The 65,286-nt window shown below is 55.6% G+C and overlaps 12 protein-coding genes across 12 annotated transcripts in view; 5 read left to right on the forward strand and 7 right to left on the reverse strand.

Annotated features, from left to right (window-relative positions):
• Positions 1-6,941: 6,941 nt before the first annotated feature.
• Positions 6,942-12,165, reverse strand: BJ171DRAFT_528074 (uncharacterized protein; the record flags this gene model as incomplete). Its single annotated transcript, XM_053112684.1, has 7 exons — positions 11,958-12,165; positions 11,610-11,780; positions 11,425-11,472; positions 11,127-11,223; positions 10,643-10,705; positions 8,232-10,390; positions 6,942-8,151 (listed from the first exon to the last, which is right to left on the reverse strand). Coding segments are annotated over exons 2-7 (3,634 nt in total), but the record flags the coding sequence as incomplete, so codon positions are not given.
• A 209-nt stretch (positions 12,166-12,374) lies between these two features.
• BJ171DRAFT_268032 (uncharacterized protein) lies at positions 12,375-15,058 on the reverse strand. The gene has a single exon (XM_053106787.1). The coding sequence runs from the start codon at positions 14,558-14,560 to the stop codon at positions 12,614-12,616; it is 1,947 nt and encodes a 648-aa protein (XP_052962304.1). The 5' UTR covers positions 14,561-15,058; the 3' UTR covers positions 12,375-12,613.
• BJ171DRAFT_268054 (uncharacterized protein) lies at positions 14,229-16,382 on the reverse strand. Its single transcript, XM_053106788.1, has 3 exons — positions 15,275-16,382; positions 14,613-15,009; positions 14,229-14,374 (listed from the first exon to the last, which is right to left on the reverse strand). Exons 1-2 carry the CDS (start codon positions 16,161-16,163, stop codon positions 14,639-14,641), a joined length of 1,260 nt encoding a protein of 419 aa, XP_052962305.1. The 5' UTR covers positions 16,164-16,382; the 3' UTR covers positions 14,229-14,374; positions 14,613-14,638.
• BJ171DRAFT_268065 (uncharacterized protein) lies at positions 16,383-17,843 on the forward strand. Its single transcript, XM_053106789.1, has 3 exons — positions 16,383-17,107; positions 17,343-17,432; positions 17,654-17,843. Exons 1-2 carry the CDS (start codon positions 16,602-16,604, stop codon positions 17,383-17,385), a joined length of 549 nt encoding a protein of 182 aa, XP_052962306.1. The 5' UTR covers positions 16,383-16,601; the 3' UTR covers positions 17,386-17,432; positions 17,654-17,843.
• Positions 17,550-25,380, forward strand: BJ171DRAFT_528088 (uncharacterized protein). Its single transcript, XM_053112685.1, has 13 exons — positions 17,550-17,717; positions 17,859-18,193; positions 18,288-18,351; positions 18,487-21,416; positions 21,536-22,311; positions 22,560-22,721; positions 22,969-23,139; positions 23,275-23,382; positions 23,477-23,740; positions 23,885-24,076; positions 24,226-24,502; positions 24,686-24,859; positions 25,032-25,380. The coding sequence occupies exons 2-13, from the start codon at positions 17,917-17,919 to the stop codon at positions 25,166-25,168; spliced, it is 5,532 nt and encodes a 1,843-aa protein (XP_052962307.1). The 5' UTR covers positions 17,550-17,717; positions 17,859-17,916; the 3' UTR covers positions 25,169-25,380.
• A 264-nt stretch (positions 25,381-25,644) lies between these two features.
• BJ171DRAFT_268071 (uncharacterized protein) lies at positions 25,645-30,093 on the reverse strand. Its single transcript, XM_053106790.1, has 6 exons — positions 28,928-30,093; positions 28,461-28,616; positions 28,091-28,280; positions 27,472-27,858; positions 26,103-27,244; positions 25,645-25,959 (listed from the first exon to the last, which is right to left on the reverse strand). Exons 1-6 carry the CDS (start codon positions 29,663-29,665, stop codon positions 25,912-25,914), a joined length of 2,661 nt encoding a protein of 886 aa, XP_052962308.1. The 5' UTR covers positions 29,666-30,093; the 3' UTR covers positions 25,645-25,911.
• Positions 30,094-30,410: 317 nt separating this feature from the next.
• BJ171DRAFT_268078 (DHHC palmitoyltransferase-domain-containing protein) lies at positions 30,411-32,375 on the forward strand. The gene is made up of 6 exons (XM_053106791.1): positions 30,411-30,733; positions 30,936-30,985; positions 31,113-31,258; positions 31,340-31,479; positions 31,647-31,754; positions 31,850-32,375. Exons 1-6 carry the CDS (start codon positions 30,434-30,436, stop codon positions 32,141-32,143), a joined length of 1,038 nt encoding a protein of 345 aa, XP_052962309.1. The 5' UTR covers positions 30,411-30,433; the 3' UTR covers positions 32,144-32,375.
• A 330-nt stretch (positions 32,376-32,705) lies between these two features.
• BJ171DRAFT_587478 (microsomal signal peptidase 12 kDa subunit-domain-containing protein) lies at positions 32,706-33,441 on the reverse strand (the record flags this gene model as incomplete). Its single annotated transcript, XM_053114425.1, has 4 exons — positions 32,706-32,840; positions 33,012-33,098; positions 33,216-33,275; positions 33,418-33,441. 4 exons carry the CDS (start codon positions 33,439-33,441, stop codon positions 32,706-32,708), a joined length of 306 nt encoding a protein of 101 aa, XP_052962310.1.
• A 4,424-nt stretch (positions 33,442-37,865) lies between these two features.
• On the forward strand, positions 37,866-40,160 carry BJ171DRAFT_587480 (Septin-domain-containing protein; the record flags this gene model as incomplete). The annotated part of the gene is made up of 4 exons (XM_053114426.1): positions 37,866-37,971; positions 38,242-38,298; positions 38,453-38,904; positions 39,162-40,160. The coding sequence occupies 4 exons, from the start codon at positions 37,866-37,868 to the stop codon at positions 40,158-40,160; spliced, it is 1,614 nt and encodes a 537-aa protein (XP_052962311.1).
• A 16,514-nt stretch (positions 40,161-56,674) lies between these two features.
• Positions 56,675-60,906, reverse strand: BJ171DRAFT_587483 (uncharacterized protein; the record flags this gene model as incomplete). Its single annotated transcript, XM_053114427.1, has 10 exons — positions 56,675-57,028; positions 57,141-57,587; positions 57,682-57,987; positions 58,093-58,131; positions 58,468-58,707; positions 58,876-59,075; positions 59,149-60,011; positions 60,138-60,263; positions 60,378-60,493; positions 60,643-60,906. The coding sequence occupies 10 exons, from the start codon at positions 60,904-60,906 to the stop codon at positions 56,675-56,677; spliced, it is 2,955 nt and encodes a 984-aa protein (XP_052962312.1).
• Positions 60,907-61,550: 644 nt separating this feature from the next.
• BJ171DRAFT_268755 (Fcf1-domain-containing protein) lies at positions 61,551-63,449 on the reverse strand. Its single transcript, XM_053106792.1, has 7 exons — positions 63,366-63,449; positions 63,172-63,239; positions 63,018-63,083; positions 62,679-62,827; positions 62,477-62,549; positions 62,172-62,379; positions 61,551-61,997 (listed from the first exon to the last, which is right to left on the reverse strand). The coding sequence occupies exons 1-7, from the start codon at positions 63,366-63,368 to the stop codon at positions 61,986-61,988; spliced, it is 579 nt and encodes a 192-aa protein (XP_052962313.1). The 5' UTR covers positions 63,369-63,449; the 3' UTR covers positions 61,551-61,985.
• Positions 63,396-65,286, forward strand: part of BJ171DRAFT_268853 (uncharacterized protein) — a 2,493-nt gene continuing 602 nt past the window's right edge. The window contains exons 1-6 of the mRNA XM_053106793.1: positions 63,396-63,849; positions 63,931-64,053; positions 64,151-64,267; positions 64,383-64,515; positions 64,721-64,868; positions 64,945-65,286. The exon at positions 64,945-65,286 is cut by the window's right edge and continues 147 nt beyond it. Coding sequence (XP_052962314.1) covers positions 63,527-63,849; positions 63,931-64,053; positions 64,151-64,267; positions 64,383-64,515; positions 64,721-64,868; positions 64,945-65,286 — 1,186 coding nt within the window. The 5' untranslated portion in view covers positions 63,396-63,526. The remainder of the gene's footprint in view (positions 63,850-63,930; positions 64,054-64,150; positions 64,268-64,382; positions 64,516-64,720; positions 64,869-64,944) is intronic.

The following is a 65,286-nucleotide window of genomic DNA, read 5'->3' on the forward strand; positions in this document are numbered from 1 at the left end:
AGACCGTTGAGCTCGTCTCCCGGGACTTTCACTGGCCCCGGCTTCGTAAGTCTGTGCGTCGCTTCATTGCTAATTGTGAAGCGTGCCAGCGAGCCAAGCCGTCCCGTCACTCCCCTTATGGTTTACTTCATCCTCTCCCCGTTCCTTCCGAACGTTGGTGGGACCTGTCGATGGACTTCATCACGGATCTCCCACCTTCGAACGGTTTTGACTCGATCTTCGTGGTTAAGGACCGCCTGTCCAAACAAGCACACTTTGTGCCCACCACGAAGACGGTTACAGGCGAGCAAACCGCCGAACTCTTCCTCTCCCACATCTTCCGCTTGCATGGTTGTCCCCGGTCTATTGTTTCGGACCGAGGAACTCAGTTTACTTCGGCCTTCTGGAGGCGCTTCAATGAGCTTCTGAAGACGAAGATTTCCCTTTCTTCTGCCTTCCACCCCGAGACCGACGGTTCGACCGAGGTTCTCAACCAGGTCATCGAGCAGTATTTGCGTATCCATTGCAATTACCTGCAAGACGACTGGACCCTTCACCTTCCCCTTGCCGAGTTCACTTACAACAACTCGGAAAACACCTCCACTGGCATGACTCCCTTCTTTGCAGTCCATGGCCATCACCCCATTTTCGATCCCTCTATCATTCGTGATCCCTCTGTTGTGCCCTCTGCCGAAGAACGTGTCGACCGACTTCAGACCGTTCTCGAGGATCTCAAGGCCAACCTCCGGGTTGCCCAAGAGTCCTACACTGTGCAGGCCAACAAATCCCGTCTCCCCACTCCCGACATCTCCGTTGGCGACCTCGTTTTTCTGGATCGTCGCCACATTCGCACCCTTCGTCCCTCCAACAAGCTTGACCAGAAAAAGCTTGGCCCCTTTAAAGTTCTTCGCCGCATCAACCCCGTTGCCTTTGAGCTTAAACTCCCTTCCACACTTAAAGTTCACCCCGTTTTCCATGTATCCCTCCTTGAACCCCGAACGAAGGACATTGTTCCCGAGTTCACCCAACCAGAACCACCTCCCATTCTTGTTAACTCCCAGGAAGAGTTTGAGGTCGAGACTGTTCTCGATTCTCGGCTCTTCCGTGGTCGCTTACAGTACTTGGTTCAGTGGAAGGGCTATTCCGAGACTGACCGGTCTTGGGAGCCCGCTGCCAATGTTTCCCACGCCACTGATCTTGTTGCTGACTTCCACCTTCGCTATCCCTCAAAGCCGAAGGCGACGTCCGGAGTTCGTCGCTAAGGAAGGGGATGATGTTAGGGATAGCTCCTGCTTGTTCTCCACTTTGACTGCACACTTGGCTATTCTTTTGCCTTTCTGTTTGTTTGTGTGTAGCCTTGCAGTTCCCCTCCGATTTTCCGCCTTTTGCCTGTCTTTCCCGCTCCTTCCGCACTTCCGTTTTCCCGCGCTGCTCCGCTTCCTTTGTCTTCTTCGCACGCGCCGGTTTGTTTGTGCACGCGCCTTGCTGCGATTGGTTGCAATTCGGCTGCCGGTCATGTGTCCCCCCACCGGTGACTCATGACCTGCCTGACCGCCCCGATCTCTTGTTCATCTCGCATGCATTTGCCCCAACCTTATACTTGACCAATCCGCTTCTTGGACGTTGAGTCACATTGCTTCGCCTTTGCACGTTCCTCCTGCCAGGTGCTTCGCTTTTGCTTGCGCCTCTCTCGCTTTGGTTCTCTGCCTGTCTCGGTGGTCCTTCTCGGCCCTCGTTCGTGCATCGCCCCCTTCGCCCTGCTCGATCGCCCACTTTTCCCTCCCTTGGCCGCCCTTCGCTGCCAAGTCCGGACTTGTCTATAAATAGCCTGACCCCCGCGATGTGTAGTCGAACCTTAGCGTTCAAAATAGGACTAAATAAAGTGCCTTCTACTTTATTCTCTGAGTGTTCCTCACGTCTCATTTCGAGACTAGTCTTATCTTGAACGGATCTTTGCTTCCCTCGCTCCCTCTCCGAGTCCACTTCGGACTTTACCCTTGCCTTCCCTGAGCTCACTTCGAGCTCACTTCTTCTTTTGCCGTTGAGTCCCCTTTGGACTCTAACACAAAGTCAGAACGGCGACTGAGAGCATCGGCTTTGGTGTTGAGACGACCAGGGCGGTGGTAAATGCGAAAAGCAAAGTCAGAAAGGAATTGGGCCCACCGGAACTGGCGGCGAGAAAGTTGAGAAGCGGCAGTGAACCGGGTAAGGTTCTGATGATCAGAGAAAACAAGAGTGGGAATATCAGGGTCGGCAGCCATCAAGTAATGACGCCAGGCGGTAAAGGAATCGACAATGGCGAGGAGCTCTTTGTCGTGAGTGTCATAATTCACCTCGGCGGGACGGAATTGCCGAGAGTGAAAAGCAACGGGGTGAAGAGCGCCGTCAGGGTCAAACTGAGAAAGGACGGCACCCAAAGCAAAGTCAGAAGCATCGGGCTCGATGACAGCGGGTTTAGAGAAATCAAAGTATCGAAGAATAGGTGCGGAAGTGAAGGAAAGTTTAAGAGAATCAAAAGCCTCTTGGGCCTCGGGAGACCAAGAGAAGGTGGAGGATTTGGTAGTGAGGGAAGTCAAAGGACGAGCAAGTGCGGAAAAGTCCTTGACGAAGCGGCGGTAAAAGTTTGCGAAACCAATAAAGACTTGGATATCGCGAGCAGAAGAGGGAACAGGCCAAAGGGAAACGGCCTCGACCTTGGCAGGGTCCATTTTGATGCCATCGGCAGAAATGATCATGCCGAGAAAGTCAACTTCAGAAAGGTCAAAAGAACACTTGGCCGGATTGACCTTAAGGGAGTGTTCACGAAGGCGAGAGAGAACAAGCTTAACATGCTCCTCATGCTCCTGGGGATCTTTTGAGAAGATCAGGATGTCGTCAAGATAAATGACAACACAGACACCAAGGAGGTCCGAGAAGATGTCGTTCATAAAAAACTGAAAAGCAGCGGGGGCATTCGAAAGACCAAAGGGGATAACATTGTACTCAAATGAGCCAGATTTGCAAACAAAAGCAGTCTTCTACTCATCGCCCTTCTTGACACGAACCAAGTGGTAAGCATCAGGAAGGTCGAGGTGTGAGAAGACGCGGGCAGAAGAAAGTTTATCCAGAAGATCCTGGAAGAGGGGAAGTGGGTAACGGTTCTTCTTCGTGATGGCATTGAGGCCTCGGTAGTCGACGCAAAGGCGAAGACCACCATTGGGCTTCTTCACGAAGAAGCAGGGAGCACCAACGGGAGAAGAGGATTTGGAGATCCAACCACGTGCGAGGGCGTTGGTCAGATACTCCGAAAGAGCAGATTCCTCGGCCGGGGACAAAGGATAGACTTTCCCCGGCTTTGGCAAACGAGGTTCCTTTCCATCCTCGGTCCGTACAAACTCAATGGACAAGTCATACGGACGATGAGGAGGCAAGGAAGAAGGAGGGTCAGACTTGAGGCTGAAAACGTCGCCAAACTCATTGTATTTGAGTGGGACGCCTCGAGAGTCAACAGGGGTGCCAGACTCGGCATACACCTTCGTCGTGAGCACGGACCTTATCGACACCGTAGGATACGTCTCCGGCGAAGGAGGACGGATATCCATTTGGGCAGCGAAAATGTCGAGCTTGTCTTCCCGTGCAAGACGGAGAAGACTCGCCGCATTAACGAGCTCAATGTCGGGTGAAGATAAAGCCGTTGGCTCTTCAGAAAGCGAAGCAGAGTCAAGGCGGGAAGAAAGGGAAGGCGAAGTGCCAAAGGAGGGAACCGGTGTAAGGGAAGGACCGGAGGGAGGAGGAGTCAAAGGCGAAGTGCCCGAAGGGGGAGGCGAGGAGCCGGAAGCGGACGGAGTGTCCAAGGAAGAAGCAGAGACATCCGCGAGGATGTGTCCATCAGCAAGGCAAGAGGGATCGGAGAATGAAAGGGAGAGGGACTTCCAATTAACAACTGGATTATGCAAGCGCATCCAGGGAAGACCAAGAGTGATGGGAGTGGTGGAGAGTCGAGTCACAAGAAAAGAAATCGACTCGGTGTGGGAACCAATGGTCAGAGTCAAAGGCGCGGTTTGGAAACGAATGAAACCGGCCGAAGAACCATCAGCAAGGGAAACGGAGTAAGGAGTAGAAAGAGGGATAAGAGAGAGTTTATGGAGATCGGCAAAGGCAGGATCAATGAGGGCAAGAGCGGAACATCCATCATCAATAAAAACAGAAAGGGAGATGGAGACCGGGCCAGAAAGACTCATGACGATAAGAGTGGCCGGAAGAAGAAGCTTATCGTCCGATAGTGACGAGTCAGAGGGGGAAGATGTTCGTATCGCCGAACAGACCACCTCGCTTACTTGCGAGGTGCTGCTCGGCTGTGAGCATTTCCCGAGTTCCGTTTGACCAGAACCGGGCACTGCTGAACATCGCGACTGCCGGGACAAGACTTTTCCCCGCAGTACAAGCAGAGACCCTGCTCACGACGTCGCTTTTTCTCGACGTCGGAGAGCTTAGCAGGGCGGACCGAGACAGAGTCAAGGTCCATGGGAGTGGGTGCAGAAGAGGAGGAAGAAGAAACATGCGCGGGAGAATGGTGGTGATGGGGAGCAGAGCGAGAAGAAGGAGGAGGAGGTTGGGAACGGGAGGAGACCTTGAGACGATGGAGGGCATCGTCGTACTCGACCGCTGCCTTGATCAACTCGGGCAAGGAAGCGGGAGCGGGGCGGAGACCGATGAGGTGGAACTTGACCTCAGACTTCAAACCCTCCTTGAAGAAGTGCATCTTGGTGGGTTCGTCAGTCTGGACGCGGGCGGCGAGCTGGACGAAGCGGGTGGCGAAGGCTTGGCAGGACTTGAGCTGGACCAAGCGTTTGAGGTCGTTCAAGGCCTTATCTTGCGAGGAGGCCGTGTCCTCACCGAAGGTCGACTTGAGGGCAACTTCAAAATCCGCGAAGGAAGCCGGGAAGCGGTTGGCCATATAAAAGGCGGCCTCGTACCATTTGAAAGCTTCGCCGCGGAGGAAGGAGGTGGCATAAAGGACCTTCTGGCGCTCGGGCGCAAAGAAGGCAGGATCGGCGAGGAAGACGAGGTGGCACTGGGCGAGGAAGGCCGTCGTCTCGTCGCGGGAACCTAGGAACTCCTTGGGCTTGTTCACCTGGTAGACCTGGCGGGGAGCGGCGGCGGGAGCTTGCAGATCTTGGATCTGACGATGGAGAGCAGCGTTCTGGGTCATGAGGGCGTTCATACGCTCCTCCATGCGCGCCAGGTACGCATTGAGATCTGCCGGGGGTGCAGCAGGCTCAGCCATCGGATCGACGAGGGAAAGAGAGGCGAAAGAAGAAGAAAGGCCGGGAAGCCAAGAGGGAGCGTTCAAAATGATGTTAGAGTCCAAAGGGGACTCAACGGCAAAAGAAGAAGTGAGCTCGAAGTGAGCTCAGGGAAAGCAAGGGTAGAGTCCGAAGTGGACTCGGAGAGGGAGCGAGGGAAGCAAAGATCCGTTCAAGATAAGACTTGTCTCGAAATGAGACGTGAGGAACACTCAGAGAATAAAGTAGAAGGCACTTTATTTAGTCCTATTTTGAACGCTAAGGTTCGACTACACATCGCGGGGGTCAGGCTATTTATAGACAAGTCCGGACTTGGCAGCGAAGGGCGGCCAAGGGAGGGAAAAGTGGGCGATCGAGCAGGGCGAAGGGGGCGATGCACGAACGAGGGCCGAGAAGGACCACCGAGACAGGCAGAGAACCAAAGCGAGAGAGGCGCAAGCAAAAGCGAAGCACCTGGCAGGAGAAACGTGCAAAGGCGAAGCAATGTGACTCAACGTCCAAGAAGCGGATTGGTCAAGTATAAGGTTGGGGCAAATGCATGCGAGATGAACAAGAGATCGGGGCGGTCAGGCAGGTCATGAGTCACCGGTGGGGGGACACATGACCGGCAGCCGAATTGCAACCAATCGCAGCAAGGCGCGTGCACAAACAAACCGGCGCGTGCGAAGAAGACAAAGGAAGCGGAGCAGCGCGGGAAAACGGAAGTGCGGAAGGAGCGGAAAAGACAGGCAAAAGGCGGAAAATCGGAGGGGAACTGCAAGGCTACACACAAACAAACAGAAAGGCAAAAGAATAGCCAAGTGTGCAGTCAAAGTGGAGAACAAGCAGGAGCTATCCCTAACACCAGGATGTCTCCTTTGAAGTTGGAGACCTTGTCTACCTGGACGCCGACAACATCAAGGTCCCCGAAGCCCAGTCAAAGAAGTTGTTGCCCAAGTACCGAGGACCGTTCAAGATAGCGGCCCGACCCAGTCCCCTCAACTACCTGTTGGACTTGCCACCTGGAAGCAAGCTCCATCCTGTCTTCCATGTGTCCAAGCTGCGTCGCCACACGACCCGCAGTCCAGCACAGTTCCCCGACGCCGACGAAGGTGTCCCGGACGACGCACCACTGGAAGACGACCTCGGACAATACTATACTCAAGAATATGAAGTCGAAAGGATCGTGAGGCACAAGAAAGTGGCTGATGGGTCACTTCGGTTTTATGTCAAGTGGGTTGGTTACCCACACTCGGGCAACACATGGCAAACACTGGAGGACTTGTCCCATGCACCCGAGGAGCTGAGTAAATACGGTAAACACCTCGAGGAGCCCCAAATAAAGAGCACACGCAGGGCTCCTCGCAGGAAGCCTTCTTAAGTGTGGGAGTGTAGGAGATGGTATCTCCGACGCTGTGCTGCGCGTACTGCGCGTACTGCGCGGCGCAGTGGGTCGTGACCTGTGCTGCGCTTTGCGTTTTCACGCACCGCAGGCAGGCCACCGCAGGGTATACCTGCGGGTTGCCCCCGTTCCCCCCGTTTGTCTGGAGTTCGGTTTTATCGTGAATAAACGTAAGTGCTCCCCGAGCTCACCCGTCCGCTAGAGTAGCCTAGCACCGCCCTGTTCTGCCCCGTCCTGTCTTGTCTTGTACCCCCTCCCTCCCCGTCTTGCCCCAACGTCCCAGTAGTGGACGTTACAGTCAGTGCCATCCTGGTCGTTGTCGCCATCCTCATCATCATCACCACGGCGCCGAATCAAGACCGAGTTCGAGGCTGACCGAGCAAAATCGGGATTTGATGACCCGAGATCTACGTTATCGAGTCTGCGGCTGTCCGCGGGCAGCTGGGCGTCATTGTCGTCGTTGGCGGGCTGCGGTTGCGGCTGCTCATGACCAGAGAAGGCGAAGCCCTGGGAAGGTCCTAGCAGGATATCAGTGCCTCCGTGAAGCCCAAACCAGTCCTCCTCATCGCTGTCAAAGGTGTACTCTCGATCGTATCGGGCAGGGTGTCTTCGGTATGAGCGTCTGTCCGATTCGCTTTCGCTGGTCGATCCTCGAGACTCTGGTCGCTGGGAGGACGGTCCAGTTTCTGAGTTAGCTTGGCTTCGAGAAGCAGACGAGCGGAGACGGCTGCGAGCCAGGCCCATGGCTTCCTCGAGATGCTGGTCAAGCAGCTCGCCAAGCGCCTGGGAAATGTTGGGCGAGTCCCCATCGGACGGGAGACGAGGTCGAGAAGCTGGAGCTGCGCTGGTCGCTGGTGGGCCGCCATAGGCGCCGAAAGGAGGCAAGGGAAAGAGCGACGACAGCGGCCTTGAGTCGGATGGGGTGCCCCGGTTCAAGAGTGCACCGATCGAGTTGGAGCGTCGGCGGCTCTGTGGAGGGGCAGACTGGTTGTCGGCGCCGTCGCTGGATGGGTTTGCCCTCCACGAGCCGAGGCGAGCCGACGAGCTTTGTTGGGCAGCGCCATCTGGAGTTCGTGACGTTGACGGTGACGGTGGCGGTCGCGGTCGCAGCAGATCAAGCAGAGAAAATGCCGGACGCTCGTCGTTGTCGCCGTCCTGACGGGCACCGCCTGTCGCCCCAGAGTCGTTTGTAGAGGCGCCCGACCGAGTCGGCCCTGCGTTTGAGGATTGTGAAGGCGGCGGCATGGGAAAGGGTGGGCGGGTTCGTATGATGGCCACCAGCGTTGGACGGATCGGGCGAGCGGCACCGCCAGGCTCGCCTTGGCCAGCCGCTGCACCCGGGCGATCGTCGTGCATATGAGGTCCGGTCGAGGCAGAGGGGTGTGGCGGCCTCCTATTGGAATCGGAGGCATCCTGGGGGTCTTGATGGGGGCGTGGCTCGACACCAGCACTGCGACAGATCGGACAGCTGTTGACATACGACGTCAGCCAGTGGTCGATACAGTCCTGCAAGGCAAATCCGACTTTGAGTTAGCTCGACGGGTCCGAGGTGGCACGCGACCAGCACATAGTCCTCCAAAACATACCTTGTGGAAGCCGTGCTTGCACTTCATCACACGGAGCTCGTCACCTTCCTCGTAAGGACACAGACAAATCGTGCACTTGTCCAGGGTCGAAGCGAGCAAATCTGTGGCACTGGGCTCGGGCTTGGTTCCAGTGCTGCTGCCGGCGCTACTGCCATCTCGCTCCACGCCTTTGATTTCGGCCGATTCCGAGACGACGACGGACGAGTCCAGTTGCATGGCGTTCGCGGTGATCTCGATCGGGCTCACAGCGTCGATAGCGGTCTTGTCTCCCCCCACGGGATTCTTGCGGTACTTGAAAACAGTAAGCTGCTCATCAACATCTTCACGCTGGGCGTTACGGGCACGGGCGGGCCCGATCAGCTCCCCAAGCCTCAGCAACGCCTCGTAGCCATCCACTGCACCGTTCTCGTCACCCAAAGGCGTAGGTGGGCGGATGGCACCAAGAAACTGGCCAAACATAGCCATCATGGCCATTGCCGCCAGTTGATTGCGTCGTCTCTGGGAGGCCTCGTCGGACTCGTTTTGTCGCTCGGGCCGTTCGGAACGAGGGTCCTCCGAGCCGCCAGATGGTTGCGGGGCTGGAGTCGGAGGTCTTGCAGCACCTGGTGGCGCCGATGACTGGGACTGGGTTTGAGGCCCTGCAGCTGGGCTACCGGGGGCCGGACGGGCCAAAAACGGGAACAAGAACGGCAAAGGCGGAAGTCCAGCGTTTGGGCCAGCTTCGGTGGCATCGAGGGGCTGACTGGGAGATGCGTTCATCAGGTTGTGGAGCGGGTCGGACGGCTCCTGAGAATCTGTCTCGTTCATTGCGGTTGGGGGACGATCTGAGACCAAGACGATTGTGAAGGCGTAGCCCATTCCAGGGTCGGCGCTGTTTTCTGAGGCTGGGCTCTCGAGACCCTGTGATGAGTTCATGCTGGATGGCGTCGGTGCTCGCTCGGATCCCGAGGTGGCAGGATGACCACCGATGCGGCCCTGCTGTGCTTCAATCAGAGCACGCAGCAAGGCACCAAGAGACGCACCGGGGGGCAGATGCGATCCTGATGAGCGATCTGATGCAACAGAAGACGTGGTCGGTGCCTGGGCACTTGTCTGGGTCGCATCCGAAAGAGTGGTTGCGGATAGCAGCGGGTCGGTGGGACCAGAGGGAAACACCGAGCTGTATGGAAGAGGAGCCGGCTCGACGGGGGACTCCAATGGCATGTCGGATAGCTGGGATGGTTGCGGCGAGGGCGCCGAGGCGCGGCTCAGTCGAGGCGGGGCCGACAGCGGTGCGGATGCGTTCACAGGCTCCATAGACAGTGTGGGTGATGCATTGGTAAAGGAAGGTGGGACTTGGTTTGTGAATGCTGGAAGCAAGGCTGCGGAAGGACTGGAGGGAGCTTCGGAAGGCACCCGAATAGGCGACTGTGGGACGAGCGAGTATCGGTTCGAGTGACGGGCAGTGTCTGAAGATGATCCCGAGAGCCGCTCAACATGGGCTGATTCTGTCGGAGTTGGTAGAATTGTTTCGAGGGGGCGATCTGAGGATGTTGCAGATACATCAACAACGTGCTCGGTTTCTTCGAAAGACCGAGCAACTCGCACTGGGTCCGCTTCCGAGGCGCTCGACCCAGCCGGGTCTGAGGGGATGGGGATCGGTGGGGGTCCAGACTCGTGAAACGGACTGGCGGAAGGCGAAGCGACGATCATGGTGGTATCCGGAGCCGACCCAGCGCAAGGATCGACATCCATGTGATCCTCCAAGGCTGCGTTTGATGTTGCTGGCGGTGTGCTCTCGACGGGCGTAGGAGGAACTCGAGTCGACAACAAGGGAGTTTCAATACGGACAGGAGTGGTGTTGGCAGGAGTGGGCAGGCTCTGCTGGATCCAAGTTGACTGGGAGCCACTTGATGATGCCATGGCGGCGTGACGAGACGCCGGCGCAAGCGTATTTGGGGGCAGAGAGTCGGCGTCGATCAAGGTGGGGGTCTCGGATGCGTGAGTCAAAGCATCGGGCTTGTGAAGAGGCAAAGCTGGGCTCATAGGCGACTCGACTGTGTTGTGGGGCAAGGAATGAGGTTCGTTGGTCTCGGAAGAGTGGTGTCGCGGGACAAGACGGCGGAAGATTGTCCTGACGGACTGGAGGAGGCCCCCGGATGGAGTCGATGGCGTGGAGGCTGAGTTGCAGAAAGGCGCGAGCGAGGGGGATTGTGGAGAGGGGGCGGCCGAGGAAGCAAGCAAATATGTTTGTGAAGAGGAGGAGGCATTGAGAATACAGCCAAAGAAGAAAGAGCGCAAGGAGGGTGGCCAGAGAAAGCAAAAGAGGGAAACGCAGCGATTAGAGAGCAGCGGCGATCGGCCCTGCCAACCCAATAAAGATGAAGTGGAGCCGAGACGAAGATGGAGGGGGGGGGCAACGAATTACAAACCTGTTGAGGATCTTGAGGGCGATCCATGCATTGGTGGGCTTGCTAGATTCCCGTGCTCGCTTGCTGTGAGAGGACGATCAAGACGGACGATCGAGACAGACGATTGAGACGGACGATCGAGACGGACGATCAAAAACGACACAGATAGGGGCGATGTCGTCAGCACAAAAGAAGCGACCGACGAAGTGCGATGCGTCGTAGATTGCTCCGATAGATCGCGCAGACTGAGACTGCAAGCAGAGCGAGCGACTTGCGACGAGATTGGAGACACGGGAAAGTGTCGACGGGCACCAGGCAAGGCGGATGATACACGAAGAAATGCACGGACTGGCTGGCAGAGGAGCTCAGGCGAGCGTGCATTCCAGAGCACAAATGCCTCCGCCAAGCAGCGACGGCCGATGCAGGCCCAGGACTGTCTGATTCCCTGCATCATGCAGCCACCCGACTGCGAGGCTGCAACCACGAGGTATGGTCAGATGCCTACCACTTGAGGTGTCCAGACGCAGAGGACGGTTGGGATGCTGCAATGGCACTTCGGGGGATCGTTCGGACGCTGCGTTCTGGGAGGGTGCTGACGGTGCCTGGGGAGTCATATCGAGACCGAGGCAAGACATGAGCGAGCGCAATGCAAATGGAAAACACCACAAAGGTCGGGCGCCGAGAGAACAAGAGTGACGGGGGCTGGAGACGACCGGCAATGCACAAGCAGCGGGGAAAGCCGAGCGGCAGGACGGGGACGAAGGAATGCCAAAAGCTCGGGGCTGTCAGCCAGGAAGACTCACATCGCTGGCGGGAGGGCAGGTCAAAGAAGGGCTCTCGCTTGGCTGTATCTGCCAAATGTGAAGTCAAGGCTATGGTAAGAATCTCAGCCATGGATTGATGACCTCTGGTGCTGAGGGGGAGGAGTGCGCAAGGAACTGGTGATGCAGAGGCGATGCAGAGGCGATCGGGCTGGCAGAATACCGACGTTATGCGACGATCTCCGACCCCATCTCCAGAAGAAGGGTGAGTTTGAGGAAGACATTCAAGAGCTGGCACAGGCAGGCAGGCACAGAGACGGGATTATATGGGATCGATGAGATAGATGAGGATGATTTGTGGGTGCAGAAGCAAAGTGGCAACTTGGTGGATTTGGCCGCTTGGGTGGAGAAGTAAGCGAAAGAGAGCGTGAGCGAGAGCTTCGCAGGACTGGAACTGAAGGTTCGCGGACGACGGTCCTGGCTGCCGGAAGACGGGCCAGCAGCAACAGAGCCCGGACGAAGGAGGGGGTCAAGTGAGCGGCAAATCGGGAGGGGAGAAAGGGACGACAGATCACCAGGCCAAGGGGATTTCAAATGAGGCCGAGGTTTCCACAGAACCGGAGAAAGAAGCGGAGAGGCTGGGGCGGCGAAGACGAGCCTGGAGGGCCACGGGGCCAAGAGAGGACGACGAGAGGAGCCAAGGAAGGAGACCAAGGGAGGGCCCGGCGAGATCGGGCAACGAGAGAAGCACGCAGAGAAGCACGAACGAACGAACAAACGACGACAACGACGACGACCAAGGACGAACGACCGAGGACGAACGACCAAGGACGAATGGCGAACGACCAGGGCAAGTGGCGGCAGACCGCGGCTTTGAAATGCTCTCACGACACTCAAGCAGCGAATCGAATTGACAGCGGGTTGTATCGTCCACCGGCCTTATTGCGAACTCATTTTGAAATGGGAGACCCAAACGAGAAGGAAGGTGTGTCCCATTGGTTACTCGCATAGTATTCACCCCCCCCCGCACATGTCGCCAACAGCGGTTTCGCATCAGTCGGCGACACCCTGATATTCGATGGCTGCCTGGCCCTTGCAGCAGCAGCAGCAGCAGCAGCAGCAGCAGCGTGCGTCGCTCTTGCCGTCACCAGCCTGCACCGTGGTCTGTTGCTTCGACAGCATCGATCATCCATAACCGCTGTATTTCGAGCGAGACCCGGCTCATCCGCAATCACTTCGACCCTGCCAGGCTGTCCACTGATTCTTCCATGCTCTCGGGAAGAGCGCTATCTTCGGACACAAACAGGTCGGTCGACTCGGAAGCGAGTACCTCGTCGTCCCATGGTAGCTCGTAATCGTCACTGTAGGCATCGCTCACCGAATGCTCGTGGCGGCCATCTTCCGAGCCGCTGTCTGCGATGTGCTCCAAGGTTCCATCATCACTGTCGTGCTCGTAAAGGAGCTCGTCCGCGGCCCTTTCGGGATCTTCGCCGCTGTCTTCGTCTGAGTCGGTGTCGTATTTATCCGAGGCGGCGGTGTGATCGTCTGTGTCGACTCGGTCTTTGGATCTCGAGGCTTTGGTCAGAGCAGTACTCTGGCTGTTCTTGATTTGATGGCGCGAGCCATTCGTCTCGGACGCATCTTCATCGGCGAGTTCGGAGGAGGACTGCTCTTGCGATCCGTCGTTGCTCTGCGATTCGTCGTTGCTCTGCGATTCGTCGTCCCACTCGGACACATACGAAGCTTCATCGCCTTCTATCTCTGACCCGCTTCCGACTTGAGCATATTCATCATCGTGGTCGTCGTTGTCGTCATTGTCCTCGTTGCTATAGTCATCGTCATCATCGCTATAGTCATCGTCATCGCCATTGCCATCGCCATCGCTATCGCCGTCGATATGCTCGTTGCTCCCATCTTCATATCCGCTTCCGTCGTTACTTTCGTCCAAATGCTCCTCCCTCACTTCTTCTTGCCCGGTGTCTGCGCTTTCATCGCCCGTTTCTTCATTTTCCTCGATGAGTATGCTTTCGTCGCTTCTGCTATTGTTATCGCCAGATGAGCTCGAGCTCCTTCTTCGCACGGGTGCCGGTTGCTTGTTCTTTGAGGGATATAGCCCCGAGTCGGCGCTCGGCCTTTGTGAGCGACCCTGCTGCTTCAAGGAGCTCAAGCCAATGGGCTCGTCGATCTCGGAGACACTGTCAAGAAGAACTCGCTCACCAGCTTCCCTTGGCGGCTTGCTGTCCAAGGAGCTCGGTGGGTTGGTACTTTGCTCGGCCGTCTTGGTGGGGGGCATGCCATCTCGTGCTCCCCTCGGACTTGCTTGGTCGCGCTCGGTCGCAGCAGATATTCCTCTGATGTTGCTTCTGCTGCCTCGTACGCTCGTGCCTTTTTCGGGCTTGAAGCTATCGGGCTGGTTCGGAAGCATCGAGTGGCCGGCAAGCGTGGCTAGTGTGCCATTTGAGGTGCTGCTGGATTTGGGCTGGGTGCTCATCGTGTCTTGCGAGCGGATGTTGCTCGAGAAACGGATGCTCCCGAGAGTGCTGAACTTGATGGATGCAAACGAGATGTTGGAGATCGAGTCGCTCGGCACAGATGAGATATTTTGGCTGGCTTCGACATTGCCTGGCCTCGCTTCGCCGCCCAATTCGCTATTGGTGTCCTTTGCGTCTTCCATGGCGTAGTCGAGGAGAATGTCCCCCACGATGGACCGAATCTGGCTGCGATCTTCTTCGATAGGGCACTGGCCCAAAACGTGCTTCTCTACTTGCTCGAACTGTGGCTCCTCGACCAGCGACGACCAGATTCTTTCGATGATGAACGCGAGTCTTTGCAAAATGAGATCAAAGTCGACCACCGAGATCGACTTTGAGATCCGCGCCTTTGTTACCAGATCAAACCCGGAATAGATCTGAGTAGTCTTCTCGGTCAGCGCCGCTTGTGTTTGTTCCCGGAAGCGACTCGCTTGAAGAGCCAGCTCGACCAATAGTGTCGACTGTTGTTCATGCCGTGTCAGATGCGAGAGCCCCGAAAACGAATGCATCGTCATTTGAAGAGCGTTCAGGAAAACCAAGAGCAGTCCGACATTGGCCGAATGTATATCGCCAGCAAACGAGAAATGAAACACAGGGTTATCGGTCGTTGAATAAGCACGGTCAAGGGCGAAATGGAAAGCGACCATCAGGGCCACCGTGTGCGGACTTCACCACCAGACACACCGCCTCTCTTCTGACCCATGATGCATTCAGGGGTGCCTGTTTCAGACCTTGAATTTGTTGGCGGCGGCGTCCTTTTCTCCACCAAAGCCTTGAGTGTACACAAAATCGAGAAACCGCTTGAGCTTGTTCTCTGCCATCGGGACCTCGACCTTTAGCGGCGACGTACAGGAATCATACGCAGGCACCGGCCCAAAGTCAATGTCGATGCTTGGAGACGGGTAGAGCGGATCGAGCCTCGACAGGAGGCGGGCACGTATATGTGCTTGGCTGTCAAAGTATTCTTCCACTCGGGTCGCGAATTCACTCAGCAGTCCGGCAGTGACATCCTCCAGATGCAACTTGTAAAGCAAGTGAAACTCATAGGCACATTCCCTCAGGACAGGGCCGACGCTTTGGAGCGTGTGCAATAAATCTGCCCGATCAAAACAAGGAACCGACGGTGAGCTCTCGAGCCGATGGAGGGAAAGCCGTTGCCCACGTTGAGGTCCACCATCGCCAACGAGGGTCGCCGGTCCCCGGTCAAATTGGCTGTTACAGCCATGTGTCCATGTGTCCATGTGCCCGTGGTCCCGAGCTACTCCGAAACGTTGCCATGTTGTTGAAGGATGGCCTGGAGCAGCGTGGTGATGTAGCTGCCGGCGTTGCAGCCAAGCTACACTAGCGGTGCTCATGCTCACCTTTCTTGGTGTATCCCCTCTGAGCCACAGCCGCCTCAACAATACTTTTGGCCACGGAAGTGAGCCGGAACTCAAAGTGACTGTCGAGTGGCTGGTGCTGTGGTTTGAAGTCGTTTGCCGAGTTCACGTATTCCCGTGTCGACTCGGGGCTGGGCACCGGTAATTCGGCAAAGGTAAAGTCGCCATTGTATGCCCCTCGCAACAGCGACAGCATCTGGTCGAAATAGAGATCGTATGACTGGGCCGGTTGGATGAGCGACAAGTGGCAGTCCCTCACCACCCAAAAGATGCGGCTGCATGTTCCCCGTGGAGGCGCAATGTTTTGAGCCTCAAGGGCCCGCTTGGTGGAAGAGAGCTCCAGAAAGCACTTGTTGTCGATACATCCACGGAAACAGTTCCACACCACCACCGTTGAAATCATCAGGGTGAGGGCAAGAATGTCGTAGTTGATGAGGTCGAGGCTGGCGTCATAGAGCCCTTCGACATCGACCACCAGGCATACCGCTCCGCCATCTTGACTCTTGCGGAAGCATCCGATGACCGAGGTCTCTGCGGCCGGATCCATTGCATCACCGACAGCGAAAGCATTGCCCTGGTTCATGCCAAGCAGTCGGTTGGCCAGGAGCGACTTGCCTGTGCGGCATTTGCCAACCACCGAGACAACCTCGACCTGGACATGTTCTGGCAGCGACTGTATGATTTCGAGTGCGCCGTTTGCGAGGACCAGTGAGCCTGTGACGGTTTTCTGAAAGAGGACAAAGCTTGTCTCGGGAATCGGCGGAGAGGTGTCCAGGGGCGGCGGTTTGCCAGGCGGTGGTCCGCTGGACTGCTTTGGGATATCGTCGATGGGAACAATCTCCCTATTTTTCTTGGTGCAGCTATTTCCCATGGTCAGTGCGATCTAGAGACTCAGGCTCGGTCGTCGCAAGGCCTGTCGTTGAAGGAGGGGGAGAGCGGATTGATGCGAGGCCGAATTGCTGATGCGAGGCGAGAGTCGTCGGGTCGCGCCGGCCAAGCCCGCTTGGTGTCTGCGCAAATGGAGGTGCAGATGACGGATATCGAATGGCGGCTCTCCAGGTGTGAGAAATCCTGGATGCTGTGCTGGAGTGCTGGCTGAGGGTACAAGTCGCTGACCAGGTACTTGTGTGTGGGAAGTGTCGGCGTCCGCCTTGGAGTGAAAGCAATCGATGTAGCCCTTTTGGAACCAAGCCGGGCCGCTCAGTATTTCAGCCCTTCGTCCACTCTGGCTGATGGCTCTAGCTCTGCTCTGGCCCGGCCCGGCCTGGCTGCAACCGCACATCGGAAACCCTGCCTGCTCGGCAATCTGATGCTTCTCGACCGCCCAGCCTTCTGGAAACACCTGGTCACGTGGTCGCCCGATCCGCCCCTGGTTTGGCCGAGGCGGTGCTCGTTGGCCTGGGTCTCGCCGTCTCCTGCATCTGCCTCCCCCTCCTTCCTGGGCACTCATCGACGTCTTGGCCATGTACGGAGCCGGCCAGAGCTACGGCTACCCGCAGGGGTTGACTGCAGAGCAGCTTCAGTTGCTCCAGCAGCAACAGCTCCAGCAGCAACAGCTCCAGCAACAGCAGCAACAGCAACAGCAACAGCAGCAGATCCAACAGCAGCAACAGCAACTCGCGTTCCAGCAACAACAGCAGCAGCAGTTGGCTTTCCAGCAGCAGCAACTTGCCGCCCACCGAACTGGGTCTCCATCGCTGATGTCCACCCATTTGACCGGTGGCGGCTACTCCCAGAGCATTGTTTCTACCCCTGCTCTGTCCGTCCACAGCACCGGTCCAGGATCCCAAAAGTCCGTCAAGCTCTCCGGCAAGAGTATGTTTCGATCCAGCGATTTCCCTGTTATTTTGGCGAGAGAGTGGATGCTGGGACGGTTTTCATTTTTCCACACGCATGTGCTCTCTGCGTCAGCCGAAGCTGCGACGTCATCGGGCCCTCTTGAATATGTTTGGACTTTTGGTGGCAAATCCTCTCCCCAGCGTGTCTGCTTCTCTGGATGGATACCCACCCATATCCTGACGTCTGACCCGGATCTCCTCTCCGTATCCAGTCAACTTTTCATTTATCGATCAGGCCAATCTTGTCGGATATGAGGCAACGTTCGGCCAGTACTGTTCCGATGGCTCCGGAAGGATGCCAGGTAAGGGAGTCTCTTCTGCCGTTGGGGCAGCCTTGGACCACCTCCTCCTGTCCTTGGCCCCTCATCGTGCCCACAGAGGCAGGCTGGCCTTGAGCTGGGACCGGTCTTCCCATGACCAGCGCTGTCCCTGCGTTGTTCGAGGCCAAAGTCATTCTGGATTCGGTTATTGGGTGGATCGAGAGCATCGACGTTTCTAACATCTTCATCCCCTCCCCAACCAGCCGACGCTGTCGTCGGCGTCCTCTCCAAGTCCGGGCTCCACAACGCAGTCCTTGGACAAGTCTGGTGAGCGTTCCCACGCTTGCTCAGAGCCAGCGGGCTCTAGTTCTGCTTGGGTCGTAGGCTCCAGACGCCACGCTGTCGATGCTGTCGATGCTATCGATGCTGTCATACTATTCTCCTGACTCTCTCCCTCTCGTTGTTTAGGTCTCTCTGTGCTGTTTCTGGCGGGAACGCCCTGAGCTTCCCAGAGTTTGCCTTGGCGATGCACCTCACTCGACAGGCTCTCAGCGGTAACAACCTGCCACAGGTGTTGCCTGAGCATATTCAAGCCGAGCTGACTGCTGCCATCGCCATCGCAGCCAGCTCCCTCTCCCCCGGCTCGCCAGAGTCCTCTCATAGCTCCGCCAGCAAGGCACCATTGAATGTCGCTCCTGCTCCTCGCAAGGATGGTGTTCGCTGGGCAATTGATGCCAGCGAGAAAGCCAGGTTCGACGCTGTCTTCAAGCAGAGCGACCCAACGTCGAGCGGATATATCTCAGGTATCAATTGCGGCCAACCGTACCACAGCCGAAAAGCCTCCCTCTTTGCCATGGGCACAGCGATCTGACAGCCGCTTCCTTTTGGCGCATCCAGGCGACCGTGCCTACCAGATATTTATTCAGTCCGGGCTCCCAAAGAACATTCTGGCCCAAATATGGTATGTTGGCGATGATATGCTAAAGTACAGGGCAGGATAGCAACTTGCAGTGAATGTTGAGTGGATGTGTTACTGTGTGCTGCTGTGTGCTGCCGTGTGCTGCCGTGTGCTGATTGCTGTCTCGTCCGATTACAGGAAACTCTCGGACTCCCATAATCACGGCAAGCTCAACCCGGACGAGTTCGCTGTCGCTATGTACTTGATCCACAAGAAGCTCGCAGGTTACGACCTACCCACCACCTTGCCCCCCGAGCTTGTTCCGCCCTCGACTCGCGACCTGGCCTCGGCCACGGCGCTGATGAAGAACCAGGTTATCAACGATGTTGTGATCAACAAAACGGGCATCAGTCCCCATGGCTCGTTTTCAAACCTCACCAGCGACCCGCTCATCCAGAGTCAGCTCCAACCCACCCGTTCCAAGATCGACAGCGACGCCGATGCCAAGGCTGCCGCCGAGGCAAAGAAGAAAGAACTTTCCGAGGAATTGCGCAAGAAACGCGACGAATGTCACAGCGTCCAGTCCCAAGTCAATGCCTCGCGAGTCATTGCTGAAGATCTCGAGAAGAGCATCGCAAAATACCGCCAGGAAATCGCAGATGCCCACGACCTGATTGTCGAGGCCCTGAATCTCAATCAAGTGCTGGTTAACCGCGAGGCTCCTCGGCTCCATCTCGATTCCAACAACCAACGTGATCGACTGAAGCTCGAGGCGACCAGGATCGAGTCAGAGATCCAGGCAACCTCAAGAGATATCCGGGCGTTGGAAGGAGCGATCCTCGATAACAAGACAGCCGTCAGCCAGAAGCGGGGCTCGCAGAAGAGCGCTCCAGCTGCGGTTCCGGGCTTGGACCTCACCGCCCTACTGGGTGCAGCCGGACAGTCTGACGCTATGAGCCAGCTGCTGGCTCAGAGGATGAAGGCTTTGGGCGTCTCCAGTGGCGAGACGTCGGCGACAGACGTACTCAAGTTCAAAGAAGAGCGACTGACGCGCGAAAAGGAAATCGATCAGATCGAAGAGGCTACTCGAGCCCTTATGGACAACATTTGCAGGGCCTTGGTTCCTTCCCTTGCGCAGTCGTCCAAGGCCCAGTTCAAGAGCTCGTGGGAGCCGCACATCAACGATAAGCTCAAGTACGAGGACGGTATTGGGCTTCGCAGCAACATTGCCCGAGAAATCGCCCAGGACCTCAAGCGCCGCACGCCTGTCGTGACGGTGGCCCCGCCCAAGCTTTTGGCCGATCCTGTCGTGTCTGCCCGTCCCATTGATAACCCCTATCGGCCCACCGAGCCTGCGCCTGCTCCTGTGTCCTTTGCGGCCACCAGAACAGCCACAGCTGGTGCTTTCTCGAGTGCAGCACAGCAATCTGCAAGCACCACCACCGATCTGTTTGGGAGTTCCAAGGAGAGCGTCCCCGGCATTGGCCAAGCGTCCAGCTTCTCGACTGCAAGTTACTTCAACAGTCCGTTCTCCTCCAAAAGGCCCGAGCCTACTCCTGCTGAGCTTCCCGGTAGCGTTCCGGCCACACCGGCTCCAGTTCAAGAGCCCCGAATCCCGCCCAATGAACCACCTCCAAAGCCCGACCCTTCAGTGGGCTCTTCTGCGGCCATCTCCGCGTCGGCGCCCGCTCAGAGCACCAATCCCTTTGCTGCATTCGCAACCTCGACCTCCATCAGCAGGGCTGACGAGCCACGCATTGGCGACTTCGCCTATGAACCTGTTGGCGAGAAGCCCCGTGAAGCGCCATCGACTTCCTCACTCGAGCGCCCCTCTCCCTTTGAAATATTTCGACAGCGAGACGCCGAGAGCAAGGCTACGGAGCGTAAGAGCGAGCGGTCGACGTCACCAGCTAAGCGCCCGCCCTCGCCGCCCAAGCCATCGTTCCTAAACGCCAGGGAGCCATCGCCCAGCAGCCACACTAGCGAGACCCTGCCGGAAATCCAGAAGAGCAGCTTCTCGGTCAAGCAGTTTGCCACCAGCCTGTCGGCCCAGCAATCGGGCTCCCAATCCGATGGAGCTACCTCCACACCTCCGCGCGCAGCCCCCCCTCTCCCTGCGATGGCCTCTTCCATTGGCTCGGTCAAGCAAATGGCGTCGTCTTTCAATCCATTTGGGCCTGCTCCAAAGGAGACTGCATCTGCATCTGCATCCCTGAGCCCCGCTAGCGAGGCAAACAATCCCTTTGGCAGCAGTCGCCCTGCTACTTCTGAGGCCTCTCGTGCGGTTGGCGGGTCTGTCGACCGTGTGGCCGATGCCTCCCACAAGGGTAGCTTCCAGGCCGCACTCCGGGCGATTCAAAATTCAAAGACAGAAGTCTCTAACGACGACAACTCCGCTCCCGCTGGGGGCTTTGCCCCTGTCTCGATGCCATCGCACGCTGTCTCTCCGAGCACCGCATTTGCTCCGCCGCCCCCACCACCGCCCCCTCCTCCTGCGATCGCCTCGGTTGCAACTCATGAGTTCGCCCCTCCGCCTCCACCTCCGGTCTCTGTGCCATCCGGTCCGCCTCCTCCTGGTGCCAGCAACGGCTCTGTTCCGCCTCCACCTCCGCCTCCCCCACCTCCTGGAGGAGCACCCGTCAAGAACTGGCGCGCCGAGCGGGAGGCGACTGTTTCTGCAGCTGGCGCAAGCGAGCAGCCCAAGAGAAAGCCGACGCCTGCATCCGTTGGTGCAGTTGGTCCCTCACTCTTTGGCCTTCGAGATGGCTCTGCCGCTGCCGCTGCCTCAGTCGGAAAGGTCAGCAGCAAGATCAAGGATTTGCAGAGCAATATGTCCGGTATCTTTGGCGGATCAGCTTTGCCTACCACCTCGAGCGCGCCTCTGGAATCATCAGTCAAACCTTCAGCCCCCGCCCCCGAGCAGCAAGTCTCAGCGTCCGCACTGAACCCACCACAGAGTCTCTCAGCGACTTCGGCCGAGCGCGCATTGGTGGGTCAAGGTGATATTGCAGGAGACACCAACGAGCCAAAGCCCAGCTATACGCTGGCTCCTGTGCACGCCCCCGCTCAGACCGATATCTCAGGCGGCTGGGAGATTCTTGACAAGCACGAAACTGTGCCAATGGAGGGTATGTATTCCTATCAGTCCTTGGGTCATCGGATTCGGTGTTGCACTGGAATACGGGCAAATTCCAGAGGCCGACGACTCACTTATCTCTATGGGCACTGTCTTGCCTGCTGTCCACAGACGCACAAAGCTCCCCGGTTGTTGTGATCGAACCTGAGACAACGCTCTATCAGGTCAAGTGTCTATTCAAGTTTGAGGCCATTCGTGCCGATGACCTATCCATGGCACCCGATGATATCATCGATGTTCGACGAGAACAGGGCGATTGGCTCTTTGGCTGCGACTCCAATGGCAATCAAGGATGGATCCCGCGCAATTATGCCGAGAGATTCGATAGCGCGAGTCCGGTCGAAGCCGCCCAAACATCGGAGAGATCGTTTATCTGCCACGCAGAGGCACTCTACGAGTTCCACCCCTCTCGGGACGACGAAGTTGCCCTGGCCGTTGGAGAGATTGTCGGGGTGCTGCAGAAAGTCGATGCCGACTGGTGGAAGATTCAGAAAGCTTCCGGAGACAGCGGACTTGTACCGGCGGCATACGTCCAAGAGCTCGGTGCGGATGACAATCGCCAACTCGGCCTTGGAGCCCCCGGACCGGACAACGCCGACTCTCAAGGAAGTTTTGGTCGCGACCAATTTGAGGATAGTCCCTCGAGTGGGTTCGGGTCGGCCAATCCCTTCGGGAGTGCCGGGGCGACCGAAGGTTTCCCGCAGCATGGATTGCCTTCGTCGGTATCGTACGGCAATCTCGAACTGAGCCGCAGTGTGAGCTTTGCATCCAACCCAAGCGACGCTCGCGACATCAACATCACCTCGGGCTCGTTCTATGGAGACTCGCATCTGTCTCCTGACGCACTCGGAGCCTCTCTGAGCCGCAGTCCGAGTATGATGCAATACGTAAGTTGAAGACGACGCACATGCTTCTCCGGTGGTGTGCGCGAACGATGCTGAGGAGTCCCACTTCATGCCAGGAGAAGGACGCGTAAATGGGGGAACCCGGTCAGACCCGATCAATCAAGAGACAGCCGAGATCCATGGCGCCGCACTGGTGCACGCGAGCTCGGTTAAATTGGGCATAGAATACATACTCATTGTGTGTGGATGATATACTGACTGCGTCGTCATCACTCTGCATCGCACCAAAGTCCTCGAGCCAGCATCAGGGCCTCTCCAGCTCGTGGTCGAATGCGGTGGATGCGTCGATTCTGTCGAGCCTGTCGGCTGAAGAAAAGAAGCGACAGGACGCCATACATGAGCTGATTGCGACCGAGCAAAGCTACGTTCGCGACCTGCAAATCATTGTGGATGTAAGTCGCGCAGTAGTGCTGAACCAGCGCGGGCGACACGCCCCTTGCAGCTCGGCGTCATGTTGGAAACGGCTGATGTTGAGGAATCCGTATACATCCCCAATGGTAGCGCTGTGGACCGCGCTGATGCGAAATGGTCCCTGCTGAACCAGCTCGGGGCTGTACAAACCTACTCCGCACCGTGTTAACTGAGGACCCGCTCAACATTGGCGGCTTCTTCTTTGTCCTATTACTCGGGCTTATCCAGGTCTTCTACGGCCCGATGACTGGAATGCTGCTTGAATCTGACTTCCGAACAATATTTTCCAACATCGAGGACTTGCTGATCAGCAATACCATGATCCTTTCGGACTTTGAAACATTGCTCAAGGAGGGCAACGGATACATTGGAGCAATCGGCGATACGTTTAGCCGCCATGTATGTGTTGTGGAGCCTATCGTATTGTATCCTATCGTATCGGCAGGCGAACAGTACCGACGAAAGATGCCCTCTGCGAATGGTCAAGGGCTGTGCGTTCTTATTTGCTACCTGTCCCTATTACCCATCGAGCAGGCCTCTTCGTTGGAAGCATACACCGTTTACTGTGGTAACCAGATGGGCGCCTCCAAGTTGCTCCAAAAGCGCTGCCAGGAGAGCCAACCACTCACTCAGTTTGTCAAGGTGAGCTCGCGCTAGAGGCTATCGACCGTGTCTAGCCGTCATTCCTGCGATTGACCTCTGCTCGTGGGCTCATATCTAACTATCTGGACGCCAGACCGCGCAGCAGAATCCAGCCTGTCGGAGCTTGGATCTCCACGCATTTCTTCTGAAGCCCATGCAGAGAATCACCAGATATCCGCTCCTCCTGCGTCAAATCCTGCATTACACGCCCAAGACCCACCCCGATCACCAGAATGTGCTGCAGGCGCTGGAGTTGGCCGAGGCGGCTGCGGAAAGAGTGAATATCGCCGCCAAAGACCGCGAAAACCGGGTTGCCATCGAGAAGATTGTCGCCAGCCTGGATTTTGACGACTCGCCTGTAAGTAGCGCCGTCCGGGCGATTGATGTTGCATCTCAACCGATCCATATTTCGCCAAGACGCACCGAGATCTGTATTTGATCTTCCTGGCCGGAAGCTGCAGCCTAACCGCAATCTCACGACCGCTCCTCCGCATGTCTTCAGCCCGAGTATCGCATCGATCTTTTTAGTTCGACACGCAGCCTGGGCAAACGGCAGTTTATACAAGAAGGCCCCCTCGCGAAGGCCAAGAGCGGGCGCAAGCTCCGAGGGTTCATCTTCAATGATCTATTCCTGTTGGCTCAGCCGCACTCCAAGAAAGGCGCCCACTCCAAGCCTCTTTCGCTCTACCGCAAGGTACGCAGGCGCGGGGTGCCTTCTAAGACGTCTCGCCGCGTTGTCGATGGCGCCTTGTTTCCACCTCTGATTTGCGGAGGGCGGGTTCATCCAATGCCAGCCCACTGAAATCGATCTGTGCTTACATTTTGCGACTTTGCTCCCAACAGCCGTATCTCCTGCATGAGATATCGGTTCGATCGGTTCCTGGAGGCGACGACACCTTGTTTGATATTATCCAAGGAGCGGACGTGCTCTCGCTTCGCGCACCCAGCGCCTCGGAGAAGCGCGGCTGGGTCAGCGCCATTGAGACCCAGATCAAGATCATCAAGGATACCGACAAGAGGGGTCAAAATACCCCTCAGACGGTCAACACTCCTGCGAATGCGCCCATCGGGACCCTTGAGGTTATTGTGATCTCGGGCAAGAGTTTGCTCGTTGAAGGGGGTGAGTCCTGTGCTCGATGCTTGGGTGAATCGACGGCGGTGGGCGCCAGCCGAAGGTGGTAGAAGACCCGGTACTTGGTTTGACACAAGCAATATTGATATCGGTGAGGAGCGGGAAAACAACTCGAGGCAATTGCTGTCTTGATAACCGTGGCCCTTTCTATCGGTGTATGTGTGTCGATAGGCGTGCCCTTTGGAGTGTACTGCCACGTCCAGCTCAACAACCAGAAGCTCAAGACCAACCTCAGTAAAGATGCTGTGGCTCCCAAATGGAACTGCACTCAGCTCTTCTCACTTACAAGCTTTGACGACACGCTGCGCATTACCGTCTACAACTACAACAAGTTTTCTCGCGATGGTGGGCGAGCCAGGCATCTGTGAATCCCTGTTGTGCTTCACGTCAGCGGACGAGCGAGGAGAACTGACCATGTGCGATTACTCCACTGACCAACACGTTCTTTCGTTCTTCTCGCCCTACCCACTCGTCTCGTCCGTATGACTTGCCTTGCGTATCGCCTCTTCGCAACCAGACTTTTTAGGACATGCGGAAGTCCAGCTCGACATGCTTGAGTACTACATTGGAAAGGAGACTGAGGTGATGACGCTCCCCCTGGCGCACGTACCTTCAGGCTCGGTCTCGATCAAGATGGCTTACAAGACGGCGTGATGGGCTGCCAGCTACTTGAACAACACAAGTGGATGCCCCGGCGCCAGATGAGTTGGCAACATGGTGGAAGAAATGGTGTTTCGGATCGTGAGCCTGTTGGTTCGTTGGCTTGCTCTGGTCCAACCCGTTGAGAACCGCTCCCGCCACTGCAGCCTTTGCAACTCGGAGCAGCTGGCCATTTCAGTCAGTGCAATAAACAGTGATGACCATGACGTCCGCCACTGTTGCATATGGCTTCGTTGGGTGCAGGCTCATCACGGACTACACGTTCGATTGACATATGGGTGCGTGTCCCGGGGTTCCTGGACATAGCGGATTCCCTCGGCCATGACTGCACGCTCCCGTCCATGTCTGATGGAACTCGATGATGCAGAGCGGCTGACGACGGGCTCTGGCCCGCTGTGTATCTTCCCTCTCTGAGCCCGAAAGCACCACAGTGCTCTCCTCGCTCGCAAAGCACCACGGGCGGCGCGCAACAGCAACGAAGCAGCAGGATCCATTATTGAGAGATACATTGGCCCAAGCAAGAAAGAGGAAGAAAGGGTAACCGCGTAGTACAAAAACCACAGATTGCCACAAAGCAAAGAGACGAGGGGCTGACAGGGCGGAGCTCAGTACGAGAGTACGAAATGGAGGCAAATAGAAGCGAGAAAACAGGGTCACTCCGTGAATATGCTCAAAGGCAAGGCGATGGCAGATATCCGCATCCGTCCCCTGGGGACGCAAGAGTTTGGTCAGGATGCTTAGTCACTGAACAACGCCAGCGACGAGGCGCAGAAGTTGTCAAGATCCTAAAGGTGCAGAAGGGCAACGCGGGGGGGGGCATGAGGGCATGGTTAATCGGGCAGTCATACCGCACAGCGCCTGAGGATGCCACGGAGGTGGCGACGGAACACGAATCAAGAGGGCCGCGCAAGCATGCCCGTGGACCTACCCTAATCATGGTGTTGAGCATCAGGTCGGTGTCCCGGAACCACTCGCCAGCCTCGGACATCGGCAGGGGCACGGTGCCGTCGAGACGCAGGCTGGGGCGACGCGCAGAAATGCTGTATCTCCGGCCTTGGACGGCGGAAGACAGTTTCTCCGGCTCCGACAGATCCGTTGGGGTGGAGGATGACGGATCCGACGACTTGTCCGATGGCGATCCGTTCTGGACGGCATGGTGGACAAAGGTCGACAAGCCCAGCTCCATGCCCGCAGTCACGGCTGCCTTGAGACTCTTCCTCTTTTCATTCTCGCGCTCGAGCTGGTTCTGGGCCAGAGTCTGATCAATATCCGCCTCAATACCGTTGTACATCTCTTTGAGCGATGCAAAGCTTGGCGGACGATGCGGCTTCCGCTCCATCGAGTCGAGCTGGGAGTCTTGACCGCCGGCTCTGCTTTGCGGTGGAGGGAACACGTATCCGGTGTGATCGATGGCAATGGGCTCGGACGAGTACGGCGGGCTCAAGCTTGAAGCGCCAGGCGAAGCCGGTTGCAGAGTGAGCTGGGGCTGAACAACGCCGACCCGCGTGGGCTGTGGTACTACATGGACGGGCTTGACGATGGCATGCTGTGGCTGCACCACACGCACGCTTGCTCCATCCGGGGGAAGGTGGCTGCGTCGCGGCGATAGTGGGCCACCAGCGGCGTCGGCTGCATCGTTTTGAGCATAGGCAGAGGGGTCGACTCCATTCGGGGGGAGGGTCAAAGGTGATGGTTCGGCGGGCTCGCTGGGGGCAAGGGAGCTCTGTCGACTCGCTACAGCAGGGGCGGGAATAGTTGATGCAGTTGGACCGACGGCGGCGATGGCGGGGCTCGAGCCCGGTGACGAGCCCGATCCTGTTCTCGACATACTGACGGTCTCCGAGGGCATCGGTGCAATGTAGGCTGCCGAAGAGCTGTTGGGCACCTCCTGTAGGAAGCTGGGCTTGGAGGCAATCAGGTTTGCAATCTCGTCTGTATCGCTGATCTTGCGGGTCTCGTTCTTCTCCGGAGCACTGCCCGAGCCTGTCCACTCTGGCCACAGCACAAATTCAATCTTGCCAGCGGCCTCGAAGAGAGGTTGCATGGGCTCTTGCGGAACCAAGCGTAGCTCTGACAGGTGCAGCAATGACAGAAACCGAGTGAGAATCAGTATCAACATCGCGAACGCCGCTCTGTTTGAAATGGCATGCCGTCCAGGGAGGAGGGGGGAGCTCTCCGCAGGACCCGCCTTCCCAACCAAGGAAGGCGGCCCGGGATGCCTCAGCATGCAAGTCGGTCGCGCGTCAACGTTGACAGCATCATCGAGGGTCACTCTGCCAGTCCACCCGAGTTCGCACCTTCGGTTTCGACTCGGGCTATAAGATGATAGTTGACCTGTTGGTTGGCTCCGACCTTGAACTTTTTCTTGGCAACCTCAATGACCTCCATCACCAGCATATCATTGGTAATCGGGATGGTCTTGTACGAGCGCATTTTGCCATGTGGGTCGGAGGAGTCGTACATATAAATGCGGACAAGATGGTTGTTGTTGTGCAGGATATTGAGCTTTTTGTTGATGATGAACTTGATGATATTGTCGTCGTTCATGCGTACCGACGACACACGACCGTGCGTGCCAACGGCGTGTGCGACGCGGCTGCTATCGCCGATGCCAGGAAGATGTCTGTTTCGCAGGTTATCGAGGATCTTGTGGATGTCTTCGTCGTCCTGAAGAGCCTTCTCCTCTGTGGAAGGCATCCAAACGCAAATCAGCCGGTCACGAAGAAATCGACTCCGAAACAAGGCAGGTCCGGTTCCAAGCAAGGCAAAGGGACATTCAAACAAAAAACCAACAACCCAATGCTGCTCTTTCGCTACCTGCTCTTCGATAACTTTCTACCCGCGCACTAAATCGTTGCTAAGCCAAGCGCACAGAAGGTACCTGGCCGCACGAGGGCACACCGAATCGATACTCACGTGAATCCATGTGCAGCACAGCCAGGTAGTAGTCGCCCGTATTTGGAACACGGAATCGCCTCAGGGATGCCTCGAGAGCCTGCTTTACGCTCATAGAGTCCTTGGTCAGAGCCACGGATTTGAACGTGGCTTTGAGATCCACATTGCCGGCATATATACGAAGGACAGTGATGGGCTCAGTCGCCGGCACCTAGCAGTCCAAGACGAGAGCGATACCGATTTGTAAGCACAGACAGCGCAGCGGCAATGAATAAGAGAATAAGAGAATGAGAGAGCTAGCCGCATTCGCTCAGCCGGAGTGGATGGTTTGCCAACGAGTCCCTGGGAACGGGGCCAGTATGGGCATGTGCGTGGAGAGAACGTGGCTGACCTCTTCCTGATGAGTGGCATTGTTTTGGGCCGCGAGAACCTCCTGGTTCTGCAGAGCATGTTCGGTTCGGGAGACAATGCCGGACATTGGCCGGTCGTCGGACACAGCCAGGGACTCGTTCGAGAGCTTGTCCTTTTTGTTTTTACCGAGTATTCGCTATCCACAACAAAGTCCGGGTCGAGCACCATGATAAGGACGAATTGCATAGCAGATTGCGTGAGAGCATGGCGTGGCGTCGCACATCAAGGGAGATTAGAGATTGAGAGACAGGATGAGTACAGAAAAAGCATGATATGTCCGTTGGGTTGTTTCAAACGCTGGTCGTCGACGGCACATAGCCGCGCTTCCATCATCGGTGCCACGGTCGAGGAGGTGCGGTCGGCTAGGACCTGAGCGAACTGTGCTGCCGGCGCGCACGTAAACGTCACCATAGCTCCTCGAAACAAAGGCTGCACCGGTCCACACACCTGCAATAGACCGCGTCCGCTCCAGCCACTAGATTTGGCGGCTTTCTGGCTCGGAGCCGGGGTGTGCTTTGCCGAGGGCGAGTGCTGGGGATCTTTGCTTCCAAACATGCCTCCTCCCAGGATGCCCCCTGAGCTGGCTGTGGATGTGGTGTCGGATCCACCGGCGTGCATGCCCGGTTGAAACGTGTTTTCGGAGAAGCCCATGCCCTCCGCTTCGTCTTCTTCTTCGTAGTATTCGTCGTCGCTTTCCTGGAAGTAGTCGACCAGTTGCTCCGAAAAGAAGATGTTGCGCTTGGGCTTGGATCCGTCTGGAGCCGCAGGCAACAGATCTTGGGCCTGGACCGAGGCGAGCCGGACGTTTTTGATCTTGTTGATGCGAGCCAGGCGCTCGTAAGGGGTCTCGACGTTCTCGGCGGGGATGTAGCCGATTTCATCGGTCTTGATGCATTTTACCAGCCACCAATAAGAGTTGGAGTCGTCGAGCAGATCCAGTGAGTCGCCTTTGAGGACACAAACCTGGCCCTCGAGGTTGGCGACGAAGGTATAGAGGGCGTAGACGAGACTAAAGTCGATTTCTTCGTCCTCTTCTTCCTCGGAGTAAAACTGGCGCTCGTCGTCGTAGTACTCATCCTGCTCATCGTGCTCATCATCGTCATATCCATAGTCATAGTGGGCCGAGTGGTAGTGTTGTTGTTGCTGTGAGTAGTACAGCTGGTTGTTCTGGAGCGTCGATTGCATGGCGGAGTGAGACGGCTCGTTCGAGGACGGATGTGTGGCTGGCGAGGGGGGGGGAGAGGCGGATGGGATTTGGGGACTGGTGAAGCCGGTGCCAGGGCCAAGGGAGATGATCCAGCACAGGATCAGGTCGAAAACTGACGCTTGGAGGCTCTGGCAAGATTTCAGGCCAAAGAAGAGCCAACAAGAGATTGACCGGTCTATTGGGGCAGCAGACACCGACGGGCCGGTTGCGGAGGGCTTTGTTGAGCAGACAAGCAGAGGCAGACGGCTGGCAGATTCGGAGGAGGGAGGGTAGCGACTCGCCGGCGTCGTTCCGATGGCCAGCGACGGTCAGAGGCGGCGGAAGGGTGGGAGGCCGTTGAGGCCGGGCGAGGGGAGGGCGGAATGCCTGAGCGGGACGGGGGATGTACGAAGGAGATGAACGAAGGAGCCGAGCGATTCCAGGAACGAGGACCAAAGGCGATCTACCAGAAGGAAGCGGCGGCGGCGAGAGCGAGAGCGAGACGGCCTCGGGCCGCTGTGCATCCACCGAGAAGGGCGGGCGAGAGCCGAGCGAGAGCCGGGCGAGAGAACGACCTGTTTTGGAAAGAGCGTTCCACAGACACGCGCTGCACGCGAGGCGCGTGTCGCTGTGTGCTCGGTGCCCCTTTGCCGGCCATGTTCTCTGTGTCGCTGTGTCGCTGTGTGCCGTCGACTGCGCACGACGGCGTCGTCTTCCCGCCACCACCAGCGACCTGTCCTTGGTCTCTGTCATTCCGGCCAGGCTCCATGATCCGGCCAAGCCCCATGATCCGGCTGCCGCGCATCGTCTCCTTTGGCTCGACGAGGCTCGCTCTGAGACCTGCGGCCTCGGCTGCGCTCGGGAAGCTGCTGTCGCCGTGGGTTCTCTGCGTGCTTGTTGGCATCGTTCTCCTCTCGGTGTCCACCCAGCGCTTCGTCCTGGGGGATTGGTTCCGCTCGACCGGCTGGACTCGATTCGTCGCCCTGGTTGGATTCAATCTATGTGTCGCAATGGTGCTATGCAACTATGTCCTCTGTGTCTTCACGCATCCGGGATCCGTCGATCGGGTAGGGTCGTTTTCATGCCACTGGCCAGAGTCGATGTCATCGTTGCGCCCCTGTAGATAAGGGGTCGCTTCAGCCAGGTCTGCTTCGGTGCCGAGGCTGTCAAATCCGCTGGCTCTTGCTCGCTGCCTTGGCGAATCCCACACGGCACATCATGCTGACTGTTCGTTTTCGCCAACAATGCTCGTGCCCTTGCTCCCCAAAGAGCTGGGAGCCAGCAGGCCTTGAGGGCTTCGGTACGATCGACCCGACATGGTAGGCTCGCGGTGCTAGCGGCATCGGATCAGTCGGCATCCAATGCGCAATTTCCCGATTTCGTTGCCTGTCGACCAGCAAACGGCTGCCCGATACCCTATGACTTTTGACCGTTTATTGCTCGCAGCGAACATTACGTCGAGATCAAATCGGATTCAGATAGTCGCCCGCGTTTCTGCAAAACCTGCTCGGTCTTCAAACCCCCACGAGCCCATCATTGCCGCCAGTGCCGGAGCTGCATCCTGCGGATGGATCATCACTGCCCATGGATTGGTAGGGCTTTGGGAGCTGCGAACCACCGCAAAATCACCGACCCTCATCCCAGAAGCACACGTTAACCTATCGTCGTCACAGAAAACTGCGTGGGCTTCTATAATCAAGGTCATTTCGTGCGGTTTCTGGTCTATGCGTCGCTCAGCTGCACGATGTGTCTGGCATTTGTGGTTCAGTACATGTGGGGCTTCTTTGCAAGTGTCTTTCAGCATCTTGCCAAGGTAGGCCGAGGCCACATGTCGTCCGAAGATCATATAGCGGCTTCCTTGGCTCATAAGACGCAATACCTCTGAATACCGCCGGAATGTTCCCATGATACCGATCTATGACTTTATCACCAACGCTGATTCGATCTGTTCTCTGCTCCTCCCTCGGGGTGTCGATACAGGGCTCTAAAGATCCACCCGACGAGGGCCTAAGACTTTTGATTGCGGGAATCAACCTGCTGGTTCTGATTCCTCTCACATCCATCGTCGTGATGCTGACCTCGACTCAGGTTTGCTCCTATGGAGGCTGTATCGATGAGCGGTCCGGAGTGTCCTTCCCTTGGCCGCGACGATTCGTTGCTGACACTTTTTTTATTGGCAACAGCTCCATTATCTGGTAACCAACCAAACTACAATCGAGTGTCTGGAGAAGGACGAGTTCAGTTTCGCCAAGAGCGGCAAGGTTTCCAAGCTGCGGCACCCGTTTCACATCGGCTACTTTGAAAACATCAAGGCCATTCTCGGTGACAACATCTGGCTCTGGTTGCTGCCTCAACGCATGAAGGGCGATCCCTACACTTATCCGATAGCAATACTCGAGGACTCTGTGATTGAGAGCCACAACAGCCGCAGCCCTGTAGCTGAGGAGCCGTTTGTGGGGCGGACCGAGCCGAGCTGAGCCGGTCGACTTGAGCTGCCAAGCTTAGAGCTTACTCTGTTCGAAAAGGGCCGCCCTGGTCTGAGCCAGGGTTGTTGTTGATTCCCGCGCCTGAATACACACATTCACCACGGCCGAGCAGCGTGTCCAACCAGACTGGAACTGTGGTTATCCTTTGAATATCTCTTGTGGAGGGAAGGGAAGAGAAGGGATACTCATCAAGTCCACGGAGACCCAGGTTCACCAAGTACTTTGAACATCCCCACCATCACCAGAGACGCCCAAGACCAAGCGACTCGTTCAACCCGACTTGATGGTCGAATGCATTCCATCTCAAGCCTGTGCACCTCAAACCAACAGCAGGCGGTTCTTGATGCAAAAGAATATAGATGGCACTGTCCCGTTTCGTTCTGAACAGGATGTAAATCCGTCCATCTCTGTTGTATGCACCCAAACGTGGTCAGCGCATTTCAGATATTGACCGAATGCGATTCTTGCTCAGGTTTATTGTTCGTGGCGTTGGCGGGAGATATTCTTCCTGGCAGTGGCCGGCCAAGCTCGCCATGGCTCTGAGTATAGAAAATCAGAACAGAATCTTGGTAATCCGCGACAGCCAGTCGGTTGTTGGTGCTGGAGCGGTGGATTCCGCCTTGGACTCGATCCGTGGAAGCCATTTGACCGGATGGCTTCGAAAAGTGGGCCAAGAGGGAAGCGTCACCTGAAACAGAGATACCAATGCACCCGCCGGGCAAATCGGGAATGGCTGTTGTCAGTTCTCTGGAGTGGGCATAGGCGATCGCTGCCGCATTAGACAAGGGATGCCTCAGCAGTGATGGTTTGGCTCGATTATGCGGAGGGCACCGGGTCACGATAAGTCGCTTAGACTCACCAGAAAAGTCAGCAAAAGCCCAACGGCGTTGATGATGGAGAGCCCCAAAACGGACTGTCGCAGAAACCCAACGACCAACCCAACGACCTTGTGCATCGCAAGCGAGAAAGGCAATTACTATGTATCCATGTGGTCGCTTGCCTACGACAGGGCCATTGGAAGCAGATCCATCTCCCGAAGAGATCATGCGATTGCGTGTCTTACCGCCGTGGACGCCAGCATCGCTACCGAGATGGTTTCGACCTTCTTTTGGCCCTCATAGTCCTTCCGCAAGGGGTGGGTGGAAAGTCAGTCGATCAGGCAGGGACCACACCGGCAGACTTGTGCAGGAGAAAGCCGACATGAGAGGCTGTCGCAGCCCTCGCGCAGCCCAGATGCACCACATGCACCAGAGGCAAGACCGCACCATGTAGTCCAGCAGCGAAAACATCTTGGCGGTGCAGATCGATGGCAGCGGAGAATGCAAACCAGCGCTCCAAAGCTCGGTCGTCGCAAATGGCATTCGAGGTCATGTGAGCGTTGCATCCATCGCCTCAACCAGCGCCGGAATCGACAATCGACACTTGGACCGACTACACAGTGGCCAAACATCAATACCTGAGTAGTAGTGAATCCAACATCAAATATACCGCATGGCCGGTTGTCAACGGCTGTCGATCGGTCGGAAAATGGTAACTGTTCGTCTTTGTTTGGCCTGAACATTCTCGATAGAGACGCTGCTCCGGTGGCCGGTCGTCTGTTCCCACCGGGAGTGGCTTTCTCCCGCTACCCATTGCATCGATCACCCATATTCCATAGCACTCGTTCCCGGGTCGCTGAGCATGCTTCTCGTCCCTTCGTCAGCCCTGCCTGTGGTCGTCGCTCGTTCTCTGCCCAGCATTTCCTGCACAGGAACACCACGGCCTGCGCGTCTCGATCGCACAACGCCGAGGCGGTGTCCATTTCGAGACATGGCTGCTTCGGACCAGGAGCCTCGTTGGCTTCATCGAGCCTCTCCGTCCATCTCCGTCTTGCCCTCATCTGCACGCACCGTCACGATTTCGACCCACCCTCCGAGACTTATTTGCAAGGCACGGCCGACCATTTGTTAGCATCCGCAAATTCGTGGCTGCCCGTTCGGTCGCCACTCTGTCAGTCGTATCCGAAGCCTCCATCCGCCCCTCTCCCCCTTGTCCCGGCTCTGGCTCTGGCTCTGGCTCTGGCTCTGGCCCTGGCTCTGGCTCTCGTCCGATCGCACTACTGTCTCTCTCCATACCACTGGCGGATCTCCTTTGTAAGCGATGCCTCTGGACCTCAGTCAGCTCTTTGCGCAAGCTACGTCGAGTGCCGACAACAACCCAGCACAGGGAAGCGACGACGAGCTCGACAACGAGATCACGGCGGAGCTCATTTCGCTCAAGCAAGCTGTCAAGAATGGCCACATTGAGCAAGTGTGTTCCTTGCTCAATGTCCGCTCGCTGCCCTTTACGCCAATCGACGTTCCCAGCAACTTCGCTCTTCCTTTGGACCCGCCAAGAAACACAGCGATTCCCGCTGGGTGCTCTGGCGACCATGCAGGCTCCGTTGGCGACACCGGCGACACCGGCGATACCGGCGATACTGGCAATGCTGGCAATGTCGGCGATGCTGGCGATACCGGCAATGTCGGCGATGCTCTGGAATCAAGCGTGTTCGAGCCGAGGCCCCCCAGTCCAAAGTGTAGTCCGAATGGCAGTCCGGATCTGTTTCCCTCCCTTTCCTTGTCGCCGTCGTCAATCGGGGCAAAGGGCCCTCTGATCGACGTCAATTCCGTACTGAGCAAAACCGGCCGGACCGCACTGCATCATGCAAGCGAAAACGGACATGCTGACATTGTGCGGGTGCTCCTCAAGCTCGGAGCCGACCCCTCCAAGCGCGACCGAACGACGGAGAAGTGGGCACCGATTCACCTCGCCGCAAAGAACGGCCATACCGAGGTTGTCAAGGTCCTGGTGAGCAACGCAAAAGTAGACGTGGACTGCACAGGTAGGGCTCCTCTCGAGAGGTTGGCTTTGTTTGGGCACGGACCTGCCAATTGGTCGTTCGCCCTGGTCCTCGATGGGAATTGGGTGAGGGAGCGGCCAAGTCTATCTCGGTATCGCGATTCGCTAAACCAGATCAAAATCTCTCTTTGACGAACGCTGGGATGTCCAAAACTGTGATGCCAAGGCGACGATGAATGGTCTGTTCGTGGCTCGATGGAAATCGCTTCTCGTTGAGCAGACACTGCACCCCGATGCTTTCTCTGCCTCAAGCGCCTCCCCAGCGGTCATCTCGATGCACATATCGCGTGTGCGAGGTCGTTCACATTGAGCGTGCTCATTTGCTGACGCTGTTGTCGATATGTCCAGGACCTCTCTCCATCTGGCCTCCCGAAGCGAGCGAAACAACGTCGTCGCCTTCCTCCTCCGAGCCGGGGCCAACCCAGATGCCAAAAAATCCGATGGATGGACTCCCTTGCATTTAGCTGCCCACAACGACAACCTTGATATTGTGGTGATGCTTTTGCAGGCCGGGGCTGATATCGATCAGCTCGAGAACGAGGGCCGGACACCGCTCCATGTCGCCATCTCGGGTGCCAACCTTGATATTGCGTCGTTGCTGATCGAGGCAAACAAGAGCCGACCAAACCCAGCCGAGTTTTTGAACCGACAGGAGAAATCCTCACAGATGACTGCGCTCCATTTGTCGCTGAAGGAGTCTGATCACATTGATGCTGTCAAGATGTTACTCGACGCTGGAACGGATCCAAATATCAAAGAAGAAGACGATTACATCACCCTGCACTTTGCGGTCATGCGCGACAATGCAGCTGCCGTCCAAGCCTTGCTCTCGGCCGGATCCAACGTCAACGCCAGAACAAAAGGGGGCTGGACGGCTCTCCATCAGGTGGGTTTGCGGATCACGTTATCGAATTCAAGCGTCTGTGCGCACAGCGTGATGGCTGTCATGTTGTTTGGACTCAGACCTTACTGCCACATACTGCCACACACTGCCACGTTCTGACATGCCCGCCAATTGATTTTGCCGCTTGATATTTGACACTATTTTGCGGCCGCCGAATGCCGGCAACCTATGCTAATGAACTGCCAATTCTTTCAAAACTGGATACTGTGCTCACATACAGGCCTGCAAAGGAGGACGCCTGGATATCAGCAGGCTGCTGATTGCCAACGGAGCACAGTACAATGCACAGAAGGATGACGGGTATGCGCCTTTGCATCTCGCCACCCTCAACGGGCACTGGGGCCTCGTCAGATTCCTGATCAAGTCCGGAGCAAGTTTGAATGCAGGAGACAACGGCCGGCACACCCCTCTCTACATTGCTGTGCAGAAACAGCGTATAGCCATCAGCAAGCTATTGATCGATGCTGGCTGCGATGTCAACGCCATCAATCAGAGCGGGTCGTGTGCCTTACATGTGGCTGCCGGAGACGGAGAGGTTGAGATTGTCGAGATGCTCTTGCTCGCCGGTGCGAATCTACTCTGTGCTCGCGACGATGGCTGCACGGCCCTGCACCTTGCTGTGATGAGCAACCGAAGCGATGTCGTCAAGCGCCTACTGCGCGAAGGCAACCTCACGGGCTGTACCGTCGCATTGACAAGTGCTGTCGACGACGAGCGCAAGACGGCCTTTCATCACGCCACAAAGAAGGAGTACAGCGAAGCATTCAGCCTCCTGCTCCAGGCAGGGTCGAATGTCAATGCCCAGGACAAGGACGGCTGGTCGCCTTTGCACTATGCTGCTGCTTCCGGCTCAAGCAGCATGAGCAAGATCCTGATCTCCCACGGGGCGGACCCCAATGTGTGCGATGCCCAGCGGCGAACGCCGCTGCACCTGGCGGCTCGCAACGATCACCCGGACATCATCCCGCTGCTGCTCCACGGCGGCGGCGGCAAAGATGCACTTGACCGGGACGGCTGGACCCCGATGTTCTATGCGGTGTCGAACAACAACATTAGAGTAGTTCGCGCCCTGATGAGAGAGCGGGCCAATCTGGATGTTCGGGACAGGGAAGGGGCCACGGTCTTTGATTTGGCCGACCGACGAGGGTACGTTGAGGTTGCTGATATATTGGCGGGCGAGCCTCTTGATCCTCCGCCCTACTACGAAGAGTAGAGAGTCGTGACGAGCTCACGAACCCGAGGTCACGGGCAAAGAACCGCCCAAAATACAGTGTTTTCAAAACGCAATGGCACACCCGGTTCTGGTCCAGGGCTGTCTGGGTCCTGAATACAGCCATCGCTGCGCTGCGCTGCGACGCCGCAGTCCCCAGATGCCTGGGTGATCGATTCATTGCACACGACTATGCTCGACGCAGGCCATGTCCCGTTTGTTCATGTCTTGGGAGCTGAAGACGGTGGCCGTTGCCAGAGTTGCGCCGCGGATTGGACGCGGCTGATTCGCAATACCCAGGCGCCCGCGCTGTTGGGGTCACCCGACCAGCGCCCCAGCTCCGGTGAGGCACGCCAACCAGGACCAGTCCGGCTTTTTGGCTTTCCGGCTTTCTGGACATTCAGACCGACTTGGCCGTTCCGACCCGCCATCGCATCGATTAGCCACCTTTCGTTTGGCTCACCAGCTTCCCACGGGCTCGGCGGAAGCAAGCCCAACCACGCCAGCGGCTGCCCGAAACGGAGGTCGCACAACCGCTCGATGCGTGTTTCGCCCCTCCCCTCTCCCCTCTCCCCTCTCCCCTCTCCCCTCGACGCCCAAGGCAAAAGCGGCTCCTTCTCCTGCACGGGCTCCAGCGCTGTCACCCGCCGAGCTGCCGCCCATCGAGCTGCCGCCCTTGCCTGCGGGACCCTTCCCGAGAACCTCATCTTGCCACCGAAATGTCCCACAAGTATCAGGCGATCGCATCCTTCATTCCAAACAGCCCGGACGAGCTGGCCTTCAACGCAGGCGACATTCTGGCTCTGACCGAATTCTATGACGATGGTACGCAGCCGGTCGCAAGTCTCGGGGCATCGTCAGGGAGCGGCGCACTGCCGAGAGGAGTGACTGCAAGCCTCCGATCATAAGCCAACGCAAGGATTCTGTCCTCCGTCAAGGCATCGCAACCGGCCCTGTTGTATCTGCCGCTCACCGCGGGCCGCCCTCCTTCCAATATCGATCTGCGGCCTGGCTCCTCGATCCCGATCTCCCGTCTGCATGCTGTGGCCTGCGCCGGATGCACTAACTGCCTCTTGGTGGAATTGTTCTGTTCAGGTTGGGCCAATGCCATTAACCAAAGCAACTTCCGCTCTGGGTTGGTCTCCGGCAACTGTGAGTGCAGTAATGCAGGGAGGGGCTTGACAGGGGAGGCTGCTGGGAGACAGACAATCGAGCAAGCCCATGCGAATATGCCAGGGCATCGAGGCTACTCCGTGAACCTTGAACCCACGATCGCATAGTGACCCATGATTTCCTCGCTTCGCAGTCATCGTCCCGGCCGGCGCCCAGATCGACAACCCTGCCAATCCGCCCCTGCCTTTCCCGAGAATCTCATCGCAGAGCAGTCGGAGCTCCGTCCCCCAGACACCCATACAAGCCCATGTCGGAGTGGGAACCGGCTCGACCTTCAATTTCACCAACCCTATAAGCGCCATCCGAACCTCTAACTACAATCTGAACATGACGGCGAATAGGAGTCTGCCTGGCAGCTTGTCCAACATGGCTGACAGCAGCTCCGACCGAAGCGTCCCGACCGAGCCTGTCACCAACACCGTTGTGATGCCCCCAAAGTTTACGCAGATGTCTGACTCGGAATGCAAGGACTTTGTCGTCAAGCGTCTTGAGGAAACGATTAGGCTTAGGAGTCTCAGAGAGCGGGCGCCGAATGATATTGGAACAATCAAAATATCGGTCACCGGTGATTCTGGAATCGGAAAGGTGGGTAAAATGAAAGAATGAGACCAAGACGACCGAAAGCTCGGCCGCTGCATACACGTCTGTGGGACAGCTCCCGAACAGATGAAAGCAGCTGCTAATCTTTGATCCAGGGGCTTGAGGGCTTGACGAAAGCGTCTGGGTTGGTGACGAGCGTTGGTTGGACAACTAGTGCTATCAGGGCTGTCCACATGTGCATGTGAGCGTCCAAACTGACCAAACAATTCTGGCCGGCCAATCAATCCATCGAATTGCTGCAGACGCGCTTGATCGACAGCTTTCTCGAGATGAATCAGTTTGCTTCCCGAGAACCAACAATATCGTATCTTGAAATGGACCCCAGGCTCGCGATTCGCGAGATTCGAGGCTCGACCATATCGGCTGATGAGGAGCGTCCAAATGAAGAGCGGCAAAACGTGTGCTTCGTCGACACACCCGGCTTTGGCTCCTATATCAACGCCCTGGCCACAATCGACCCCGTAATCGAGTATCACGACAAGGAGTTTCAGCGCACCGATCAGTTCTTTTCTCGACAGAACCCGTCCAGCAAGAGCATTATCAGCTTCATCACATCCGGAACTGGGGGCTCCAATCATGTAGATCTCTGTCTCTATGGCATCCTGCATCGCCTGAAGCCTGTGGACATTGAATTTATGCGACGTCTGTCGTCGGTTGTCACGATCGTTCCTGTGATCATGAAGTGTGATGCCATGCGCAAGAACGAACTTTTCCAGCTCAAGACACAGATTTTGTCGGAACTCGGTCGAGCCGGCATTCGCGTGTTTGGATTCGGCCTCGAAATGTGGGAACTCCTGGTGCTTGCCCGCAATCAGCTGCCCGGGGCTGTCCCATTTGCAATCAGCAACTATGCCATCATGAACGAGGATCCCGGGCCCTTGAGCGAGCTGGAGACGCTCCAGAAGCTGCTTCTATTCCAATCTCTCCCGGAAATACGATACTGGACAGCAGAGACCTTTGTCAAGTGGAGGACTGTCCTGATTGAAAAAGAGGAAGCCGAGCGAAAATTGCTTATCGAGAATCAGAGAGCCCAGGAGGAGAAACGACTTTTGTTCGAAGCAAAACGAGAGAATGAGATACTGAGGGCGAAGGCTGCTCTTGAGGAAAAGGCAAGGGAAGAGGAGGAGCGTCGCCGTCAGGAGGATGAATTCCGCCGCCTGCAAGAAGAAGCCCGTGCAAGACTCGAGGCCAAGCAAAAGGGCAACGAGGGATTGGCGAAGTGGTTCAAGACTCGGCACTGAACCCTGCAGCTGGATGTCATAGTACCGCATGGCCGGAAGATATAATGAAACAGGCTCCGTTCCGTCCGCTGCAATCATGGGTGAGGAAGCCAAGGGTTCTGGGTGGTTTGGGAGGAAAATCTGGAATACATTTGGTCGATCTCCTTGGTGGCCATTGACTGCCAGGAACATCGTCGCGTATGTAAATGAAGCCTCACATCATATTATTGGACATATGAGTGGACAAATTCCAGACCAGCAAGTGTCAGGCTCGTGGCTGGTGAGATTCCAGCGCAAACTGGAAAAGTAGGCCCAGGAAGGACAGGGGCAATAGAGCTCAAAGGAGTCAATTCGAGGTAAATCTGAGCTACTGATGAGAGGAAGTCCGCTCTACCGTCGCACCGTTGGCAAGTGAGGTATGGGTCCAGAGAAAGACAGAGCATGGCAGGATAGGGCAAGTCAAGATAGTGCTCAAGATAGTGCAGGGAGACTCTGGCAGACAGGAAGGTTCAGAAAGTACCTGCCTTACTTCCCGATAATGTGTCGAACTTTCGAATAAACGTGTGGACGGGACAAACCACAGCAATACAGTGCAGTGGGAATCCAGAGTTCATGGAATCGCAGAGCGTGCCACGCTATCGAGAATACAATCGCCACGGGAACATGTAATAAATCCTGAAGTGTTTGCCATGTATTGCCCAAGTGTGGGTAGCCAACCCACTTGACATAAAACCGCAGTGATCCATCAGCCACTTTCTTGTGCCTCACGATCTTCTCCACTTCATATTCTTGAGTGTAGTATTGTCCGAGATCGTCTTCCAGTGGTGCGTCGTCCGGGACACCTTCGTCGGCGTCGGGGAATTGTGCTGGACTGCGGGTCGTGTGGCGACGCAGCTTGGACACATGGAAGACAGGATGGAGCTTGCTTCCAGGTGGCAAGTCCAACAGGTAGTTGAGGGGACTGGGTCGGGCCGCTATCTTGAACGGTCCTCGGTACTTGGGCAACAACTTCTTCGACTGGGCATCGGGGATCTTGATGTTGTCGGCATCCAGGAAGACAAGGTCTCCGACTTCAAAGGAGACATCCTGGTGTCGACGGTCGTAGTATCGGGCCATCACTTGTTGTGCATCCGTGAGCGCATCGGCGATCATCTTGTGTCGGACTTGATGATCTTTGACAAAGGCACTTGGTTTGGGAGGCAATCCAGCTGTGGACTCGGTCAGTGTCAAGGAGGTGGGAACATCAGGCTGGAATCCGTAGAGCGCCTCAAAGGGGCTCAAGCCAGTTGTGCTCGACTTGGCGGTGTTGTATGCAAACTCTGCATGACTCAGCTGTATGTCCCAGTCGTCTTGGCTGGTCGAGGCGTATGTCCTCAGGTATTGCTCGAGGGTGCGGATCGTCCGCTCGGACTGTCCATCCGTTTGTTGGTGGTGCGAGGTTGACATGTTCAGCTTGGTGCCGAGATGGTCGAACAGACTTGTCCAAAACAAGGAGGTGAATCGGGGGTCTCGATCACTGACGATGGACTTTGGGAGGCCGTGGTGCTTGAACACATGCTTGAAGAACAGCAGTGTAAGGTCAGGCGCGGAGCATGTCGTCTGGCACGGCACAAAGTGTGCCATCTTGCTGAACCTGTCGACAACGACAGCGATTGCATCGTGGTCCAACTTGGTCGTCGGTAGATGCGTGACGAGATCCATGGACATGCTGGTCCAGGGGCGGTCGGGAACAGGCAGGGGTTGCAGCAATCCTTGCTCTCGGGTCGTGCGTGACTTGACCATCTTGCAGGTATGGCAGGACTCGATGTACTTCTCGACGGTGCGCTTCATTCCAGGCCAGTATGTGACCTTGGCCAGTCGGTCGTATGTCTTCTCGACTCCAAAGTGTCCAGCGAGGGGCGAGTCGTGGACCTCTTGGAGCAAATTGGTCTTCAACGACGGAATGTCCGGCACACAGACACGGCCGTCCTTCATCAGGAGGAGTAGACCATCACGCACTGTGTACTCGGACGATTCGTCATCCTTGGGGAGCTTAGACACCTTTCGGAACAGTTCTCCGAACTGTTTGTCGTTGGTGATGTTGTCTCGGACAACATCCAGCATCGTGTTGTCGACACTGACAGTCGACTCGTACAGTGACGCCAATTGGTAGTCGGGGCGTCGGGACAGTGCGTCAGGCACCACATTGAGTTTGCCTTTCTGGTACATAACCTCGTAGTTGTACTCGGCGAGGAACTCCATCCATCGCGCTTGGCGTCGGCTCAGGTTCTTCTTGGTGTCGAGGTAACGCAGTGACTGGTGGTCTGTCACGATTGAATCACTGAAGTTGAGTTCAGCCGAATGGAGTCAACTGTCACGAACACCCTCTGCCTTTGCCCTCTTCCTTCCTTTACCCTTGCCCTTTCCTTTCTGTTTGCCTGTCTTAGTGCTTTCCCTTCCTTCTGTTTGTTTGTTTCCCGCGCTGTGCTGCCTTGTTGTCTTACCGCCAGCACGCGCGCTGTCTGTGTTCCGTTCCCGCTTCCTTGCTGTTGGTCATGGGTTACGCCCACGACGCCGCCTCGACGCCGCCTGACGCCTTGGCGCCGCCATGCCGCCGCCACTGACGCCCGCTGACTCACGGATCCCGAGTCACGGCCGCCACCTGCTTCGCTCGCTGCTTCGCCCTCCCCGCCGCTGCTTCGCTCCTGCCCCCTCGCTCTGCAGCGTCGATCCTTGGCGCTCGCATAAATAGCCCTCCGACCAGCCTCTGTCTTTTGCCTTCGTCTTGCCACTTTGTATTTTTAGTATCCTAAGCCTTGGATCTAGAATAAAACTTTGGCTTCACACTTGACACTCTGTGTCCCAGTCCAGTCCCCGCTCCTCTCCCTACGTTCGAGTCTTGCATTAGGACTCTTGCGCACTTCCCTGCTTGCCCCGTTGTCCAGTCTTGATAAAATCCAAGAGAACGGGTGCACTTCCAGCCTTATGGTATCAAATTCGCAAACGACCGTTGACCAAAGATCTGCTGTCGTTTGACCACCATAGATTTTTTCACTTTCTGACTCGAAGGAGGGGAGAATGATGATATTGTCAATCGAGTGCGGCGGGAATGATGAACTCGGCTTCCTTTGATATTGGGTGAACGGGTTGGGTCGTCATATCAACTGCTTGTCAACCCTAAATGAGACTCAAATATAATGCAGTAGAGGTTGATGAGTTGTCGAAAACCTGTGAACTTCGACTGACTTTGTCAGGAAATGGATCTTCCAGAAATATCCATATTGTCCTGACCTATCCAGTCAATATCCGAAATCGGTCCTTGGTAGCTGATAATTGCCGACTTTCCATACAGGTCAAATGTTTCCCATTTGTCAGGAACAGGTCGTGGGAATCAAGCGTCAGTAGACCGGGCGGGCTCTTGACGACACGGACAGGGCGTGGGAATCGGGACGAAGGCAGGAGAAGGGTTGGGGAGCAAATGTCAAGGTACGTGAGGGTGATGTTCTATAACTCAGAGGAGTGATATGATAATTCCCTGGATGTGCTTTCCCTCTGGCCCCTGAGCTCCCCAATTTTTACTAGGACCATCTAATCTATCATGTCATCGAGCTCAGCCACAGGATAAGCCACGCTGTGATCAATAAAGGAAACGAATGAACTAATCTAACGAATGATGCAAGTTGATCTCGATCACCATCAACCACGATGTCCATGGGGCCATGACCTACTACCGAGCCACACCCCCAATCATGGTATGCGTCCATAACACTAATCAATTGTTGTGATCCTGCAAGCTGTTTGGAATCATTCAACTGACATGACTTATGAATACCCAATGTTCATGCCCTTAATATAGTACGGGTGGAAATTTGTTATTCATTTATTTGTGTGGGTAAATATCTTTGATTTGAATGGTAAACTGATCGCGTTGCCAGGATAAGCTCTGATGATTCATCAAATAATTTGGACTCTAACCTTGATTGAAAGACGAGGCCCTGACATCCGAGAGAAGCTTATATTGGCCATGACACAAATCTTATTACCCCGTGAGAAAAATGAGTGAATTCATTCATATTTCATTCATCATGGCGTGGTTTATATCCCGACGGAGGTCGATTCTATACTATATTGAGGATGGAGGTATAAGTAGACGATTATGGGAACGGAAAGAGAAAGCTAAATAAGTGATATTTCCACTCATTACTTCTGTATAAGATTATTGATCTTCAGAACGCTGAATCCATTCTATTTTCACACCATTGTCATTCCTACGCCATGTTCACCATGTCAGTTCTAAATAGCACAGAATTTATTAGCGAATTCGTCAATGAATCTCCTTGAAATTCGGGAAAAACGAACTTGACGTGATAGGACTTTCCATACCAGCGTAGCACGGCCTGTTTGTGACATACACTAAGGAGAATGATGATATTCATCATTTATCTTCCTGACCACACGTTATATATTGGTGATCCTCAACCCCAAATGATAATTTGGAAGATGCATTCGGAGTGTGGTCCTCCAAAGGTGTGAGGACCACGACAAGCAACGACACTGGACGACCAGGTGCTTGGCGAACAACGATAAGCTATATTACGACTTATCAGATAACAACAAGTGTTGTTCGAACTGAAGATACAAAATGGGTGCAAGAAAGGAGGGGCTTTATAGCCAAGAGGGAAACCGAAGGGCGAAAGTGGGCGAGAAGGGTGGAGCGACAAACGAGGGACGAGAAGGGGGTGCGAGGGAGGCGGAGCATCCAGCGAGAGGGGCGAAGCACAGCGCAGTCGGAGGCGAAGTAAGAGTCATCGGCGCCAGCCAATCAGGGAATACACGCCAAGACAAACAAACATGACTCACGGTGCATCACGCGCAGCAGTCCACACGTGTTCCCAACGTGCATGATCATCACATCATCCCCTCCCCAAACTACGGCCACTCCTACGAACAATAAGTCCAGGCTTGTCGGGGTACCGGCGGTGGAAGTCGGCTATCTTGTCGGGAGCGTTAACGTAGTTGGCGGGCTCCCAGCTGCGATGATCAGTCGAGTAGCCCTTCCAATCAACGAAATAGCTCAACTTACCGCGGACCAGCTTGGAGTCGAGGATCTCCTGAACTTCATACTCCAAGTGGTCGTCGACGCGGACTGGCGGAGGAGGGTCTTGGATGCGGCCGGGGAGGGTGTTCGACTTGTGGGGCTCGAGGAGGGAGACATGGAACACCGGATGGATCTTGAGATCCTTGGGAAGGTCGAGGCGGAAGGCGAGGGAACCGATGGCTTCGACGATCTTGTAGGGTCCGATGCGCTGGTAGTCCAACTTCTTGCTTGGACGGGTGGTCTTGATGTTGCGTGTTAGGACCCAGACTTGATCGCCAGGAGCGAACTTGGGAGCGTCGGACTTGTGGGCATCCGCAAAGCGCTTGTAGTCCGCCTTGGCCTTCTCGAGGTTCTCCTTCAGCAACGCCAAGTTGTGCTGAAGGTGTTCGACTCGGTCGGTCGCGGAGGGGACATCGAGACTGGAAGGAAGGACCGGAGACTCGAATCGAGGGTTGAAGCCGTAAGTCGCCAGGAACGGGGAGGCCTTGGTCGAGGTGTGCTCGAGGTTGTTGTATGAGAACTCGGCGAGCGGGAGCAGCATCGCCCAGTCATCCTGCTGGTACGAGGTGTAGCAGCGGAGATGCTGGTTGATGACTTGGTTGACCCGCTCAGTCTGTCCATCGGTTTGGGGATGGAACGCCGTGGACAGACTGGTCTTGATGCCGAGTTCCGAGCACAGGGCCTGCCAGAACCGCGAGGTGAACTGGCTTCCTCGGTCCGAGACGATGTTGTCCGGGAGACCGTGGAGGCGGAAGATGTTGTCGAGGAACAGCGACGCTGTTTCCTCGGCACTTGGGAGGGACCGACAGGGAAGGAAGTGGGCCATCTTGGTCAGGCTATCGACGACGACAAAGATGCAAGTCTTGCCGTTGGACTCGGGGAGGTCGGTGATAAAGTCCATCGTCACCAGAGACCAGGGTCGCGATGCCGTCGGGAGGGGCTGCAAGTATCCAAACGGCTTATGTCGAGGGACTTTCGAGCGTGCACAAGTGTCGCACGTCGAGACATAAGCCTGGACATCCTTGCGGATCGAGGGCCACCAGAACTGCCTCGAGATCAGTGCTCGGGTCCGCCGAATGCCAGGATGTCCAACAGCGACAGGGTCGTGGCATGACTTGAGGACGGGGACTCGACACGACTCTGGCACAACGATCTTGTCCATGAAGGTGAGGAGATCATCCTTCAGGACATACTTGGGATCGTTGCGGAGCTGGTCCAGGGACGGGTCCTTTGGTTGCTCCTCGGCAATGAGCTTGAGCAAGTCCACAGGGCGAGTGGAACTTGCATCCGAGGAGCGACGGACGGCACAGGCGAACGCCGAAGGTGGCAGCAACGGGGGAGGCTCCTTGGACACAGGTGCGGACGGAGGGACGTAGTCCGGGCGGCGGGAGAGAGCGTCGGCCTTGCCGTTCTTTGGACCGGGGAGGTATTGAATCCGGAGGTCGAACCGAGACAGGAACTGCGACCACCGGGCGTGTCGCTGGTTGAGGATGCGGGCCGACGCCAGGTATTCCAAGTTCTTGTGGTCGGTAAGGACTTGGACTGGGTGTTGGGCGCCTTCGAGGTAGTGTCGCCAGACCTCGAATGCCTCCTTGATGGCCAAGAGCTCCTTCTCATAGATGCTGTAGTTGCGTTCAGCATCCATGAGCGTGCGGGAGTGAAAGGAGCACGGGTGCAGGTGGCCATCGGAGCCGCGCTGGGACAGGACGCATCCGATCGCAAAGTCTGAGGCATCAGACTCCACGACAAAGGGCTTGGATGGGTCGGGGTGCGCAAGGACGGGCTCGGAGACGAAGGCTTCCTTGAGGGACTGGAAAGCCTTGTGGGCGTCGGGGGACCAGCGGAAGACCTGGGACTTCTTGAACAGGAGCGTGAGCGGACCGGCGATCTTGGCATATCCGTCAATGAAGCGACGGTAAAAGTTCGAGAACCCAATGAAGGAGCGAAGGTCGGAGACATTGCGGGGGACGGGCCAGTCGACAATGGCGGAGAGCTTTGCTCGTTCCATCTCGATACCCTTGGGCGAGATGACGTAGCCGAGGAACGAGACCTTGTCCTTGGAGAACTCGCACTTCTCCAGCTTGCAGTACAACTTTGCAGCCTGGAGCTTGGCCAGGACCTGCTTGACGTGATTTGCATGCTGAGTGGGGTCAGCGCTGTAAATCAAGATGTCGTCAAGGTAGGCAATCGCAAAGTTGTCCAGCTCCTCACGAAGGACATCGTTGATGAAGTGCTGGAAGGTGGCCGGAGCATTGGTGAGTCCAAAGGGCATCACCAAGTACTCGAACTGGCCGTAACGAGTGCGGAAGGCCGTCTTCCACTCGTCGCCTGCGCGGATACGCAGCAGGTTGTAGGCCCCGCGGAGGTCCAGCTTCGTGAACACCTTCGCGTCCCGGACTCGGTCCAGCATCTCGTTGATCAACGGTAAGGGATAACGATTCTTGACCGTGATCGTGTTCAATGCGCGATAGTCCACGCAGAGACGCAGAGAGCCGTCCTTCTTCTTGACGAAGAGGATCGGGGAACCGGCGGGAGAGGACGAAGGACGGATGAACCCTTTGACGAGGTTGTCGTCGAGGTATTCACGAAGGGCCTTGAGTTCGGGCTCTGACAGGGAGTAGAGTGGTCCGAACTTGGGGGTCTTGCCGGGCTCCAGGTCGATCGGGCAGTCGTACGTCCGGTGCGGGGGCAACGAGTCGGCTTCCTGCTTCGAGAAGACTGAGCCAAACGACTTGTACTCCTCGGGGATCGACGTCGAGAGGGGCGTCGGATCCGGATCGGTGGCAGGAAGGACGAGGACTTGGAACACAGTCAGGGGGTCGTCAAACGCTTGGCGAAAGCGTTCCATGAACGAGTCGAACGAGTGCAGGATTTGATCGTTCGACTCGATCAAGGGAGTCGCCCACTGGAGGGCCGGACCAGTGAGCAAACTCAAGACGTAACCCACCTTGACTTGCTCGGACGGGAACCTGGATGCCTGGAGCATCATGAGCAGGCGGCACTGGTTGACGAAGGGGCGGAACTTTGACCTGGTGCCGTCGAACTTGTCCGGGGTCGGCATGTGCGGGAGCTGTGGGGCGGCGGAAGAATGTGTGGTCCGGAGGAGAACCAGTTCCTCCTGGAGGGCAACGATTTGGGCCTGGAGTTGGTCCATGTGGGCTTTGAAAGTGGGGAGCGAGGATGCAGGGAAGACAACAGAGAATAGAAGGATGAGGGCAGCAACGAAGCCTCAGCCAAGCAGGTGGTCAGACAGAGAGAGGGAGTTCGAACAATATGTGAGGACCACGACAAGCAACGACACTGGACGACCAGGTGCTTGGCGAACAACGATAAGCTATATTACGACTTATCAGATAACAACAAGTGTTGTTCGAACTGAAGATACAAAATGGGTGCAAGAAAGGAGGGGCTTTATAGCCAAGAGGGAAACCGAAGGGCGAAAGTGGGCGAGAAGGGTGGAGCGACAAACGAGGGACGAGAAGGGGGTGCGAGGGAGGCGGAGCATCCAGCGAGAGGGGCGAAGCACAGCGCAGTCGGAGGCGAAGTAAGAGTCATCGGCGCCAGCCAATCAGGGAATACACGCCAAGACAAACAAACATGACTCACGGTGCATCACGCGCAGCAGTCCACACGTGTTCCCAACGTGCATGATCATCACAAAAGGCGGGCAAACATCCTCAGGTTAGAGGATTCCCTGTCTAAAAATCTTCTCTTTGGAGAAAACCTTACCGACAGACCTTACGATAACAGAGCGAAGAGGACCAAACAATGCTGCTGAACATCCACTGGTGAGACCCTGCTGCAACTCTTGCGAATATAAAGCAAGAGCCCATTTGGTGGGCAATAATAGGTGAAATCTCACAATGTGATGACCAGCATCACAACGGACCAATGAGACTGTCCCGCATGCTCTCGCCCTCCGCACCAATCATGAGTCCCCACGTGTTTGTTTGCCCCCATGCATGAGCACGCGCCGTTGCCACCCGCGTCTACTGGTTTCCTGCCTCCCCCACCGCTCGGCACATGTCCCCGGGCTGTGCCAAGCCTCTCTCGCTTGCACACCAGCCACTCTCGCACCCCCTTCTCGCTTCTCTGTGATGCTCCACCCTTCTCGCCCACTTTTGCCCCTCGACCTCCTCCCGGTCTATAAATAGCCCTGCATGTCTGAGCCTATGTTGAACACCAGTTCGAACAAAACTTGTTCTTTGGTGTTCGGGGCTAAAAGCTAATAAAGCTCATACCAAGCACTTGGTCTTCGTCCTTGCGCTTGTTCACTTCTCACACACAAGTTACACAGTCGAACCGCTTTCAAGAGAAGTTCTCTGTGGATCTCCAGCCAAGTCCTTTCAATCTACATTCATGATTGTTCAAGCGTTCAACTAGTCGCACTACATGAGTTCCAATGAATCTAAACCATTAACGGAAACGGCACGAGGTTCAATGTCAATGAGCTCATACGCTGGCTTGCCATTTGTATGAATTATGGAGCTCATTTTGACTAGAGTGTTTTTACAACCCAAAAGTACACATTCTGACCAAGAAATGGATAGAATCATTGGATTACTCTCAATATCATGATTGCCCCACTGTTCCCCTCGTGGTATGCCAGTAACGGGTACATCACATTTGATGAGCAATATACTGTCCTTCTCAATAGTGGAGTCAAAACTAAAAAACGAGTACGTCCTAAACCCCGGTTTCATTTCTTTCATGTGAACTCATCATGTGCCATCATCGCGGTTTCCTTCCTCCGGTTTGTACATCGAGTTGAACTTGTGATTTGCAACCGTTACCGCCATCTGGCCGGGAGATGCATCTCCTGTTCACCTCTCTAAAGTATCGAGGGAAAACGATCATTGTTCTCTTCTATTCAAGTAACGCTTCAATCATTAACGATAACAAGAAGGATTGAGAATGATAAACTGGTCCGATACATATCGATTCAGTAGTGGAGCGTGATCAACTCGGAAATATAAGGCTTTTTGACAACTTCTACCAGTAAAATCGTGGACTGAGTTCCTGATTTAAAATTGTGGCACCAGGTTCCTGTCATACTATCATTTTATGGTTTTGATACACCTCTGACTTTGCTTAACTCACATATCGACCCCGCTAATTAGGGTCACATGTTTTTGCCAAAGGACCGAAACATTCGAGGGTTTCCCCAAATCCGAAGCTGAATCAACAACTTGATCGGCCGCCTTACCTCTCTCTCGAAAAAAACGCGCTTGAGAGCGCAACACGGAAGGCTGGAGAGACTTCCAGCACCACTTGTGCTGCGCCTAACCCGTTTGCCTTCCGCAGGCACGCGTCGGAACGCCCGCCTGGATGCCCGCCATCGCAGATATGAGCTGCTGGTATTTGGCCCCTCAATAAACCAGCAGGCACACAACGTCGTTCAATCCAGCTTGTCCTGATCGCCTTCAACCTTCCACCTTGCCTCGTCCCGTCTTTGCCGCTGCCCAGCCCTGCCTAGTCCTGCCCCATTATAGGTTGTTTGCCTCACCTCTTGCTCAGTCCGTTCAGTCACGCCAATAGCTTGCCTGCCCAGAATGTATAATGCCCCCGCCGAAGAACCCGCCGCCCCCTTCCCTGAGGCTGGCGGCCAGCCCAACCAGGAGGTCAATCATCACCTTGCAACCTACCACCACCTCCAAGGCCAATTCAATCAGCTGCAGGCCCACCTGGGTGTCGTGCACCATGCCCAGGCTGCCGCTGCCGACTTTGCCCAGCTCCAGGCCAATCTCCAAAACGCACCCAGAGAACCCCGAGTTCCTGACCCGGCCTTCTTTACCGGTCGCCGCTCCGAGATCCGCAGCTTTGTCAACCAACTTCGCCTCGTCTTCTCGATGCAAGAGTCGCGGTACCCCACTGATCGCCTCAATGTGACGTTTGCTGCCAGTTTCTTGCGCGAGACTGCTGCCGCCTGGTTCGCTCCGATTCTCGAACGTGACGGCCAGGCTGTCCTCGACAACTTCGAGGAATTCCTCCGCCGCCTTGATGTCTCCTTTGGTGACCCCAGCAATACCAAAAGTTCCGAGTGAGCCCTCGACGCCCTCACGCAAGGCAACCGCTCAGCTGCCGCATACATCTCCGAGTTCAGCCGGTTGGCCATCGACACCGACTGGAACCAGGCAGCTCTCCGCCACACTCTGCGTCGCGGTTTGCATCCCGAGATCAAGGATGAACTTGCCAAGTCGACCGAACCCTGTGATTACGAAGAATGGACTAGCCACATCATCAACATCGACGTCAGTCTTTACGAGAGACGGCGTGAACAGAGGTCAGAACGCCGACAAGGAACCTTCGACCCCCGCCCTACAACCAGACCTTGGCCCAGCGCACGCTCGCCTCCCCAAACGACCCCGATTGAGGCTGACGCCCTCCAAGTGACCTCGACCGGGGAGCCTCAACCCAAAGGAAAGCTCACCCAGGATGAAAGAGACAGGCGCCGCAAGCTCGGATTGTTTTGTATTGCGGCGAGAAGGAGCACTATGCCAAGTCGTGCCCCGCAAGACCGGATTTTCAGTAAGTCCGATGGCCACCGCAGGAGCCCCGTCGGACTCCCCAAACCCCAAGCCTCCTGATCCTCCATCATCCAGGGACAAGCCCCCAACCAGTCCGCCGGACCGACCCATCCCGCGCAGCCTCGAGATTCTGACGACCTGTCGCTTCGGAGTGACAAGCTTCGTCGTCAAAGCCTTTGTCGATTCGGGATCGCAGCTCAACTGCATGGACATCGATGTCGCCAAGCAACACTGTGTCCCCACCCAGCTCCTCGATCGCCCAGTACAGGGCCGCGCCGTGGATGGCGAGATTCTCGCATCCGGCGGCATCACCCACGAAACGGTTCCCCTTGAGCTCAACATTGACGGACACCAAGAAACTGTCAGCGTCAAGCTCATCCGCCTCCGTTTCACGAAGTAATTCTAGGGTACCCGTAGCCCAGAACGCACGAACCCGAAATTCCAATGGGGCGCACAGAGGATCAATTTCGAGTCCTGCTCGTGCGGACAGAATACAATTTGTGAGCCAACACCTCCTCCGCAGCGACCCACAGATATCAAATCAATCCAGGCCCCCCTCGTATCCTTGGTTGGCGCTTCTGGTTTCAAGAGAGCCATGAAACAAGGCCAACTATACTTGATAAGTGCACTCGACTTGGAATCTCCGAGGGAGTCGCAGGGTGTGCCAGACAAGTACTCGTACTACGCAGATGTATTCAGCTCTCAGGAGGCTAATCATCTCCCTGATCGCCGCCCCTGGGATCACAAGGTGGAGCTCACTGATCCTTCCAAGCTTCCGGCCCGAGGGTCAGCGTACCCCTTGACGGAGCACGAGATGAGTGCGCTCCGAGATTACATCAAGGATAATCTGGACAAAGGTTTCATCCACCGAAGCATCTCCCCTGTCGCAGCACCGATCCTGTTTGTAAAGAAGAAGTCAGGGGAACTCAGACTGTGTGTCGACTACCGTCGACTCAACCACCTGTGCAAGAAGCAATCCTACCCGTTGCCCAACATCAAAGAGATGTTCCGCAAGGTTCGACGAGCTCGCGTGTTCTCCAAGCTAGACCTCCGAGGGGCCTACAACCTCGTGAGGATAGCGGTGGACCACGAGTGGCTGACGAGCTTCACCTGTCCCCTTGGACAATTCGAGCACCTCGTCATGCCCTTTGGCCACCAAGGCACACCAGCTACTTTCCAAGCACTCATGGACCACGTTCTCAAGGACCTTGGGCACTGCACCGCTATCTACCTTGATGACATACTAGTTTTCTCGGACAACCCTCTGAGCACGAGGCACATGTACAACTCGTGCTCGAGCAGCTGAGGTTAACTGACTCTTTTGCAAACTAGAGAAATGCCCGTTCGATGTGGACGAGGGAGAGTTCCTCGGCCACATCGTCAACACCCGCGGCATCAAGATGGATCCTAAAAAGGCCCAAGCCGTCCTCGACTGGGAGGCTCTACGCTCGGCGAAGCAGCTCCAAATGTTCCTTGGCCTAGCAAACTACTACCGGTCATTCATCGCCAACTTCAGTGGCATCGCTGCGCCACTACACAAGAGGACAGGAAAGAACAACAAGTTCAACTGGGACGCAACTGCCCAGTGCGCATTCGATAGTCTCAAGGAAGCCTTCACCACTGCACCGGTGCTCACGCATCCCAACCCAGACCTACCGTTCATCGTTGAGACGGACGCCAGTGACTTTGCCATCGGCGCCGTGCTCTGTCAGGAAGGACCAGACGGCAGTGTACATCCAACATGCTACTGGTCGCGCAAACTCACAGCCCCCGAGATCAACCACGAGATATACGACAAAGAACTCCTGGCGATCGTCACCGCTATGAAGGAGTGGCGCCACTTCCTAGCCAGCTCCAAGCACAAGACCATAGTACATAGCGACCACCGAAACCTTGTGTACTTCACAACCAGCCGAGTACTCAACCGCCGTCAAGCGAGATGGTCCATGTTCCTGACCGAGTTCGACTTTGAAATTGTATACAAGCCCGGCAAGGTGTGGTGGTTGCGGACGCCCTCTCCCGAAAGCCTCAGCTGGAGCTTGCCGAGGACGATCCTGCACGTCTCCAACAGAGACAAGCGATGCTCAGGCCAGAGCACTTCCGGATCGCGGCCCTCCAGGCACAGTCACTCACAGAGTTCGAAGAGAGAGTCAAGCAAGCACTGTCATCCAACCAATAGGCGCAAGAAGTGATGGCAGATCCCGCCAAGCCAATGCACAAGGCATTCAAGTCTGTCGATGGCCTCCTCTACCGCGACGAATTGCTGTACATCCCAACAACGGAGCTTCAGCTCGAAGTCCTCCGAGATTGTCATGGCTCGAAGACCGCGGGGGCATTTTGGGAGGGAAAAAACCATCGAGCTGATCACGCGAAACTACTGGTTTCCCAGGATGCACCAGATAGCGGGCAACTAGGTCAAGTCATGTGAGGTGTGCTGTCGCGCCAAGCCGGTCCGACACACACCCTACGGGTTGCTAAACCGCTCCCGATCCCAGAAGCGCCATGGAGTGCAGTGTCCATGGATTTCATCGTCTAATTACCGAAATCCGAGGGTTACGACGCCATCGTGGTCTTTGTCGATAGATTGACAACGATGGCCCACTTCCGCGCCTGCAACATCGCAATTACAGCCGAAGAGACAGCCAAGCTCTTCGTCGACACTGTGTTCTGGGAGCACGGGCCCCGAGATCCATCGTCTCGGACCGAGGCCCCCAGTTCAAGTCAGCCTCCTGGAAACGATTTCGCGAGCTCCTGGGAACGTCAGTCGATTTGTCGAGTGCCTATCACCCCGAGTCTGACGGACAGTCAGAGAGAGTCAACAGCGTCCTCGAGTCGCTCCTACGCTGCTGCTGCGGTTATCAACAGGATGACTGGGCATCCCTTCTCCCCTTGGCGGAGTTCGCATATAACAACTCGGTGCATGCGAGCACCAAAACGACCCCGTTCTATGCAAACCATGGCTTCCATCCGGTGTGCGACTTCAAGACCATAACATAATCTAAGATTCCGGCAGCTGAGGAACACGTCCAGCATCTCGAGCAGGTGCTCGACGACCTCAAACAGCACCTTCGTGGAGCCCAAGAGAAGCAAAAGCGCTACGCCGACCGACACCGCAAGGCCATTAACATTCTTGTGGGGTCCAAGGTATGGTTATCGAGGCGCAACATCAGGACCCAGAGACCATGTGACACATTGGTTTGGAAACGATTGGGCCCCTTCGAGGTCATCGAGTGTATCAACGAAGTCGCATATCGCCTCCAGATGCCAAAGTCGATGTCCAAGGTCCACCCGGTGTTCCATGTCTCGCTCCTCGAGCCAGTACATGCGAACACGATTCCAGGAAGAACAGTTGCCCCTCCACCACCCATCGCAATTGAAGACCATGAAGAGTATGAAGTGGAGAGCATCTTGGACGCACACATGAGAGGTAGACGCGTGGAATACCTCATACGATGGAAATGGTACGGACCCGAGGAGGACGCGTGGGACCTGAGGAGAATTGCACAAATGCCCCGGATGTCGTCCGCGCGTTTCATGAACGCTATCCAGACAAACACCACGGACAACTTTATCAACATCGTGCTGAGAGCGTAGGGGGAGGACTTGAGAGGGAGGTGATGTAACGGAACGTGCTACAGAGCGCAGCACGGAGGGCTGGAGAAGCTTCCAGCACCAAGCTGTACTGCGCCCCACCCGTTTGCCTTCCGCAGGCACCCACCGGGATGTCCGCCATTGCAGATAAAAGCTGCTGGTTTTTGGCCCCTCAATAAACCAGCAGGCAAACAACGCCGTTTAACCCAGCTTGCCCCGATCGCCTTCCGCTTTTCTCCTTGCCCTATGAATTTGCCCCTCGTTACGTCCTGTGCTCGCCTCTCTCCTGCCCTGCCCGTCACAGTTGTAATATCTATCGTCGCATACAGCGTCGGAGTATCTATTCCGCCAAATTGCGAGGCGAACGTTAACTTCCATTCAAATATCAATCCCCTCTTGATTTTCGTCGTTTATCATCGCCGCCACGTTCTCTATCATCAATCTGATCGATATCCTTCCTTCCATCATCCTTCGTACCTCTGCCACTTCCTCTTTTATTTGTCCCATTTTTGAGTTTCCCCTCCAAGTTCCTGAGCTCCTGACCGCTTCTGACTCCTTGTTGCTTCCAAGACCGCGATAGTCGCGAAGCATGATTGCCACTCCTTCGCTCCTCGGCTGGTTGCTTTGGAATGAAGATTTATCCCGTTTCTACCGTCATTTCCTCACCTGTACCCATTGGACATTTTCCACATTTACACATTTGGAATGTACTTATCAATTCCTCGTCCATCTCTCGCAATTTATTGACCTTGGCTTTTGATTCACAAACCATTCATTGATTCACCCTACAACGTCGCTTCAAATCACTCACAATTCATTGGGAACGTTTCACAGCTGTATTAGTACTATCTACTAGAATAGCAATCGCAATGAAGCGACAGTCGATGGACGTGGTGTAAACCAGCGCTTTTGTCTCGCCAGGTTGTTTGCTGGCACATATTCGAGTTACTTCGTGATTATGATGCCCATCACCACGCACAAGCTTCGTCCTGCCTGTCTATTCGTTACCAGACAACTTCTGGATCTGTTTCGAGTCCTCTCATTCCGTTTGAATCATCCAAGCAGACCTTACCACCCACACAACTCCGACGACACTGATGGATCGATTCGCAGTCGGTAATTCTTTCGAGATCATCACGCGGATCCGCTCACAGGGGATTCTGCACACGCCACCGTCTTGTTCTTGGTTGACGACCCAATTCGCGGGCCGTTTCGATCGCCTTGATGGCGATTGTGTGGGGGGCATTGAAAGCATTTCCATTTGTATTCAAACTGCAGAATGATTTGAACCCGGCCCAAATTCCCCCTTGTACGTTGCCGTCCCAGAATCCCTATATCCGTCATTTGTCGTCTCGTTTTCGCCCGGCATCTCGGCGCTTCCATTTCTCGACAACGCTCTGGATGCGTTGGCTGGAGTGTTTTCCATCTCCGATCGGCTTGAAAAACGCCTGTAGGGTCGTCTGCTGGCTATGTGCTTTCTTGCTCATTTCCCTGATCACCGGAATCAGGACGTCCTTGATTTGCTTGGGGCCCCAGCCAACCCGGTCCCCCAAATAGTCTTCCAAGGCGTCAATTTGCGGAAAGCCCCACTGAAATGCTTGAGTCTCCGTGTCCACGACCGGATGAAGGTATCCGTCTAAAATGGCTGGGTCTGGAAATCCATCAGGAATTGCACTCTTTCTCGCTATTGGCAACTGTTATCAGCCCGATATCCAGCATTAGTTTCATCAGCCGAGTCGCTTCATTTGACTGCAAACTAGATGGCGCATCGCTCAAACTTGGCGATGTGGATTGTGAATTTCTCACCAATTTTCGTCGCACAGGCGAAGCTGTGTTTGGCTTTTCGCCGTGTCTGACAAGTTTCCACCAATCTCTAAACTCTTGCAGTCCCTTGATGCCTTGCTCGGCCGACTCGATTGATGCCCCAACCCACTCTTCCAGGATCTCCATGGCTCGGACGATTCCAATACCATGTACTCCATCGGTGTAATCGCTTCCAAGTAAGAACGCAAGAAATATCAACTTGAGGCGATCCAACTTCATCGTCTCGTTGATTGATTCCAATTCGTAGAACTCGACAAATTTCTTCTGGTTGAACATATTTCTGTAGACTCTCGTTCCTCCAAACAAGAATACGTCCGAGTCATCGGTCACAATGCCATCAACCAGTGATTCTTGCAGTAAAAACGCACACTGAGCCTCAGCTTCCATTGGCGCCACGATAAATGGGATGCCAAATAGTGTCAGAAGTTCCTGGAATGGAAATCAAAATTAGGAATCGTCAATGACCGATTGCAACCGATTGAGCCCTCGTATAAATTGATTCCAGATTTACTCGCGCCGATACCTTTGTTTCATTGACCATATCGGAGCTGACTTCGTGGGCATCGCGTTCATCTTTCTGCTTCTTCATGCTCAGTGAGTTGATTTCATACTGGAGCTCACTTTGAACATCGTTGACGCTTCTGTTGCTCAATTCCGCGAAAAACCGGGCAAATTCGTTACTTTCCATCTCCAAGGAAGCAGAAGCCGCACGCTCCTCTTCATCAGCTTCCAGGTCGGCGTGGGCAGCGGCCCTCTCTGCTTCGATCGCCTCGACGTCAACTCCCAATTTTCGGCTCCCAGCTTCTGGGTCGTGGGTCGACCAAGTTGCCTTCAGTCAAAATATGTGAGCGGCGAATGATTGTCGCGGGAGCCATGTATTAGAATTGACTAGATTCCGCTGTCGTTCATATATTGATGCGCTTGGGGTGCTTACCGCGGTGTCATTGGGGTTTCTCTGGTCATCTTGGTCCATCTGTATGCATTTCGTTCCGGGAAAGGCCGTGAGGGCTCCTTCTCCGCGTTTGTGGGAAGATATTGGGGAGAACATTGTCGGAACAATGTTGGCTTCATGAATGAATCTTGTTTGCTCCGCAAGGTCAGCATCTTGAGTCCCGCTCTCATTAAAATGGCGGTGGTCGACGGCTTCCGCCAACATGGGCCAGCGAACTATATCTTCGAGAGAGGTTTCCGCTCCGTGGCTTTTGCTTGATTGCCCATCGTGCGCATGTGCAATTATATTTGCTGTGGTTTGACTTTCCTTGAGAGCCAGAGGTCGTGTGCTGCTTGGCGCCGAAGCAAGGCCACAAACCGAGTTTTGCTTTGTCCTTGATATTGGTATATCACCGCTGGTTGCCCGTATATCGCCATCATCGTCATCGCTATCATCGCTGAATGAGATGATCATGGTCGATTTGACCGATTGATGTGAGTCGGTGACCACAGCCAAACCTGGTGCTGGATCGTAGGCCTGGATCATACACTCGTCGTCTCCTGAGTCCGCATATAAGGCGGCTGGTTCGACACTGGGTTTGCCATGGGGCGTGGAATTCTGTGTTGATGGCCGATCCATCAAATGGTGCGCAGCTGATTTGGTGCTGAAATCTGAGTGAACTTTCCATTCAACCACGGACGCTAAATAATTTTTCCAGAATAGCAAGGCTACTGCCCTTTCGTGATTCACATCCGTTTGAGCCAGTTTCCCCAATGACTTGTTCACCAAAGCTAGCTCATCCATTCCATCTTGCAGTGTGTGTTTGAACAACGCATGCTCCATCTTCAGATCGCTATCGGCAAATTCCTTAACAAACTCTGGCGGAGCAAGTCCCTGCCAGTACCGGAGGAAACTTGATGGATCTGTTTGAAGCTCATCCTCATCCTCATCCATTTCGAGTAGTGTTGCGGGTCGATACTCGCGCCCTTAAGGTATGCAATTTTCAGGTGATTAGACTCCCTTTCAACTCGCCATACCAGGAGCTCGATCATGTCCTACCTTCAGCATCATCGTGATGCACAGCTGTTCCCATGTTATCTCCAGCGGCATCAGGCTCGCCTTGAGGTGGTCGGTGGTCTGAGCCCCCACCTATTTCAACCTCGACAAAATCATCGTCTTCGTCTTCCTCAGTATCGCTTTCGATGCTGACGTCGCCTTTGATGGCGCTCATGCGGTCCGAGATACTTCTGGTTCTATCCTTCCGGCCTGTGTCAGAGTCACCATCGGCTCCGGCGGCGCTGTCGGTCTCATCGTGGATGGAGATTGGACTCGCCATGTGGCGGCTATCCATTTGTCCATGTTCCGTTTTGGACAGCGTCGGCTCCGAGTTGACGTGCATTTGATCATCCGTATCATCAAGGACGACAATCTCCTTGGTGCTCTTGACAAGAACGACTTTCTGTGGCTCAAGAGCCTTCATCGTCCAGCCGCCCTTCGACGACTCGGCCTCATCCTTGACGAGGACGTACTCGCGCCCACGTTCGGCAGCGATCCGATGCTGTATCTCTTTCTTCTGCCTCTTGTTGCGAGTTTGTCTTGAAATCTGCACCACGCCAGCTGTCCGCGAAAAATCGCTCAGCTTCTCAGTGAGTCTGTTCCGATGGACCAAGTTTCGGATCTGAAGCTTTGAAAAATCAAGCGAGTTTCTTGAAGCGCTTTCCATCTCACTCAGCCTTTCGAAATTGGCCTGGCGGGACTTTGTCTTCTGGTCCAAAATAACTTCGTACTGAAGCTCAACGGGCAGGAGCTTGAAAGACTGTGCATCGATATCCACGGAGGTCAGATCGAGGTCGGTCGAGTGTGAGCTGATAAACTTGCGGAGGTCCTGCTCGGTGGATATCCGAGGATCAAGCTCTGGCATGCTGCAACCGTCCAAATTGCGGGCTCTGATCAGTCCTCAGTCACATCGGGGCTGTGGCCGGCACATCCTTCAATTGCTGGCTCCAGCTATCGGCCGATAACAGAGGTGTCACTTTGATCGATAATACCTTTGGGCATTGCCCGTTCCGGAAGCGAGCTCAAACATGTCCCTCTTTCGTTTGCTTGGCTGTCCGATGAGCGAACGCAACTGATCGCCGAACGGCACCGCTCCATCTGCTTCGGCAGCAATGACTCTGGCCGTGACATTAGAGCCGGTGGACATAACCATAAGTAAGCAAGTTTAACCCAGCGCCTCCTTATAGTCGCACTGCCCGCCAGATCGAGGGGCGATAAAAGCTTGGACTTACTCTCGAGTTTCGTCGGAACCCGAGAGGCTGTGAAGCATCAGCCGTGCTTCAAGTAGCCGCTCCGCTGTCTTCTTGAGAGAGGCTGCCGAGTCCGCCTTCCGTCGTCTTCTGTTGGACTGGGCAGAAAAGCAACTCACACAGGATCAGTGGCGTTCATTCAACTCCAGGAAAGCCGGCAGGCCAGTCAAAATACGGCGTTGTTCGCTTCGAAAGCCATGTCGACTTCGCACGCAAGATCGGGGCGGCCGTCATCCAGCGATCTTACAATGGTCACTCGCTTGAGGGTCGGGGCGGCCCCATCAAATACAAAGACGGGCTTGATGCCGTAGAACAAAAGTTTGCAGATGCGTCTGAAGAAGCCAACGATGTGCGCTCCATTGAGGGAATTGCCATCCTTATCCCGCATTGCCTTGAGAAATTGATAGAGCCAGATGCTGGCGTCGATAGCAAGACGCTTGCCGGCCAGGGTCTCCAGGCGGACGGGTTTGTGTGCCGTTTCCAGTAGGCTCCAAAGACCTTGGACACCCATCTGCGTCTCGGTGCGGGGTGTGCTGTTGTGGGTTGTGTCGGTGGTGAAGCCAGAGCTGTTGGGCAGGCCAGGCCGATCGGAAAATGGCTTCGCCCCTTGCAACGAGCGGAGATTTCAAGCATGGACAGACAGGCCACGGGCACATGACATGCCGATGGACTCGAGGCACACGAGCAGCCCACCCCCAGTCTATTGAGCACGTCTTCGAGCCGTGTATCGTTTGGAGAGCCATGCAAGGTATATTCCGGTATATACAGCACAATCAGTGAAACGGGACACTGTGTATTGAGGGAGGGTTGCCGTTTTCTGGGTCCTCGATACACTTCCACCATGAACAAGCAATGTGTCCATCATGGGAGGCCAAGCGACCCGAATCGCTCGACTCCTCTGATATCGTGAGCCCACGGAGCTCTCCCGGCGATCGAAAGCATGCATTGCGCTCCTGCAGCGTAACATCAACGCCGGCCAACCATCGACACAGATAATCGCCACGGGAGATCGACTGGGCATTTTCAATACTGCCAGTCGATCATCGCCACAGGAGATCGACCGGGTGTATTCAAGACTGTGCTTCCCAAACCAATCAAAACAAAGAGATTGCCAACCAGGACGGGAAACAATCTCACGGCCTGCCCGCTGGACCTACAGTCAGTCAGCGGGCTTCAGACATCCGAAGCCAGGAAGGAACTGTCCCGTTTCTTTCTGGATAGACTGTAATAACAGAGCATCTCGTACTTAGCGCCCCTGCTCTATTTTCTGTTGGTGGCGGGATTACCCACATGATCAATTTACGGATCTGTCCCGACGATCTGATATACCCACTACACTCCGCACCCAATCTCACTGTCGTCTTGAACATGATCCCGGTGTGGCAGTCAATCATCGCCCGTGGGCATCGGCTGGATGTATTCGCGATGTCACTCCCAGGATCGCGCACGAGGACAGACGGTCATTCGGCAGGTCGTGATCATGCGACCTACAGCGCAAGTCCGATTTGGGTGCAGGTCTGCTTTCAACAAGAATGGGTGCATCGCTCGATTGGAAGGCGTCTGTATACGCTCTTACGATTCAATTTTGATTCAAATCGGGGCCTGGAGAGCAAACACGGAAAAATCAATTCATACGCCAGACCGAGGCAGGACGCTGCAAGAAGGATGGTATCGGGTGCTAAACGGAGCATCGGATCCTCAGGATAGGTCGACACCGCCGTCGACAGCCCCACAGGGCTGCCAGGCTAACGAGAGGCGTGATAGGGCAGGGCGTACCTCAGGGAGCCGCTCGATGGCATATTTGCGGCTCGCGATATACATGATCGGAATGCCGGGGATTTTCCGTATCCGTCTCTTCAAATCTTTATCGCAAGTAGCGACAATGTAGCACTTGTGTTGCATCACTCGATTGACGATGCAGTCGTCCGCATAGGTGCCATTGTGTGTGCACGGGAGTCGCTCAAATCGAGGATCTCTCGCAACCCTATCCACAATCCCATGCAGTTGCGCGTGCAATGTTAGCAGAGGTATGAGACCTGGAAGCAGCCGAGCTCATATAAGGCAGCTATCCAGATGCTTACTTCAGAGCGATCCGATATTTGACGCCGAGCTTCTCGAGTTCGGCAATCACACAGTCCGTGACACAGGGAATGCCTGTCGAGTTGTGGCGGGCGCCGGATGCAACGTGTCAGTCCGAGCAAATAGCTTGCAATAAGAGGCGAGGTGGTCTGCCACTCGAGATTTCATCGGCTCAGATGCCACTTTGATCGCCGCACTGCTCACATTTGGCATAGAGGCAGTCCATCATGGCCTTGACCAGCTCGAGTTTGTTCTGAATGGAAAAGTTGATAAAGTTGGTGTCGACCAGGACATGGTATGGCGGACCCAACGCAGCATTGTACTTGAAAAACAGCGAAGATGCCACTTGCGGGCTGAGGACGGGTCATGGGGCGGTTGCAATAGATGAGAGCAGAAGGTGAGGATAACTCGTGGTGGAAACAGTGCGATGCACAGTCCAGGCGAGACAGAGCAGCATTTTCGGCGAGCATGTGAGATAAAGTTCAAGCGATCGATTGCTGGACCGATGTGTAGGAGTGCTAAGGCGGAACGTCATCAACACACATGTGCCGAACGAGCTCGGTTTCTGGCTGCTTCTGAGCCTGCTCCTCATTCTTCTTGTTGGCTTTTCTGAGAGACCAGATGGTTTGGACGCTTAGTCTTTCCACTATCGGATACATCGAACAACATAGTGCATATGTCGAATGCAGCTGCCTACAGCCTGGTGTCTTTCGGGTTGAGCATCCGCTTGACTTCGGCAAACTTTCTGGTCTTCTTGGCTTTGCCCTGCCGCCAAACGAGTTGCAATAAATGAGAGCCCGGCAAGCAGCTCTCTCGGAAGAAACAGGGACTCGCTCAAGGTGCTCGTGCACTGTTTCGCAAAGCAGGCCCCCCCCCTCTGCAGAGCCATACCATGATGGCGTATCGCTGGACGTGCGGCGCTCGGTGTCGGTCGTTGGATCAGGTTCGGAGCTGGTGTCGGTGCTTGTGGCGGCCGGACGGGATTTTTCTTTTTGGCGGCCCGCGCAGCGCAGCCTCCGTCACGTGTCGCTGTGTGCGTGACACAAACATGCATGGCTCTCGCCGTCTCCCGGCTCACCGCCAGGCCCGACAGCCTTGCATTGCACTCGCGCCGGCTGCCCAACACACCCGAGATGGATGGCGGCGCTCGAAAGAGGTCGTCGTCTTCTGGGCGGGAAGACCTTCAGAGCCCAGATGCACAGCTCTCAAAGCGTCTCGCAAGCACTCCCGGTGCGCGTGATGACCAATTGCCTGCGATTGTTTCTTGGTGCCAAACTGCCCTCCCCAATCGCTTGCTGACCTGCAACCTCGGGCTCTTACACCGGGCACCAGCTCCTCCAGCCAGCTTCTACGGCTCCAGTCGCGTGAGCAGCAGGTCAGATATCGTCATCCTGTTGGCGCTTCCTCTATTGTCGATCGGCTCAATCGATTCACACCGCCGTTTGCAACCATCCAGACACGAGGAAACCCATGCCAAGCGATGGGCCCAGGTTCTCAAGACCTTGAAAGTCGTTGGCACGCCACACTCGCCGAGGCAAAGCACCTTGATGCTTTTCAAGAAACAGGAATTGGCTTTTGAGTAAGTACTCCGAACTGGCGGACAGCAGCATCGGAAGCCTCTGCCTCTCTACTTGGCAAAACTCACCCATGCTGCGGGCTGTTGGCCAACATCCTAGGTATCAGAGGACGTGCTCCAATCCAGTCCACGTATTCTCCTTCGAGACAGATATTTCCAATCCGGGCAAGCGAAAGTTCCTCGCCACCACGTACCCGCATTTTTGGGAGCATTATCTGTGAGTAGCCAACAGAGGGCGCCCTGCCGTGAGCGCAACCAGAGGCCGGGGCCTTTGGCAGATGACCGCCTGGAAATGGCCTGCAGCTTCTGAGTCAGCTCCAAACACCGATCAGCACACTCGACCAGCGCCACTACTACGAGGTTATCAAAGAAGGAATGCCATGCAAGCTCTACTTTGATCTCGAATTCATGACCCAGGACAATCCCAATCTCGACCATGAGCGGGTCATGGCCACCTTCATCCAGGTCTGCACTACAATTCCGCGCTGGCAGCGGTGGGATGTGCCCGATTCCAAGTGTGTGGGCTGACGGCTGCCGATGTTCGGATCGACGCTCTATCCAGCAGGGCCCGCGGCATGTTGATCCCAGCCGCAGGGTCGATTGATTGGTGGCTGTCCCGGGCACGAACTGCTTTGGCGAACTGAAACTGAGGCTTCGAAACAATTGCTAGCTTCTACTCGACGAGCTGCTCAACAAGTTTGGGATCCGATGCCGCCCAGAACATATTGTGGATTTGTCGTCAACGACAACATCAAAGTTTTCCCGCCACATCATCGTCAACCTCCCCGGGGCCGTCTTTCAAGACAATGGCCATGTCGGTATGTTGTTGTATGGCCTCTTCGCTCCACCATGTGTTCTACCAGTGTACTGGTCTCTAATTTCAAAACGGCACAGGTCGGTTCGTTTCGTATCTCATATCTCGGATCCATGAATACAGCCAAGGAAATGGCGAAACTAGCGTCAAGTTTGCTGAGCTCATCGTCAAACATCCATCGAGCGGCCGGGCGGTATTCATCGATGAGAGTGTGTACAGCAAAAATCGCAACTTTCGCATCATATATTCATCCAAAATTGGCAAATCATCGCCTCTCTTGCGAGCAGACAAGCCTGCACTGGATCAACGGATCGAAAACGAGACCTTCAAGTTCTTCAAAGAAAGTCTTGTGTGTGCAGTGGAGTATGACGATGACCTGCGACTCCTCTCGTTTGGCGAAAGTCCGGTGCTCCGTTTCCCAG

This window comes from Polychytrium aggregatum (assembly GCF_025602895.1).
Source record: "Polychytrium aggregatum strain JEL109 chromosome Unknown BJ171scaffold_65, whole genome shotgun sequence".
Lineage (NCBI taxonomy): Eukaryota > Fungi > Chytridiomycota > Chytridiomycetes > Polychytriales > Polychytrium > Polychytrium aggregatum.

Coding starts and splice junctions, on each gene's coding strand:
- BJ171DRAFT_268032 (XM_053106787.1), bottom strand. CDS start 14,560: ATGGTCGCTTTCCATTTCGCCCTTGACCGTGCTTATTCAACGACCGAT.
- BJ171DRAFT_268054 (XM_053106788.1), bottom strand. CDS start 16,163: ATGGGAAATAGCTGCACCAAGAAAAATAGGGAGATTGTTCCCATCGAC. Junction 15,010..15,274: donor GAGGGGATACACCAAGAAAG/GTGAGCATGAGC, acceptor TTGATCGGGCAG/ATTTATTGCACACGCTCCAA.
- BJ171DRAFT_268065 (XM_053106789.1), top strand. CDS start 16,602: ATGCTTCTCGACCGCCCAGCCTTCTGGAAACACCTGGTCACGTGGTCG. Junction 17,108..17,342: donor CGTCAAGCTCTCCGGCAAGA/GTATGTTTCGAT, acceptor CTCCGTATCCAG/TCAACTTTTCATTTATCGAT.
- BJ171DRAFT_528088 (XM_053112685.1), top strand. CDS start 17,917: ATGCACCTCACTCGACAGGCTCTCAGCGGTAACAACCTGCCACAGGTG. Junction 21,417..21,535: donor CGAAACTGTGCCAATGGAGG/GTATGTATTCCT, acceptor TGCTGTCCACAG/ACGCACAAAGCTCCCCGGTT. Junction 23,140..23,274: donor GCGATACGTTTAGCCGCCAT/GTATGTGTTGTG, acceptor CCCATCGAGCAG/GCCTCTTCGTTGGAAGCATA.
- BJ171DRAFT_268071 (XM_053106790.1), bottom strand. CDS start 29,665: ATGCAATCGACGCTCCAGAACAACCAGCTGTACTACTCACAGCAACAA. Junction 28,617..28,927: donor GCGGACGCGGTCTATTGCAG/GTGTGTGGACCG, acceptor TGTTGTGGATAG/CGAATACTCGGTAAAAACAA. Junction 27,859..28,090: donor TGTGCTGCACATGGATTCAC/GTGAGTATCGAT, acceptor TGCCTTCCACAG/AGGAGAAGGCTCTTCAGGAC.
- BJ171DRAFT_268078 (XM_053106791.1), top strand. CDS start 30,434: ATGATCCGGCCAAGCCCCATGATCCGGCTGCCGCGCATCGTCTCCTTT. Junction 30,734..30,935: donor ATCCGGGATCCGTCGATCGG/GTAGGGTCGTTT, acceptor TGCTCCCCAAAG/AGCTGGGAGCCAGCAGGCCT. Junction 31,755..31,849: donor TGATGCTGACCTCGACTCAG/GTTTGCTCCTAT, acceptor TATTGGCAACAG/CTCCATTATCTGGTAACCAA.
- BJ171DRAFT_268755 (XM_053106792.1), bottom strand. Junction 62,828..63,017: donor ACCGAGCTCGTTCGGCACAT/GTGTGTTGATGA, acceptor ACCCGTCCTCAG/CCCGCAAGTGGCATCTTCGC. Junction 62,380..62,476: donor AAATATCGGATCGCTCTGAA/GTAAGCATCTGG, acceptor GATTGTGGATAG/GGTTGCGAGAGATCCTCGAT.